A 60,948-nucleotide genomic window follows, 5' to 3' on the forward strand; every position below is an offset into this window, starting at 1 on the left:
GGCCCACTCAGGTAATATACACATAAAACAAATGTCAAATATTGTATATGGACCTCTCTTATCTTTTTTTTTTTGTATCTCTTACTCTCTCTCTCTTCCTCTTTCTGTAAATCTCTCCCTCTCTGTGTCTGTTTGGTTGGTCTCTAGGGAGGAGGCTTTCAAGTTTGTACGTCTGGATGGCACTGTAAAAAAGAAGAGAAAGGAGATCCAGAGCGACGCACGTGTCAGCCCATTGAACAAGCAGCTATCATTCAAAACTGGACTGGTGGGCCTAAAGGCAACCTCACAGCTGCCTCTCATCTTCCTCATGGACCCAGCCTGGAACTTAGCAACAGAGGACCGCTGTAACCACTTCGGCCAGAAGAGGGACATTGTCATCCTTACGTTTATATAGTAAAGGAGTCCGTAGGGGAGAACATGGTGAGGATTCAGAGGCAGAAGTAGGATTTGGTAGAGGAAGATGTCACATATGTATGTATGTATATATGTATGTATGTATGTATGTATGTATGTATGTATGTATGTATGTATGTATGTATGTATGTATGTATGTATGTATGTATGTATATTATTTTACTGCTCTAGGGATATAATTATTGTTTGGACAACCTTCTGTACTATTATGTGTTGATTTCTACCTTACATTTTGTCACTCATTGTGCGATGCCCAATGCAGAGAATACCGGAAGAAGAATTGTTATTTAATTACCACAGTGAATTATTGTAATGTTTGTGTAACCGATCGCTGCAGCTGTACATAATCTATTGGTAAATAGCCCACCCATTTTCACCTACCTCATTCCCATACTGTTTTTATACTGTTTTATTTATTTACTTTTCTGCTCTTTTGCACACCAATATCTCTACCTGTACATGACCATCTGATCATTTATCACTCCAGTGTTAATCTGCAAAATTGTAATTATTCGCCTACCTCATGCCTTTTGCACACATTGTATATAGACTGCCCCTTTTTTTCTACTGTGTTATTGACTTGTTAATTGTTTACTCCATGTGTAACTCTGTGTTGTCTGTTCACACTGCTATGCTTTATCTTGGCCAGGTCGCAGTTGCAAATGAGAACTTGTTCTCAACTAGCCTACCTGGTTAAATAAAGGTGAAATAAAAAATATGTGTCAATTAATCCCATAAGGGATGGGTTGGCGATTTGACACGAAAATAAAATGTAAGTCATTCATTCATTCATTCATTGAAAACATTTCATTCATATAGGTGATAATTCAAGAAAAATTGTGTTTGATTACTGCTCCAATTCACACTTTCACCAAAGTTCAGAATGGTAAAGAATAGGGAATAAAACATTGTTCTTTTCAACTGCAAGCACTGCTTTGGGACTCCTGGTTATACACCACATGACCGCACCATCAGACCAGACTACATTGATGTGTGATTTTGACTCCCTTTATCATTAATAGTCTACTAGGTATAGCTTTTATAACAGTGTCATATTCCTTGCTTGAAACCTCAAAGTTGTATCTTTCCATAAATTATCTCCGCATAAATAGATTCCCACTGATACTAAGTAATTGGCTGACAAGGATAATATTTTTCAAGAACCAATTACATAACCAATAACATCTTGTTTCTATGTAATATCGACCCATTAGTCCATATAAAACATTCATGAGGTGAAAAGTTGTTTATACAGCAAAGCCCAGCACATTAAAGCCTGCTTGTGAAAAGCCACCAATTTCACAGGAAGTGTACTTACAATATAATGGACATTGTTGTAAAAATTAAACCCTCCGAGCTTCAGAAAAAACAAAATGAGGTTACAATATTCCAAAATTAAGTTGTTCAATAGCCTATAGAACATTTACATTTACATTTAAGTCATTTAGCAGACGCTCTTATCCAGAGCGACTTACAAATTGGTGCTTTCACCTTATGACATCCAGTGGAACAGCCACTTTACAATAGTGCATCTAGGTCTTTTAAGGGGGGGTGAGAAGGATTACTTTATCCTATCCTAGGTATTCCTTAAAGAGGTGGGGTTTCAGGTGTCTCCGGAAGGTGGTGATTGACTCCGCTGTCCTGGCGTCGTGAGGGAGTTTGTTCCACCATTGGGGGCCAGAGCAGCGAACAGTTTTGACTGGGCTGAGCGGGAACTGTACTTCCTCAGTGGTAGGGAGGCGAGCAGGCCAGAGGTGGATGAACGCAGTGCCCTTGTTTGGGTGTAGGGCCTGATCAGAGCCTGGAGGTACTGAGGTGCCGTTCCCCTCACAGCTCCGTAGGCAAGCACCATGGTCTTGTAGCGGATGCGAGATTCAACTGGAAGCCAGTGGAGAGAGCGGAGGAGCGGGGTGACGTGAGAGAACTTGGGAAGGTTGAACACCAGACGGGCTGCGGCGTTCTGGATGAGTTGTAGGGGTTTAATGGCACAGGCAGGGAGCCCAGCCAACAGCGAGTTGCAGTAATCCAGACGGGAGATGACAAGTGCCTGGATTAGGACCTGCGCCGCTTCCTGTGTGAGGCAGGGTCGTACTCTGCGGATGTTGTAGAGCATGAACCTACAGGAACGGGCCACCGCCTTGATGTTATTTGAGAACGACAGGGTGTTGTCCAGGATCACGCCAAGGTTCTTAGCGCTCTGGGACGAGGACACAATGGAGTTGTCAACCGTGATGGCGAGATCATGGAACGGGCAGTCCTTTCCCGGGAGGAAGAGCAGCTCCGTCTTGCCGAGGTTCAGCTTGAGGTGATGATCCGTCATCCACACTGATATGTCTGCCAGACATGCAGAGATGCGATTCGCCACCTGGTCGTCAGAAGGGGAAAGGAGAAGATTAATTGTGTGTCGTCTGCATAGCAATGATAGGAGAGACCATGTGAGGTTATGACAGAGCCAAGTGACTTGGTGTATAGCGAGAATAGGAGAGGGCCTAGAACAGAGCCCTGGGGGACACCAGTGGTGAGAGCACGTGGTGAGGAGACGGATTCTCGCCACGCCACCTGGTAGGAGCGACCTGTCAGGTAGGACGCAATCCAAGCGTGGGCCGCGCCGGAGATGCCCAACTCGGAGAGGGTGGAGAGGAGGATCTGATGGTTCACAGTATCGAAGGCAGCCGATAGGTCTAGAAGGATGAGAGCAGAGGAGAGAGAGTTAGCTTTAGCAGTGCGGAGCGCCTCCGTGATACAGAGAAGAGCAGTCTCAGTTGAATGACTAGTCTTGAAACCTGACTGATTTGGATCAAGAAGGTCATTCTGAGAGAGATAGCGGGAGAGCTGGCCAAGGACGGCACGTTCAAGAGTTTTGGAGAGAAAAGAAAGAAGGGATACTGGTCTGTAGTTGTTGACATCGGAGGGATCGAGTGTAGGTTTTTTCAGAAGGGGTGCAACTCTCGCTCTCTTGAAGACGGGAGGGACGTAGCCAGCGGTCAGGGATGAGTTGATGAGCGAGGTGAGGTAAGGGAGAAGGTCACCGGAGATGGTCTGGAGAAGAGAGGAGGGGATAGGGTCAAGCGGGCAGGTTGTTGGGCGGCCGGCCGTCACAAGACGCGAGATGTCATCTGGAGAGAGAGGGGAGAAAGAGGTCAGAGCACAGGGTAGGGCAGTGTGAGCAGAACCAGCGGTGTCGTTTGACTTAGCAAACGAGGATCGGATGTCGTCGACCTTCTTTTCAAAATGGTTGACGAAGTCATCTGCAGAGAGGGAGGAGGGGGGGGGGGGAGGAGGATTCAAGAGGGAGGAGAAGGTGGCAAAGAGCTTCCTAGGGTTAGAGGCAGATGCTTGGAATTTAGAGTGGTAGAAAGTGGCTTTAGCAGCAGAGACAGAGGAGGAAAATGTAGAGAGGAGGGAGTGAAAGGATGCCAGGTCCGCAGGGAGGCGAGTTTTCCTCCATTTCCGCTCGGCTGCCCGAAGCCCTGTTCTGTGAGCTCGCAATGAGTCGTCGAGCCACGGAGCGGGAGGGGAGGACCGAGCCGGCCTGGAGGATAGGGGACATAGAGAGTCAAAGGATGCAGAAAGGGAGGAGAGGAGGGTTGAGGAGGCAGAATCAGGAGATAGGTTGGAGAAGGTTTGAGCAGAGGGAAGAGATGATAGGATGGAAGAGGAGAGAGTAGCGGGGGAGAGAGAGCGAAGGTTGGGACGGCGCGATACCATCCGAGTAGGGGCAGTGTGGGAAGTGTTGGATGAGAGCGAGAGGGAAAAGGATACAAGGTAGTGGTCGGAGACTTGGAGGGGAGTTGCAATGAGGTTAGTGGAGGAACAGCATCTAGTAAAGATGAGGTCGAGCGTATTGCCTGCCTTGTGAGTAGGGGGGAAGGTGAGAGGGTGAGGTCAAAAGAGGAGAGGAGTGGAAAGAAGGAGGCAGAGAGGAATGAGTCAAAGGTAGACGTGGGGAGGTTAAAGTCGCCCAGAACTGTGAGAGGTGAGCCGTCCTCAGGAAAGGAGCTTATCAAGGCATCAAGCTCATTGATGAACTCTCCGAGGGAACCTGGAGGGCGATAAATGATAAGGATGTTAAGCTTGAAAGGGCTGGTAACTGTGACAGCATGGAATTCAAAGGAGGCGATAGACAGATGGGTAAGGGGAGAAAGAGAGAATGACCACTTAGGAGAGATGAGGATCCCGGTGCCACCACCCCGCTGACCAGAAGCTCTCGGGGTGTGCGAGAGCACGTGGGCGGACGAAGAGAGAGCAGTAGGAGTAGCGGTGTTGTCTGTGGTGATCCATGTTTCCGTCAGAGCCAAGAAGTCGAGGGACTGGAGGGAGGCATAGGCTGAGATGAACTCTGCCTTGTTGGCCGCAGATCGGCAGTTCCAGAGGCTACCGGAGACCTGGAACTCCACGTGGGTCGTGCGCGCTGGGACCACCAGATTAGGGTGGCCGCGGCCATGCGGTGTGGAGCGTTTGTATGGTCTGTGCAGAGAGGAGAGAACAGGGATAGACAGACACACAGTTGACTATAGAAGAAACATCAAGTGGTCTGATGAAACCAAGATTAAACTCTTTGGCCTGAATGCCAAGCATGACGTCGGGAGGAAACCTGTACCATCTCTATGGTGAAGCATGGCGGTGGCAGCATCATACTGTGGGGATGTTTTTCAGCTGCAGGGACTGTGGAGACTAGTCAGGATCGGGGAAAAGATGAACGGAGCGAAGTACAGAGAGATCCTTGATGAAAACTTGCTGCAGAGCGATCAGGACCTCAGACTGGGGAGAATGTTCACCTTCCAATAGGACAACGACCCTAAGCACACAGCCAAGACAATGCAGGAGTGGCTTTGGGACAAATCTCTGAATGTCCTTGAGTGGCCCAGCCAGAGCACGGAGTTGAACCCGATCAAAGATCTCTGGAGAGATCTGAAAATAGCTGTGCAGCAACGCTCCCCATCCAACCTGACAGAGCTTGAGAAGATCTGCAGAGAAGAATGGGAGAAACTCCCCAAATACTGGTGTGCCACACTAGTAGTGTCCCACCCAAGAAGGATCGGGCTGTAATCGCTGCCAAAAGTGCTTCAACAAAATATTGAGTAAAGGGTCTGAATAATTGTGTAAATGGAATATTTCTTTTTTTAAATATTTCTTTAAATAAATTAGCAAACATTTCTAAAAAACAATTTTTGCTTTGTCATTATGGGGTATTGTGTGTAGATTGAGGGGAAAAAACTATTTCATACATTTTATAATAAGGCTTGTAGTGGTTATTTCTGTATTACCAATTAAGGAGAGACAAACTTATCACACAAGTCAGAGTTATACTTAAACAAAATCTTTATTCACTTATTAATAAGGGAGCAGGTCAATACAACACACACATACAAGGTGCCCTTGGAAGATAATAAAAGAACAGGATGGGCTGAAGAACTGTGGTCTCTTCTCAGAGGCTCTTTGTCTTATGCCGAGTGACCAGGTTACTCAGAAGCAAAGAGACATTGAAACAATACAGGTCTACCTGTTCCTTGAGCTGATCTCTATCTCATGTCCTTGACTACATGCCCAGAACAGCTGTGGGGAGTGAACGTGGAAGAGAAGAACCATCCTTTCTCAGAAGCACAGCATTGACACTGAAGAAATGTCTTTACTATTTGTTAAGCATATTAAATTGTTAAGTATTAATATTAAACAAATCACTTAAAATAGTGATTATTCTCTCACAGACTGTAACCTAACAAAATGTGGAAAAAGTCAAGGGGTCTGAATACTTTCCGAAGGCACTGTAGGTTACAGTATCTAGCTCCCGAGTGGCACAGCGGTCTAAGGCACTGCATCTCAATGCTTGAGGTGTCACAGATGGTTTGAATCCAGGCTGTATCACAACCGGTCGTGATTGGGAGTCCCATAGGGCGGCGCCCAGCGTCATCCAGGTTTGGCTGGTGTAGGCCTTCATTGTAAATGAGAATTTCTTCTTAATTAACTGACTTGCCTAGTTAAATAAAGGTTACATTTTTTATTTCAGAAATGTTACAACCTGCTGGATTGACAGCTCCTTTAAGAACCAACATCTCACATTTGGAAAGATTTAATACCAAACCTGAGATTTTGGAGAACTGCTTAACAATATCCAATGCCAATCTAGTCACTGACACATTTTTCAAAAAAAGTGACGTGTCATCTGTCAGTTGGAATATCTTGAGCACTCTGGCATGGAAAGTAATTTGATTTATTTCACCTTTATTTAACCAGGTAGGCAAGTTGAGAACAAGTTCTCATTTATAAATGCCTTCAGATTGACTGTGATAAACTAATGAGCATAAGGTTTGAGATACTAACAAAAAAAAGGTGAGATTGGACAACTTTGTCGTATTCCTTGGTAAATGTTAAACCTTGAGGATGTTCCATGACAGAGTTTGATACAGCTATTGGCACCATTATGCAGCGTTCTAATATCGTTACTAAACTTCCAATGCTTAAGACAATCAAAGATAAAACTGTGAGTTACGGTATCAAATGCTTTCTGAATATTCAAAAATTAGATAACATGGAAGTCATCCAATAGGTCACAATACTCAACCACCTTAACCATTGTACATGTCAACTTCAATGCGGTAGGGTCGTCCCAAGTATCCCGAATAGCATGGAACATTTCGCGAACGGCGTCGTAAACTTTCTTTCCCAGCATGCACTTTGACCCAACCCCCGGAAATAGTTTAACGTTTGCTAGTCATGTAACTAGCTAACAAAAGCTACCTAATCGATTTCACGAAGCGAACAACAGCAGGACAGCATTCAGGTAATGTCGTCTTGTTTATAGCAATCTACTTTTCGTATAACCAACTGTCATTTACAGCTGACTTGTTATACAAAGTTCAAGTTTGGTTATATCGACTAACTTACTAGCTAACGTTAGCGCTGAACGGAAGCAACATTGGCGAGTTATAGCTACTACAATTGCTAACTGGATATTTAGTTCAGCCTCAGGACATGTTATGACTCAGGAAAATTGATAATCGAAACCTATAATTGGTGAGTGAAAATAAAAACTGAGGTGTATGAGGTTGCTTGTGTTTCTGGTATAACTAACGTTAGGTAGCGAGTCTAGTTAACTAACTAGCTAAATTACATTGTCTTAGTTAGTTAGCAAATAACTTGATGTCATGCATGGCTAAATCAAATTAGTGTTTGCAGCTGTGTCAACTTGGCCACAATCTTTGACCACACGTCAGTCCGTGCAGGGCTCTCAACCATGTTGCTGGAGAGCTAACGTTAACCTCCTGTAGATTTCGATCCAACCCTCGTTTAAACTGAATCAGGTTAGTTAATCAACCAGCTAATTATTAGAGTCAGGTGCGCTAGATTAGGATGGAAGCGAGAACATACGGTAGCTCTCCAGGAACAGGGTTGGGTAGCCTTGCATCAGTGTGGATGGAGCCAAATAACGTGGAGGTCACGTAAACTAGCTAGACAAAGCAGCCTTTCAGTTTAACAGATTGGTCAAAGTGGCAACTAACTAGTCAATCTACGTATCTGTATGTTTTTTGCTGGTATAATTGTATACGTGAAGAGTTTATTTCTGGGAACGCTGTTATATCCACCAATTTTCACATTGAAATGTTTGCTTATGGATACCTTCATGTCTAAAATATTAATGTTTTCACATTTTTAATTCATAGTTTTTAAGCTGTGTAGTAAAGTTTTTTTTTTTGCAGAACGCTATCAATTGTTTAGGTGGGATGGAATGTTCGTATACTGTATTTGATAATGATATGTGGTTGTCTCCACTAGCTATCTTAAGATCAAAGTGGCTCTTGATAAGATCATCTACTAATTGACCACGTTTACATACAATTATCCAGTTTTTATTCGACATACTCAAGTATTCTGTGTTTGAGTTGACGCATTTAATAAACATCATATCCGTTTACAATATCCCAAAAAAGCTTGCAGCCCGGTTATGAGAAACTCCGATAAGATGCCTGGGATATGTTGCTCTTAGACGGTATACTATGGCATGTAAACGTCTTGTTTTTTGTGGTCTGCACAGGCTGTTTCGCCTATCATGTGATGTTTGTCAAAGAAGTCACTCTGAAAAGTAGGCTGGCTACCTGCTCAGTTCGATCCACCGTAAATATTTATTTAGCTGATACTCCGTACTGGACCATGTAGTCTACTGGCTTAGGCTACTTTCACCCCAAATTTAATTAGTTTTTGCTTATTTCTTACATTTGGTAGGCCATTTGTTTAACTATAGTTAGAAGAGAAGCTGTACCTAGGCCTGTCCTAACTTGTTGCCCTGAAAGACTAATAAAGCAGTGCTCACCAGAATAATGTATTACATTGATAGAATGAATGCATTATCAATCTAGTTAACACCGGTAAAGTTGTCTGTTTTTACTTCTTCTAGGCAGTACTCTCACAGGACAAGGACATATCTTAGGCAAATGGATCCTCCTCATCAATCCAAGGGAGGCAACAGGCCTCGGGATGGCAAACGTGGACCGAGCCAGTCCACTGTCCCTCATCAGAAAGATGCCTATGCCAGACTCCTCAGCCAGCATCACAGTAGCAAGTTCAGATCCTACCTGGACCAGTATGTCCAACAACAGGGGGAAGAGAGGGGGCCGAGCGAACAGAGGCAGGGATTAGCTTACAGCGAAAAACAAGACATACCGCAGAGAAAAAGGGACCAGGCGTTTATCGAGTGCTCTGACTCGAGTGACTTCTCGCCTTCGCCTATGAAAGGTAAAGGAGGTGAAGAGAGCTCTCTGTCCTTGTACATGGACAAGCTGAATAGTCGAGGAGCCCTGCAGGAGCCGGAGAGGAGGCAGGGGGTTTCCGACAAGCAGCGACGCGGGGAGAGGAGGGACACCAACACCAGTCAGGATGGAGATGTGGAGTCCGGTGAGGAGTTTGCCTCCCTCAAACAGAGGGACTCCCAGCAGCAGCAACAACAGATAAGAAACAAAGACTACAAAGACCATGCTTACAAAGTGCCCACAAGTAACCAAGTGAACAAGGACATGAGTTATGGGGCATCCCCCCCGAAAGCCTTCTCATCTTTCCCAGCTCAAGCGCAAGAGAAGAAGAAGTCCAAGAATAAGAATGTGCCAAAGACCAACGCAGATAACAAGAGAGGTGGACCCATGTATCCTGACTTCGATGCAGACATGTCAACATCCCCCCTTAACAAATCCAAAAACATGCAACCACAAGGTAAAAAATGGTCTTGACTAAATTGAATATACTTTTTGAAATACCCTGACTGCAAAGTTGTCATGTGTGATCAAGCGTTTGCAAACAGCTGCATTTGCTGTTGAAGATGTAGGTGTTGGATTGTAATCGGACTTCTATTTTCATCCTCAGGTGCCTCTACGCCTTCTGACAAGGGTAAGAAGACTAGAGGAAGCCAAGGAGGATCAAAGAAGCAAGTGTTTGAAGCGTACATGACCACAGAGGACGTTTCCCACGGCCTAAAGAGAGGAGAGCTCATTCAGGTAAAACCAGCGTTCTAAGACTAGACCTTCATACAAAAAATTATATATATATATAAGTTATTGTATCAAACCAATTAACCTCACTATTGTAAACGGTTACTTGTTTACCGAAGGTCAGAAAATTCTGACCTAAGGCTTTATCGGTCAAAGATTATCTGACATGATGGCGTGACAAGTTTAGCCTACTAATAGAAACATTTCCATATTATTTTCAGGGATCCATAAGAATCAACCCCAAAAAGTACCACGAGGCTTTCATTGCAGCACCGGTGAGTGTGTCAATAGAAATATACAGTAGCTTATAGGTGTTGGCAGTAATATTTGTCTAATGGGACTGTGCATCTCTGCAGGATGGCAAGCGGGATATCTTCCTGGATGGAACCGCAGCCCGCAACAGGGCCCTGAACGGGGATGTGGTAGTGGTGCAAGTTCTCCCTCAGGAGCAGTGGAAGGTGAGCTCCATGGAGGAAGATTCCGCCTCAGCATAAATACACTGTACACAACGTTAAGAACACCTTCCTAATACTGAGTCGCACCCCCCCCTTGCCGTCAGAACAGCCTCAATTCGTTGGGGCATGGACTACAAGGTGTCTAAAGCGTTCCACAGGGATGCTGGCCTGTGTCGACTCCAGTAATTCCCACAGTTTTGTAAATTTGTCTGGATGTCCTTTGGGTTGTGGACCATTCTTGATACATACATTTGTACACTGTGTAGAGCAGCTATATCTTATACACTGCTATGTAATAGGAGTATCAGTGTTTCCCCTACATTCAAGAATATTCAAGTAGATTTAGGTGGGTTACGACCAACTGTCAATGGTTATGACCAACGATGTCTATGGTTATGGCACTTAAGTTTGTGAACCACTCATTTATATCCACTGAGGCAATAACTTGTCATGGTCTTCATAATATACACCATTTACCCTCTGTTAGCTTCAAGCTAGATTTATTCACTTCGCTGGATTTTGCACCAGCAAAAGACCCCGACACGTCACACAAGCACATATATTTATATTTTCTGACTAAGCCCCCCCTTCCAGACCCCCTTTGTACTCCTTCTGCTAAAATACAATGCACATAGATCATTCCGTCTAACCCGACGATCACTACTGCCAGGTTAATTATACTGTTACAAACAGACCAAAACTGGCTCAAGTCAGATCGTCTCCAACACTGCTGATGCACAGTGGCTATCCTAAAAACAGAACGAAGTTGTTGTACGTGTACAGGTTGTGAAGTCAGACAGTGAAGGCGTGAGCGAACCAGAGACCCAGTCTGGGAGGAGCCAGACACCAGGAAAGAAGACCAAACGCCCCCCCAGTCCTGATGTCATTGTGGAAGCCGAGACTGAAGCTGAGGAACAACTGGCCAAGAGGGTGGAGAACATCAGCCTCAACACCACAGGTACAGGGATTTCCCCTCAGCAGGTTTAATGAAACCACACACATTTATGGCAATAGTTCTCAAAACTGTAGAGCAAATCCATTTGACAAAAATAGGAAATCGACACCGATTGGTAACTTCGAGCACTTTCCCCAATTAATTTTGCTGTTCTGCCTCTGCAGAAGATGGAATTAAAAAAGAGATACTCCAAAGGACTGCTAAGGTAAGCAGTTTTATTTTGAAATTGGATCCTTATGGCTGTTGTGCTATTGCATGAAGAAAGACCTACTTCTAGTCACAAACATTTTAAAAGAAAATGTACTGATTTCCAACAAACATCTCGCTCTACAGAAACATTTGCATTGAGACCTATCCTTCTGTCAAAGGGTTCGCTTCTCTTTGCTTTAGTTTTTTTTCATTAGTCAAAATCGATGTTCTTGTGTCCTCATCTGCACCTTCTCCTAGGTGGTGTACATAGTGGAGCAGAAGCACTCGCGGGCCGCCACAGGCTTCCTCAAGTTCCTCCCGGACAAGCCCTTTGCCATGTTCTCTCCTGTTGACCACCGTGTTCCACGGGTAAATGTTCCCCTGCCAGATTGCCCCCACGACTTTTGCTCCCGCCCGGGAGACTACGCCAGTATCCTGTTCATCGTCCGCATTACCAGCTGGCCAGACGACAGCAACTTTGCAGAGGGGTATGTAATGAGTCACTGTCTCACTGTAGGGAATTGTCTTCATCCCTACCCTGTAGCATTGTCTCGTTCGTTTATACTCTCCTTCACGCATAAGTGTTTGACTTGATGGCTCGTAAAATAATTCTAGAGTTTTAGGTACACCTATCTGGTACCCCCCCTTGCCTCTAAACCAGCCTGAATTCTTCAGGGCATGGAAATGTTGGTATATCGAGGGACCAAACAAGTACCAAGGAAAACATTACACCACTGCCACCAGCCTGTACTGTTGACACTAGGCAGGATGGAGCCATGGACTCATGCTGCTTAGCCATATCCTGGTTCTGCCAGTCAGCATGACTCAACAGGAACGGGGATTCGTTGGACCAAGTAATGTTTTTCCACTCCTCAATTGTAAAGTGTTGGTGATCGCGTGCCCCCTGGAGCCACTTTTTGTTTTTAGCTGATAGGAGTGGAACCCGGTTGTGGTCGTCTGCTGCACTAGCCCATCCGTGTTCCCGAGATGCGGTTCTGCACACCACTGTTGTACTGCGCCGTTTGTGGCCCGTCTGTTAGCTTGTACGATTTTTGTCAGTCTCCTTTGACCTCTCATCATACTGTTTTCGCCCATAGGACTGCCAATGATTGGATTCTTTTGGGGGGGGGGGGGGGTTGCTGCACCATTCGCGGTAAACCCTAGACACGTTGTGCGTGGAAAAGTAGGGCGAACTCCATTTAGTCGACTGATCGATTGTTTGGTCGATAGCTGCTCAAGACGCCTGTCTGCTTCACGCCTGTCTGAGTGGACTAATCCATTGCGGAGGCCTTGGGGATGGCACTGTACATTCTACGCTACTCAAATTGCATATGGTTACATTATGTAAGGACGATGGTGCCACAATAAAATATTATATTTTATAACAAATTGCCTTTCTCCTGCGTTGGATAGCGGTCATTGTCTGCGGTTCTGAAACATCAGTGTGCTGTTGAATTGGCGCCTTTTCCTAGACCATGTTGCTTTGTGCATAATAGCAAAGTTAACCAGCATATTGGTTTTGAGAACAATGGCGACTGAGGCATTGAGAAAACCGACTGAGGAGATCAGAACAGCTCTTTCCTTATTGTCTGAGAAAAGTGAGGAGCGGGGAAACCCCAACTTGATAAGGTCTATAATCAATAGCCCAACTGTTAAATGTGCCTGACTATAAATTATACATATCTACAGAAATAAGACAGGTCATGCTTCTGTTGCTGGTTTTGAATGTTTGTTTAATCGCCTACTGATTCTCCGAGCTCCAAGCCTTACGTAACCACATGTTGGAGAAAGCAATTGCACAATTTTGGCTGTTTTTATTCTTTGCCATGCTGTGATTAAGGCTTTTCACTTTTTTTGTTGTTAGAATGGCCTCTTTGGTATTACTTTTCTCACCACCTGTTTGGCCAATATGCATGCAGCGCTTGCTTCTTAACTTATTTTTCTTGATCTTCAGTAGTTTCCACAACTTGTCAAATTTTCTTCCACACATCTGACTTCCCCTTTCCCTCCTTTCCCGCGTGTTCAGTTTTATAACCAGTTTATTGATGGGCTATATGTCAGGCAACAGTGGTCACGATGCGTACATGTCACGTAAAGCGAGCAAGGGTTGAGGGAATTGGGAATGTTTTTCCTTAAATGAAGGATTTCGGTAAAATAACTTTACAGTCAGATGGCTTATGTTGCAGCAACACGAACAGTGCGATAATCCATGTTCAGGGATAATAATCCCTGGACAGCCCTAGTGAAAGTCCCATGAGGCCGGATGTTTTAGTGGTACCGGAACCGGTGTGCCTGGCACAGACGATCCTACCACGCTCAGTCTCTTAGGTCACTCGTTTCGCCCATTCTAACTTTCAATGGAAATGTAACTGAATGCCTGCTTTATATTGCAAACCCACATTACTCACTCTGTGGGAGCTAACCTTTTGGCGTACAGGGTGGTGTACCTGCCCACAGTGTAAGTGCTTGTCTGTGAATTCTAGTAGGGGATAATGCACTTGTGCTTCTAGAGGATCAGCTCTACGACACTCATTATCTATGTATTAAACTTTTATAAAGTTACATCGAAGCACACATCTTGCCCATATCTATTGGATGCTGACAGTCCTCCTTATGCCCCCCCCCCCCCCAGTCGACTTGCTAAGACTCTGGGCCAGGCCGGGGAGATTGAGCCGGAGACCGAGGGCATCTTGTTAGAGTACGACGTGGACTTCTCCGAGTTCTCTGTCGAGGTGCTGGGCTGCCTGCCCCAGAAGCTGCCCTGGACCATCCCCCCTGAGGAGTTAGGCAACAGGAGAGACCTGAGGTGAGTAGAGGACACTCACAAATACGCCATCCATATCAGGAAGTCGTCAGTTCTCAGACGCAACTCCCACAGTTGTCATTGACGCCGTACACAAAGGCTCTCGCATGCCCAATTCCAATGGAGCCACTCGATGTACATATGTATTGCGCCATTGTCTTTGCCTTTTTTATAAATACTAATTTGACACAACTGAACAGGTGGAGACAACACTCATATATGCAGAGTTATTGTTTTCTATTCAGGAAAGAATGCATATTCACAATTGACCCAGCTACCGCCAGAGACCTGGACGATGCGTTGTCTTGCAAACCACTGCCCGACGGTGAGCCATTTTGTGTTTGGAAATGAAGCATAGGAAATGCAATTTTGATGGTTTATTAATAAAGACTGGTTTTGAATTTACTCATGTTTTTATTGACTTGTGGAATTCATCAATGACAAAAGTTCTCCTGGTATGTTCTCTTTGTTAGGCAACTTTGAGCTGGGCGTCCACATTGCTGACGTGAGTTATTTCGTGGAAGAAGGCAATGCGCTGGACTTCATCGCCAGTCGGCGAGCCACCAGTGTCTACATGGTTCAAAAGGTCTTTGTTTGTTATTACTAAATGATTCATGTATTAGTCAATTGCTCCAATAATACATTCATTCATTATCAAGTAAATTCTGACTATTAGATAATTACCAGCTGGGCATACAGTAAGTTAACTGTTGACGTTGGCCTGTGCCACTCCCAGGTGATCCCCATGTTGCCTCGTCTGCTGTGTGAGGAGCTGTGCAGTCTAAACCCCCTGACTGACAGACTCACCTTCTCAGTCATCTGGAAGATCACCCCTGAGGGCAAGGTACAACACCTTCAAACTAAGTATGCTAGTGTTTCCATAGAAACCAGAAGCTGCGGCACTGTAATTGTATTGCATGGATTTTTTTATTTTTTTATAATACTATACAGTGTATTCAGACCCTTTCCCTTTTTCCATATTTTGTTACATTAGTCTAATTCTAAAATGGATTTAAAAAATCTAAAATCCTCAGTCTACACAAAATACCCCATAATGACAAAGCGAAAAACAGATTTTTAGAAATGTTTGCTAATTTATACAAAATAAAAAACACCTTATTTACTTAGGTATTCAGACCCGTTGCGAAGAGACTCAATTGAGCTCGGGTACATCCTGTTTCCATTGATCATCCTTGAAATGTTTCTACAACTTGATTGGAGTCCATCCGTGGTAAATTCAATTGATTGGTCATGATTTGGAAAGACGTGTGTGTTTATAAATAAGGTCCCACAGTTGACAGTGCATGTCAGAGCAAAAACCAAGCCATGAGGTTGAAGGAATTGTCCGTAGAGCTCCGAGACAGGATTGTGTCGAGGCACAGATCTGGGGAAGGGTACCAAAAAAAATGTCTGTAGCATTGAAGGTCCCAAAGACCACAGTGGCCTCCATTCTTAAATGGAAGAAGTTTGGAACCACCAAGATTCTTCCTAGAGTTGGCCACCCGGCCCAACTGAGCAATCGGGGGAGAAGGGCCTTGGTCAGGGAGGTGACCAAGAACCCTATGGTTCTGCTGTGGAGATGGGAGAAAATTCTGGAGGAAACCTGGCACCATCCCTACGGTGACGCATGATGGTGGCAGCAGCATCATGCTGTGGGGATGTTTTTCAGCTTCAGGAACAGAGACTGGTCAGGATCGAGGGAAAGATGAATGGAGCAAAGTACAGAGATCCTTGATGAAAACCTGTTCCAGAGCATTCAGGCCCTCCGACTGGGGAGAAGGTTCAACTTCCAACAGGACAACGACCCTAAGCACACAGCCAAGACAACGCAGGAGTGGCTTCGAGACAAGTCTCTGAATGTCCTTGAGTGGCCCGGACTTAAACCAATCGAACATCTCTGGAGAGACCTGAAAATAGCTGCGCAGCAACGCTACCCATCTGACCTGACAGTGCTTGAGAAGAATGGGAGAAACTCTCCAAATACAGGTGTGGTAAACTTGTAGCTTCATACCCAGAAAGACTCTAAGCTGTAATCACTGCCAAAAGGTGCTTCAACAAAGGGTCTGAATACTTGTATAAACTGAAATATCACATTTACATATTTTGAAACAATTCTAGAAACCTGTTTTGTCGTAATGGGGTATTGTGATGTAGGGAACTTTTTAGAATAAGGCTGTAACATAACTAAATGTGGAAAAAGTCAAGGGGTCTGAATACTTTCCAAATGCACTGTATGCAGATGTGTGGCACATTCACCACACTCTGTCTCTACCCCTCTAGATCCTGAGTGAGTGGTTCGGTCGCTCGGTGATCCGCTCCTGCGTCAAGCTGAGCTACGACCACGCCCAGAGCATGATCGAGGCCCCCGACAAGCTGTTCCAGGCAGACGAGCTGCCCCCCTGTGCCGCCGAGCACCCCATGGACGAGATCCACCAGGCCGTGCTCAACCTGCACGCCATCGCCAAGAGGCTCCGTGCCCAGCGCTTTCAGGGTGGCGCCCTGCGCCTTGACCAGGTTAGAGGGAAGCTGCATAGTATAGGACAGCTGTGTCATGCCATTTTTGTGCTGTTGTCAGAAGGTCTCGAAATAGGAGTGCTGATATTGGATCAGTTTAGCCTTGTAGATCACAATGAATGAACAGGGGACCCGATCCTCGATCTGCACTGCTACCCCGAGACTTTTTGAATCTAAAGATTTACAAAAACGTTTGTCTATTTTTACCATGTGAAAGGACAGAGCTAAATCTCAGAATGATGACTATGATCTCCTTTGTTTTTTCGCAGTTGAAGCTGTCTTTCACGCTAGACAGAGAGACCAGCATGCCCCAGGGATGCTATGTCTACCAGTACAGGGACAGCAACAAGTAAGTCAACCCCACACAATACACATACTCCGAATGTACAAAACATTAGGAACACCTGCTCCTTCCATGAGGTAGAATGACCAGGCGACTCCATGTAAAAGCCATAATCCCTTTTTGTCACTTGTTAAATCCACGTCAATCAGTGTAGATGAAGGGGAGGAGACAGCGCACCAGTTTGAGTCAAGAAATGCAACGCTTAATAGTTTCCAGTGTGTATCAAGAATGTTCCGCCACGCAAAGGACATCCAGCCAACTTGACACAACTGTGGGAAGCATTGGAGTCAACATGGCCCAGCATCCCTGTGGAAAGCTTTCAACACCTTAGAGTCCATGACCTGATGAATTGAGGCTGTTCTGAGGGCAAAAGGATGTGCAACTCAATATTAAGGTGTTCCTAATGTTTTGTACACTCTGTATGTGCATACATACCCAAAGAGTCGGCTCCCTAAGCAAGCTAACGGAATTAAAGTGAGCTGAACGGCGACGGTGCTCTCAGATGGAGATACTATCCGATTCTATACAATGTCTTGCATGTCAAGTTTTTGTTTGACTGCTTTTCTCGCTGTCTTCTCTCCCAGGTTGGTAGAGGAGTTCATGTTGCTGGCCAACATGGCCACGGCCCACCAGATCTACCGCTCCTTCCCCAACAAGGCCCTGCTGCGACGCCACCCCCCGCCCCAGACCAAGATGGTGGACGACCTGCAGGAGTTCTGCGACCAGATGGGCCTCCACATCGACTTCTCCACGGCCGGGACGCTCCATGTGGGTATCTCCAACTCCCAGCATGCACTCTAAAACACAACGAGTCTGTCAATGGGAGGCCTACTCAAAAATAACAGAAATGCAGAATACAACTTTTTAAAACAAATGTTCACGTATGTATGTTTATTTTTAACTTGTCCCTTGTCCTTACCATCTCCCCCTTACCATCTTACATCGCTGCTCATATATTAATACCAAATGGACACACACATTCTCTGAAGCACATAAATTCAGCCGGAATGCATTCTGCCCCTCCCCTCAATAGAAAAGTTTGAATGAGACTCTTGGCGATGACGAGTACACCAGCGCCAGGAAAGAGGTCCTGACCCACATGTGCTCCAGACCCATGCAGGTTAGTGTGTGCCACTACCCGTCGTCTCTCTATACTGCTGCCTTAGCAGTCCTATCGCTGGTGTCTCTTTCCTGTGTCCCTCCTTTGGCTTCCTGTGTTCGGTTGTTTCAGTCCACCGCTAGTCTACTGGGGCTGTAGCTCTATGTTTATCTGGATTGTCCCTATGTGTTTTCCTCTTGGGCTACCCCCAGCTAGCCAAACATAATGTCCAAAACATTTAGCACATCTATTTGTATTATACTGGTTAATGTCAATGGGGTCGTGTTGAAGGCTACCTTCTACACTCTCTCTCGCTATTTTGCTTTTGAGCCAACTTCAAAAATGTCACTGTGTGCCTCCCGGGTGCCGCAGTGGTCTAGGGCACTGCATCGCAGCACTAGCTGTGCCACCAGAGACTCTGGGTTTGCGTCCAGGCTCTGTCACAGCCGGCCGCAACCGGGAGGTCTCTGGGGCGACGCACAATTGGCCTAACGTCGTCCGGGTTAGGGAGGGTTTGGCCGGTAGGGATATCCTTGTCTCATCGCGCACCAGCGACTCCTGTGGCGGACCGGGCGCGCTAACCAAGGTCGCCAGGTGCAGTGTTTTCTCCCACACATTGGTGCGGCTGGCTTCCGGGTTGGATGCGTGCTGTATTAAGAAGCAGTGCGGCTTGGTTTGGTTGTATTTCGGAGGACGCGTGGCTTTTGACCTTCGTCTCTCCCGAGCCCATATGGTAGTTGTAGCGATGAGACGAGATAGTAATTACTAACAATTGGATATCACGAAAAGAGGGTAAAATTAAAAAATAATAAAAATAAAAATTCACTGTGACCAATGATATGTGAATGCTTCCCTCCCCAGATGGCTATGTACTTCTGTACGGGGGTGTTGAAGGAGGAACTCCTGTTCCGTCACTACGCCCTCAACGTACCCTTCTACACCCACTTCACCTCGCCCATACGGCGCTACGCTGATGTCATCGTCCACAGGCTGCTGGCCGCCTCTCTTGGTGGGTGGTGAGACACTGTGCTGTGTGTGCGTTTTACCCCATTAGAGAACAATGGCTTCGCTGTGTTAAGAGGGGTGGACCGAGGGCAGGGCGGTGTCTCAGCTGTGTGGTAGTGCCCAAAGAAAATGTGGCTCTGCTGGTGGAATAGCAATGTGGTAAAACACAAAAGCGGCCCTTAGATTCCAAAACACCCTGAATCTGAGCTGATGTTTCTTTTTTGTCCCTGTGTCTGTCTGAGATTCACTAATTTTTGATGGTGTAGTGCTGCCATCTCTGTAAGAGAGTAGTAGTTCAAGTTGACTCCAGTGTGTGTGTGTCGTTTTGCCTGTCTTGTCTTTACAATACATTCTTTGCTTATTTCTGGTTTGTGTAGGCTGTGGTACTCACCTGGAGTTGAAAGGGGAGGAGGTGCAGAAGCAGGCGTCCCACTGCAACGATAAGAAGACTGCCTCTAAGAGAGTCCAGGAGCTCAGCTCAGAGCTGTTCTTCAGTGTGTTCGTCAAGGTACACCCAAGACTTTGCACCCACCTGGTGTCCCAGGTTTAAATCGGTCCCCGATTAGAGGGGAACAATGAGAAAATCCAGTTGAACCGGCTTTGACGTTCGGAGTTGCATTTGAGGGCCCTATACCAGATATGGTTTGAAATACTATGAGCAATTAATTGAGTGCTAAGTCTTAGATGGGTGGTGTACTTTTGGGACTGGTCTATTGGTTCCATTGCACCAGGCAACCTTAAACGAACTATGAACTATTTGAAATTAAACAAATACTATTTGAACCCAGAGCTGTTACACACTCATATCTCCAGTTAGGATTTAGCCCCTGGTGTTGCATTCAGGGCAACCCAAGTGTGGCACTGTGCAGAATGTTATTTGCCCCCCCCCTCTTGCAGGAGAGTGGTCCTCTGGACTCTGAGGCCATGGTGATGGGAATTCTGGACCAGGCCTTCGACGTCCTCGTGCTTCGCTACGGGGTGCAGAAACGCATCTACTGCAAAGTGAGTGCCACTCGAACCATGGCAGTATTCATTTTGTGTGACGTTACCAGATGATCTGATTTTGAGATTTTTTGTCTTATCTACTGCTTGGGTCCGTACAGTGCCAAACACGACGGCTGCTGATTTGGGGCACACCATATCAACTTTTCGAGGGTTTCTTTAAAAATAAATATTGGACAAGTTCAGAAAGAACCTCTCTAATTCTGACAGTTGTCTTCAATTTTGTGCCGTGTGACCCAGGTTACCATTCATAAGTGACTAATCTTTCCATCAGATACCACATCAAGTTTATGGTCCTCTCTCTAGTCTTTATCGTGTACTATGATATACATGATAAGGTCCGGCAATGGTCTAGAGAAGAATTCACGTAAACATTGTTAGGTCGTCATTTCATAACTTTACACCCCAAGACCTTGGCTGACACACAGCATGATTGCATCCATTTGTCAGCTCTTGCACTACACAACTACAACAACAAAAAAATAAGCTTTAGTCAAATTTGAATGACATTTATGGATACTACGTTGAATGAAATTTGGTTCATATTCAATAGACATCAAACGGTCGAAAATGGACTGAAACGGGGAGGGACTACCTGGACTAATTTGTTTTCTGTTGCAAAACATTTATTTTTGTTACGTGCCCTGATGAACACAACCCAGATGTATGAGAGTAAATTATTCTCCTGTTTTGAATGAATGCAGAGGTGTGTAGTTGATGTGTTAAGTTGTGTTGTCATGTTCTTCAGGGTCTACATGGCCTGGAGACGTTCCACTTCCACAAGGTGGGGAAAAAGGGGGAGTTGACTCTGGTGTGGGCCGCAGAGGAAGCCGGGAAGCCTAGCGTACGGCAGGTAAGACCTAGGGATCGTGCCAAATGACTTTAAATAAAAATGTAACCGCCATCTAATAGTTTTCCTATAAAATGATTGGAACATTTCATGAACATCCAAGTGAAATGCTGTTGCGTGGCATGTCTGCTAAGGGGCAATAAAGTTTGACCGCAGTCGTACAGTGGGCTTAGGCATCTTCAATCTGCTTTGACTGGGCAGGTGACATTTTGTCCCGAAGACAACCGCTAAGTGTTCCTTCCATTTGTTATGTCCATTAGTGACTCACCACAAAAAAAGAAACCTAGCCAAGTGATCACAGGCCTTCTTCCCTCCATTCTCTTTTCCCTCTGGTACGTCTCACTAAATATCTATCCGACCGCTCCCTCAACGTAAGATCGACTCACCCAAGCTCCCATTTAGGCTTTCGGAAATGACTTACAGAAAGGGATGTAGCCTCCCGAGTGGCGCAGCGGTTTAAGGGACTGCATTGCACTGCTAGAGGTGTTACTACAGACCCGGGTTAATTCCCGGGCTGTGCCACAACCGGCTATGGTGGGAGTCCCATAGGGCGGTGCACAATTTGGTCTGGGTTAGGGGAGGGTTTGTCTGGGGGGCTTTACTTGGCTCCTTGTGGCGGGCCATGTTAAGCTGGCAGGTGTTGAGGAGCGCGGTTAGGCGGGTCATGTTTCGGAGGACGCGTGACTCCACCTTCGCCTCTCCCAAGCCCGTTGGGGAGTTACAGCAATGAGACAAAATTGAGAAAAGTGGGGGGGTTTAAAATAAAAGTATTGGATACACAAGCGAAACTCTAGATGAACCATGTTCCAACTGCTGTTTCCAGAGGCCCCAACCATGGTACATTGAATGATTAAGCATATTTGCTACGATAACAGTTCTCTATACAAATCCAAGAGCTCAGCTGAACAGTGTTTTGGTTGGATTGTTTTGAAGGCGCTAGACCGCTAGGACATTTTTAAGCAGGTTTTCTTAAACCGTAGAGCATTGAAGCCCAACCCCATGTTAAACTAGCCGCTGAATGCAAACAGAATGTTATTATTTTGAGTGTCTGTCACTAACAGAGGGTTGTCCTGTTCCGGCCTCTCCTTCTAGGAGATCTCCATCTTTAGTCTGGTGGATGTGCAACTGAGGGCAGATGGAGCGCCTATGAAATACAGCGCTGTCATCAAGAGGCCTAATGAGACGGCGTGATGAATACTCTCATGTGTCCTGAATAACACACTCGCACACACGCACCATTTCACACATTCTCTGACACACACACACAGCGCTGCCGAATAAGTTTTGCCAGTATTTTGACATTGACTACACAAACCACACGTTCTTGCACGTTTTTTTATATGTATTAGAAAAGCAACTTTTTTGTAGTTAAACTTTACAGTTCAGTTACCATTGAGGAGCCGAGGCTGGACCGTAGCACTGAAGCAGTGGTATTGTTGCAGGGGCCTGGCTGCTTAACTGTAAAAGCGCCAAGACTGTGCAATGAACTTTTTATTTTGCAGTTTTTACCTTTTTTTAGGAGGTCATTTTTAGATATTATAATTATATACACAGTCAATGTGTGAAGATGATGGCTTAAACTATTTTAGGTTTCAAACCAGTTTTATTGAAGCTGTTCCATTAATGTCAAGTGTACTGGAACTGGTCGTTTCAGTCGCAATGCAATTGTCATTGTTTATTTGTAGCTGTAACCTTTAGTAAGAGCTTGTGTGCTTTTCCACTTCAATTCATAGTATGACACTCGTCCCCACATTAATCTACTTTAAAGGCTCGGCAAAGCGTTCATAAACCTCTTTCGTAAGGACTTTGTAGAGGCTTCAGTTATTTTAAGTGAATTCGCACAATGAGCAACATCTGACTTTTTGCCAAATGCTTTGCCACCCTTTCTATATAGCAAGACATTTGCTTATAAATTGTCTGTGAAGCATCTACAGTGTCTTGTGAAGTCGTTTAAAGTGAGACCTGAAATCCTTTTTGACAGAACTTTTTGTTTTTCACTAAGGAACAGATGAACCTACCCTATCCGCTAATATACGTCTGTTTATGGCAGTGCATGCTGGTATTTACAGTGCAGATTCTAAGCATGCTAATCCATTGTGTCTCAAAGTTGTCAAGTGTGTGAAATGGACTTTTATCGTGACAGTTTTGACAGTGACTCTAAAATGATGGCGTACGATGCTGCTGTTGAGAACTACCTTGTGAATGTGAGGCCTTGACCATTTTGTCTCCCATAAAAATCCTCCTAATGGCCTGCATGTCCAAAACAATACTGACTTTTTTTTTTTTTTTTTGTCTTTCATCTCAGTATTGTACATGACAGTAATAATATGATTTATAAATCTCGTGTTGTTTTGGAGGGCAGCCATCTTAGTGGTCTTGCTCCATAAGCAGGTGTGCCTTTTTCCGTAACATTGTTTTACTCTAGAAGCAATCTTTATCTGTTTTGGTTTACATTGTAAATTAAGTTATGCAAATATGATGTGAGACCATAAATGTTCTGCAAATTGTAAGGTGCCAGTAGCAAGGAACTCCTTTAAACTCTTGATGCCATGTTCAAACTCACAAATCAGATGCGTTGCTAAAGTAGTATATTTCTAACGAGTAGCTGTAGCTCACTCCTAAATTTCTGTTTTGTCTTTGTGACCAGATGGAGTTACAATCTGGGTTTAAAAAAAACGACATGTTTTTTTCTTCAATAACTAATTTGCCTTTTTACTAAGTAATTACAATTTTGGAGTCCATTAAATATTAGCAAAAACAACCAATTTCCAGAGCTTTCTATTTAAAGGGGGCTGTTTTGTTGGTGCGATTTTAAAAAGCTTGTGATTGTCTTTTGTAATCGGGTCGCCGAGAGCATTTGAGTAGTGGGCCTTTAACAGGAAAGGGAGAGCTAGGCCGCCAGTCCACACAATACCTTTCCGTTGCGCTTGTTTTACGTAATATATTCCATTCATTTTGCCCACGTAATCTATGCCTTACATGAAAATAAGTTGAGCTTTCAGTTGTAAGATTTAGGATTCAAGCATCTTCATTGATTACATTATTATTATTTTTTTTTACTGTTCCATTTGTGACGTTAGTACTGTAGGTGTACTTGCATTGCCTTGCTCATGGTGATGCCAATGTATAGACTGCAGTGGTCGTCAATGTCTCAAACCTGTAACAGGGTCCACTATAACAAGGGTCATGTTCAATAGGAAGAAAATGTAATAAAACAGTGAAACATGGATATACCACAACTTGTCCAATAAGAACTTTTTTTTTTTTGCCTTTGCAAAACGTTTTGCTTAATTGTGCTCTACTGAACATGACCCAGGTGTCGTCCTGTTGCTTGGGGAGTGGGAGAACTGTGCTGTGTTAACATGTTATACTATCCAACTGGACACACAATATTAATGTATTAGCAGTGATCACATAGGAATTGGTGTAAAAGTGTACTTGATGTGGCTGGCCCCTGTGAACCAAATAAACATTGGCTTCACTAAATTGTTCTAGTACTGTCCATTTTGTACCGTTCTGAATATTAAAACAAATATTCATTTAATAAAGGGTGTACCTATGTGAATTTTTACCAAATCAGTTATTAGATGGCTCTTGTGCAATAAAGATGGAGAAATGCGTGTCGAAGTTGAAATGGTAAAGCATTGGTATTTGACTTCACAGCAATCCCCACACCCTCTTAATCATCATGTCAAGGAAGGAACGTTACTAATTACTACAACTGACTGACTGCTCAAAGGGTAGTGACTATTGAGGTTAATGGCAACAACGACTGATTATGGTTCTCTTACCTAGGCTTCGTTCATGTGGAATAGGTTGTGTAGATCCGTAGGAAAAAATACAATTGAATCCCTTTTTAGATGTAATATTTAGGCAGCAAAATGTGAAGACTGTGCAAGGGGTCTGTAGACTTTCACTAAGTATTAACCCTTGTGTGTCTTAAGGGACAAAAATGACCCGCCACTATGTTTAACCTTGAAATCTGACTTTTCCTAGAGTGACCCCAACATTAGAAAAAGTGAAACATCACCTTTGTTCATATTTCCATGAAAGCTGTACACCACCAGGGTACAAAGATTGCCTTAGGGTCATTTCTGACCTGGCAGTTCTAAAATTTACACACCACAAAAACCACAGAGAGAGACACACACACACACACACGACAAATTGAGATTGTGTGCTACTGATTGAACTCAGACAAAACTACATCTTCCTTGTACGTGTGCAACATCTCCCCTCCATGACCCCACACATGACTCTAGTTCACAGACAAAATAGAAACACTTTGACAAAATAAACATTTCTTGAAAGCATTGTTTAGTAATGGGGAATGCAGTCAGAGGCTATAAAGGTACTGCAGATGACAGTACCGCCAGTTCTCTCTTTGCTGAAACCATGACTGCACGTTTCAGTGCCCAACAGGTCGTAAATGTGATTTTTTTCAGATATCCAGGAGGAACAAGAGAACAATGATTTAGAAGAGGTGGTATCTGAAGAAGGTGGGGAAGAATTACAACCCAGAGCACGATGCATCTTCAGATGAAGAAGAAATCCGTCAAGCTCAGAGGCATTTTTGTCAAAGAACAGCGAAATAGCATGGTCCTTGTCACCATATGACAACCAGGGCAGGATGGCAGCACAAAATGTCATAAGGACGACCCCATGGCCCACAAGACATGCAGTTGCCCAGGACATCGCCTCAACATTCTACATGTTCATCACACCAGCCATCGAAAAAAATCATCCTGGAGATGCCAAATTTGGAGGGTATCCGTAAATATGGAGACAACTGGAAAAGAATGGATGAGATTGACCTGCGTGCCTACATAGGGCTGCTAATCTTAGCGGGTGTGTATAGGTCCCGAGGCGAGGCTACATGTAGTCTCTGGGATGCAGAGAGTGGAAGTCATTTTCCGTGCCAGGATACCACTGAAAGTCTTTCACACTTTCTCAAGAATGCTGCGATTTGATCACCGTGAGTTAAGACCTGCAAGACGTGTGAGAGACAAACTGGCGGCCATAAGAGAGGTTTGGGAGAAGTGGGTGGAGCGTCTGCCATACCTCTACAACCCTGGGCCTGAAGTAACAGTGGATGAGCAACTGGTTCCCCCCTGCCCTCTTCGCAAGAGGGAGAGGGGCCTTCTCATCAAAGTTTGCCTTCACCACCACTCTAGTTTCTTACCTCCAAAGATGAACAAGAATGTGGTCCTCCTGAGCACACTGCACAAAACGGCTGAGATCAGTGATCGTGAGGACAGGAGGCCAGCCATAATCCTGGACGACAACCACAACAAAGGAGGCGTGGACAACCTGGACAAGGTGATTGGAACTTACAGCTGCAGGAGGATGACTGCCCGTGTCCTCATACAATACCTTTGTGATATGAAACAAGATCAACCCTACCTGGATGCCTGATAAGCGGAACAAGAGGAGGGTGTTCCTGGAGCAGCTGGGAAAGGCACTTGTGACCCCACACATTCAAAGAAGGGAGCGCCTCCCCCGCACAGCAGCCTCTGCAGCGCTTGTGAAAGCTGTTCAGGGGGCTGAATCTTGTCCTGATCCACCTGAGGCTGCAGCTGGGGCAGGCAAGAGGAGGAGATGCCAATTCTGCTCCCCAAAGAAGGACTGTAAAGCAAATTCTATGTGCTGTGTGAGAAATGCATCTGCAAAGTCCATGCACACACACATGCATACTGTCCTACATGTGCTAATTAGAGTTGATTGATTTATGTTTTTCAAAAAAAAAAATTGTATCTCATTTAGTTATTTATTGGTGTTGTTTATACACCGTGTGGGTGGGGGCAATGGTTAAAAAAAAATGGGAAAGACTAGTAATTTTGTAGTTGAATTGTACAGTATATAAGAATATATCACTATGATGCCAAAAAGGTTCAATACTATTATTGTTTCCCTTCAATAAAATGCATTCAAAACTATTTTCTGCGCATTTCTGCTACTTTCTTAGGCTATACAAGTGTTATATCTTGCTAAAAAAGTGTATGTTTACACCTATGCAGTACCTTTAGCAATAATAATAATAATTAACCCCTACTTTAGTAAAGAAAACAATTATGCCAGGTGTGTTGTAATAAAAAGATGTGGTGTCCACTGATTAAATGTCTTTCTGAATTGTGGAGAGGGAAAACCCAGATATTCACAAAGTTTGTGATGAATGACAGGTTGTTTCTTCATGCAAAATAGATTTGGGGTTTAAAATTCAATTAAGCTGCTTTATTTTAGGAGTTGAGTGAAGGCGGGTCATTTTAGACCCTTAGGACAAGGGGAGTATACAGAATGTTAAGACTACACAAGGGTTAATATGACATAACCGTAGAAATCTCTAGAAAGGATGTATTACCCTATGGATACACAGCTCAGTAAAACGATACTGAATTGTGTAAACAATTTATCAAGATGGCAGATTGCCGAATCTGTTTTATCAGGCGTTTTGTAGACAACAGGGCTTTTTAGGAGATAGAAATATGTTGTACAGAACTTACATGACTCTGAGAGCTTTATATTTGACTCTGACATGATGTGAGGGATATTTTTTTAAATCTGGAACATTGTCAAGGTTTCACCCTCATAAATCATGAACCGACAGGGTTCCATGACATCATGGAGGAGGAGACTATCAATTTTAAGTTAATAAATGAAAGATTGTATGTAGCAACTCCCATGTATACACCCAGGCCTATCTGTATCTTTCCTCCGCCCCATTGCTCACACGCACTCATTTACTGACCATATCCACTGTGTACCGCTCCTAGAAACTCCATGCAAAGATGACTATATAAACTGGAGAATCCTCCCTGGAGATAAGCACAATATGAGCCTGATAAGATGATTTGGATTGTAGCCACTGACTGTATATCAAGGTGAAGGTCAATGGCAACAGTGCACTGGATGAACCCATGGCCATAATGAAAGTGGACTCGATCTTAACGTTGCGGCTTAATATATTGGCGTCTTGCAGTTTTCACAATTTCTTCTCAAATAAGTTGAAATATGAGAATTTAGGGGGTGGTCTTCATACCTTGTTATTGGATTTGGAACATTTCCGAGCATATTTTTTGTTGTTGTGGGGGGGTTGACTTAAAGGGGCAATCAGCAGTCATCCATTTTTGGACCGATACATGAATAATATGTACCCATTGATTCTTGAAGAATATAACTTCCAAATGCTCAGTTCGACCATCGTACACTGTATCTCCAAACATGGTTAAAACTATAATTTTGATATCATTGGTTATCAGTTCTTGCATCCATAACTCTGTTCATGAATTTGAGAGTGGTTACATTTCTCCAGCCACAACACTCAGCTTTTTTAATTTAGAAAGTGAAAACAAATGGCATTGACAAAATGATTGGCACCGAGGAGCTAGTGCTTGGTTGCACAGCCTTTGGCTAAGATAACTGCCTACAAACATTTACTGTAGCCAAAGAGCTTTCTCCATCTTTCTTTACCGACAATCTGGCCCACTCTTTAGTGGCAAACTGCTCCATATCTTTTCAGACCTCTCCATCGTTTTTGATGGGATTCAAATCTGGACTCATCGCTGACAAATTTCTTCAATTTCAAAGTATTTATTTTATTATTATTATATATTTTTTATTTTATCCCCCATTTTCTCCCAAATTTCGTAGTATCCAATTATTATTAGTTACTATCTTGTCTCATCGCTACAACTCCCGTACGGGCTCGGGAGAGACGAAGGTCGAAAGTCATGCGTCCTCCGAAACACAACCCAACCAAGCCGCACTGCTTCTTAACACAGCGCACGCATCCAAGCCTGAAGCCAGCCGCACCAATGTGTCAGAGAAAACACCGTGCACCTGGCGACCTTGGTTAGCATGCGTCCGGCCCACCACAGGAGTCGCTGGTGCGCGATGAGACAAGGATATCCCTACCGACCAAACCCTCCCTAACCCGGACTACGCTAGGCCAATTGTGCGTCGCCTCACGGACCTCCCAGTCCGGCCCGCCACAGAAGTCGCTGGTGCGCGATGAGACAAGGATATCCCTACCGACCAAACCCTCCCTAACCCGGACTACGCTAGGCCAATTGTGCGTCGCCTCATGGACCTCCCAGTCGCGACCGGCTGCGACAGAGCCTGGGCGCGAACCCAGAGTCTCTGGTGGCACAGCTAGCGCTGCGATGCACAGCTAGCGCTGCGATGCAGTACCCTAGACCACTGCGCCACCTGGGAGGCCAATTTCAACTTATTTGACAAAAAAATGGGAATTATTTAAGAAATGTGCGATTGTGCCATATTAGACCGCAACTGTATACTTACATAGGTGAAAACACTGCATCAATTTGTGTATCAGGATTTCAGCGGTAAAAAGAAAAACAGCTGATATCATAGTTTACTTACAGTAAACACATTAGCTTACCCTGACCCTTCTTCAGAGGTGGAAGAAGGAGAGGACCAAATCGCAGCGTGGTTAGTGTTCATCTTTTTAATACAAAACTGAACACTTCACAAATACAAAACAACAAAGTGACAACCGAAACAGTTCTGTCTGGTGCAGACACACAAAGGCTGAAAATAACCACCCACAGAACACGAAGGAAAACAGGCTACCTAAATATGGTTCTCAATCAGGGACAAGGATTGACAGCTGCCTCTGATTGAGAACCATATCAGGCCAAACACAGACATAGCATATATATAAAAACTAACATAGACTGCCCACCCCAACTCATGCCCTGACCATACTAAATAAAGACAAAACAAAGGAATAAAGGTCAGAACGTGACATACAAAGCTGATTAAGGTCAGGGCAGTGACTAGAGGCACAGGGAGTTGTTCATTTCGTTTCCTAATTTAATTTCCTTCCAATAAGCAATCCAGGAAATTGACATACCTTTATGATGTCCTTATCAGAACTGGTTACATAAACTTGACTCATTTCTATGTAATATGACTCGTGTGGCGCCTCATCAGGTGTATATCACCTGTTTTGTTTTCTAATTCCACAAGGAAATCTGCCCTCAATCTGGACCCCACTTGTTTCATATCATTTGTGTTCAGTGAAGAAACAATGACTATTTTACAATCATGGACAAAGGGTACCACAGATTGAGGGCACCACAGAGTTTAGATGTCAGTCTGGAGTAGTTTGCCGTTGCTCAGTGAGATGTGCTCTTTGAACGGGACACAGCGCTTATTGTAGGAAATAAATGTCTTATTGTTGTACAGCCAATGACTGTCCGTGTGTGTGTGGTGACGCACAAGTCTTATTAGAGGGAATTCCTCAACTAATCGTTATCAGAGTGACACAGGCAGGTGTGGGGACCGGTCTCCCTCCTAGTACTGTATTAGATGGCTAACTATCTCAGTGATTTACTGCGTCATTCGTGTTGTAATACTGAGACCAGTGTCATCTGACTTCAACCCATCGGTCCAAAGGGCACTCCCATAAGTGGCCCTAACTCACAAACTCTATCTAACATGTTCTGTAGTTGAAGTTGTAGCTTTTTAAATATATTATTATGGTGTTTCCACTGTTAATGGTTGGAAGCAGGCCCAGAATTGAAGGGCGAATTGAGCCAAACGCATTAGGAGAATGAGTGGGTAGGAGGTGACTTTGCTCCGGTCTTCTTGAGCTGTGAGTCTGCAGCATGACAGATCAAAGTCAAAGTGCCATAAAGGATATGTGTCAAGGGTGCCACCCACTTCCTTGTTCCTTGTGGTATCCAGGTGGGTTGGAGTGAACGTCAGCTAACAATCATTTGAGCTCCACAACAACTGCACAGAACTTACTAAAGGACTGGGATTTCAATGAGGACCATCACTTGAGTTGCTATAAGTAAGTGTTTTTTTTGTGTGTGGTGGTAACGATGTGCAGTCATTTCAGTCACCCTTATAGAATCGTTAGGCTGAATGTTGTAGAGTAACGATGTGCAGTCATTTCAGTCATGCTTATTTATAGAGAAAGGTAGCAGAATTATTGACTTAAGTTCTGTATTGTTTGCCATGTATAGTATGTTGTTTGTATGGATGATTGTAGTCATTGTGCACCATTGTCACCATATAATCACCATTGGATCTTAAAAATGGAGTGACAGCGAAATCTTTCATACAACATTGAGAAGACACACTGAGATCACACTATGTCCAGACTTATGTCGTCGACAGATATGTTGTAGAAAATGCATGACTTTTGTCTTTCTTGTTTCTTGAATTTAGGGAAAAGGAGGGTTGTAATTATGGTGATGTTGAGAAAGGTAAGATCCTCCACATAATCTTTGTTGACTATTTGATCAATGTAACCCGAATGCCATCCTTTGATTCTAAAAGGTTTTTGAAATGTAATGTAATCAACACTTCCATTGCCTAGTCATTCTATGGAGAATCTCCAATTGTGTCTGGATGTGATCATCTAGGGTTTGGAGTCAATGCCATTGTGTCTGGATGTGATCATCTAGGGTTTGGAGTCAATGCCATTGTGTCTGGATGTGATCATCTAGGGTTTGGAGTCAATGCCATTGTGTCTGGATGTGATCATCTAGGGTTTGGAGTCAATGCCATTGTGTCTGGATGTGATCATCTAGGGTTTGGAGTCAATGCCATTGTGTCTGGATGTGATCATCTAGGGTTTGGAGTCAATGCCATTGTGTCTGGATGTGATCATCTAGGGTTTGGAGTCAATGCCATTGTGTCTGGATGTGATCATCTAGGGTTTGGAGTCAATGCCATTGTGTCTGGATGTGATCATCTAGGGTTTGGAGTCAATGCCATTGTGTCTGGATGTGATCATCTAGGGTTTGGAGTCAATGCCATTGTGTCTGGATGTGATCATCTAGGGTTTGGAGTCAATGCCATTGTGTCTGGATGTGATCATCTAGGGTTTGGAGTCAATGCCATTGTGTCTGGATGTGATCATCTAGGGTTTGGAGTCAATACCATTGTGTCTGGATGTGATCATCTAGGGTTTGGAGTCAATGCCATTGTGTCTGGATGTGATCATCTAGGGTTTGGAGTCAATGCCATTGTGTCTGGATGTGATCATCTAGGGTTTGGAGTCAATGCCATTGCCATTCATTTCTGGAAATGGCTTTAAATGGGAAATCCTTAGTCTTTTCCCATATTTGTTTGCGCTGTACATATAACCAACTCCTATGGCCAATAGGAGTTGGCGAGACAGCACAAACAGTGATCTTTAGCACACTTGAAATCTTGATGCTCCACAAATGATTTATTGGCTCTCATACTCGTTTTACATTTGAGTAATTTAGCAGACACTCTTACCCAGTGCGACTTACAGTTAGTTCATTCATCTTAAGATACAATGGCTAGATGGGACAACCACCTATCTCAGTCATAGTAAGTACATTTCCCCTCAGTAAAGTAGCTATCAGCAGTCAGAGCTAGTAAGAGGTGAACGAAGTCAAGTTCTCGCATTAGTTCACGAAAGGCTCTTTTATTTATCTTTACTTTCACCAGTTTTGGTGGAATTACAAGCGCACTACTTTCGTCAATTGAATTAAATGAAGAGTAAAAGCGGCATTCTTTCGATGTATGACCTTGACCGTGACCCACTGTGCTCCTTGCTTTCAGGGTGAGTGGGTATGGGTGGACCCTGGTATCGGGGTGCCCATCGGAGCCCGGGTCAAATTGACCGATACTGGACACCAGCTACTGGTGGATGATGAAGGAAAGGTGACCATGGCATTTCTTTATTACATGTGTTGTATTGAATTGTGTGTCTTCTGTATTTGAATATACTGTTGGTCCCAAATGTAAATGCATGTAACCTTTATTTAACTAGGCAAGTCAGTTAAGAACACAATTCTTATTTACAATGACGGCCTACCCTAGACGACGCTGGGCAAATGCAACAATATAATGCCAAACCCCCAGACTTAAATGGGTGGTATAGAACCAAATCCTTAAGTTTTCAGACCTTCAGACCTCAAAAAAGTTACGTTTATATGTAACCAAAGATTTCGAAACAAATCCTACATTGATGTCAATGGAAGATTTGTGCAAAGGTTCACATCACACCGCCACATAACTTCCTGAAATGTCCTATGTCATTCCAGGAACACAAGCTCACCCAGAAGGAGGAGGGCTCCATCAGAGTGATGCACCCCACCTCAGTGGAGGGGGTGGACGACATGATCCGCCTGGGGGACCTCAACGAGGCCGGGCTCCTCAGGAACCTGCTGGTCCGACACAGGCAGGGCATCATCTATGTGAGTCCCCTAATGGATTATGATGTACTACACCCACACGAAAAAAATACTATAGTGCATTACGGTATGAATATTATTGTATTCACTGACAGCAAAAACACTACTTGAATATTGTAGTATACTGTAGTATTAACAGTTACCTATAGTATAATACTGTAGTAAAATAAAACTGTAGTATATACTATAGTAATTCATGTAGTATTTTTGCGGATTGTAGCATACTGTGAAAACATGATCACATGTGAAGTGTTCCAAAAACACTATTTTTCACATGGTTTCACGTGAAATGTTGTATGAAATCATGTGGTTTTTATGTAAGGGTGTACATTTCAATGTGTGCTTGTGAGTGTCTCTATGTATGAGCATTCATGTATGATGTGCATGAGTTTGTTTGTGTTGTAATTGCCTGTAGGTGGTGGCATGTGCATCAAATTGAGGGAAATACTACATAAAAACTATTACATGACTGGTTGAAGTTATTACACTACTCATCAAAAAAGTAGTTACTCACCAGTTAATGTAATAACCACCGGTTAATGTAATAACGTTACATTTAGCTCGTAAAGTTATTACGTTAACCAATCAACATTTTATTACGTTACCCAGCAAGTTATTACATTAACAGGTTTTACTACATAATAAAAAAAAAAGTATTACAAATAGAAAAGTTATTACATTAACTAGTGTTATAACATTAGCCGCTGTTACAGGGTGCTCCAAAACAAATGTGGTTGGCACAAGCCTAAATCGCTGTTATTGTGCTGTGTCCAGACCTACACAGGCTCTGTGCTGGTGGCAGTCAACCCCTACCAAGAGCTTCCTCTCTACACAGCCGACCAAGTGAGGCTGTACCACGGGCGTAGGCTGGGTGAGCTGCCCCCGCACGTCTTTGCCATCGCAGATACCTGCTACTTCAACATGCGCCGCCACAACCGAGACCAGTGCTGCATCATTAGGTGAGGCCAAAAGTACATCCATCCCAGATGGGCAACGTTCCGCTTTTGACACCCAAGTCATTCGGTTGGACAAAAGGAAACCAAGGCAGAAGCGTCACATTCCAATGTTGTGGAAGATGCTCTTTGGAGTGGTTCAGTTATACTTTTTATATTGACATTTACACTGGAATTAAACTGAAATCCCAGAATATGACACACTATCTCTTTCTTCCTGTTAGTGGAGAGTCAGGTGCAGGGAAGACAGAGAGCACCAAGCTGGTCCTTCAGTTCCTTGCTGCAGTAAGTGGACAGCACTCCTGGATAGAGCAGCAGATACTGGAGGCTAACCCTATACTGGAAGGTAGGATTTCTTTTCTATTAAAATATCTCTCTCCCACATTATCACAACAGTTGCTACCCATGAACCATTTCCCATTTCTGTGTTCCCCCAGCATTTGGGAATGCCAAAACAATTCGCAACGATAACTCCAGCCGCTTTGGGAAATACGTGGAAATCTTCTTCAACAAAGATGGCGCCATCGAAGGGGCTCGCATGGAACAGTACTTACTGGAGAAGTCTCGTGTCTGCCATCAGGTGTGGAAGCGCTGGCTGTAATATCAGAACAATTGGTGAACCAGGATATTTTGCTGTTGTCCTTATATTTGAATGAAATGTAGAAATCTCATAGCCTCAAAGTGAATTGCCTTCAAAACTATCTCTCATAAACAACAGGTTTATCTAATTTAAGTCTCATTGACATGCTTTGTTCGTACTTGGAAGAGGGCCAAATCCATTGCTAGATTGTTCAGTCACCAGGCAAGAGATGTTGTCTCTCATACTCGTTTACATTTGAGTCATTTAAGCAGACACTCTTATCCAGAGCGACTTACAGTTAGTTGTAACACTACTGTTCCTTTGAACTAATTAACCCTAGGCCATGGAGGAGCGGAACTACCACATATTCTACTGCATGTTAGCGGGGATGACGGCAGAACAGAAGAAAACACTGTGTCTGGGAAATGCCGCCGAATTCAGCTACCTCAAGAGGGTAATAGCAACGCACTACTAAAACATCATCCCTAACAGGTTTTACCACTTATGTCTTCCTCATTAACGACATTTTTACTGAGTACAACTAAGTTTTACTGACGTCCTCTTTACTGACGTCCTCTTTACAATGCTCCTAGGAAACTGCCCCAGAGCTGGAAAAACAAACTCCTGTATGATTTATGATTTGCTTTAGGATCACCATTTGAAGAGAGAGACGGGTCGATAGTAGGGCTGTTGTGGTGACCGTATTACCGCCACACTTGCAGTCACACTTGCAGTCATGAAGGCAGTCAAATTCCACATGACCATTTAGTCACAGTAATTAGGCTTCTCCAAGCTCTGATGCTGCTGCTGGTCATTAGTAGCCTACCAAACTTGCCAACTGCCTCGTACTCGGCACTCTATTGTCCCTCGAATCACTCTGGCATCAATTCAAATGTAATCGAAAATCTAATCAAACACTTCATGAGAGCCCATGAGCTCCTGTTGCGCAACATTTCTATAGGCTATGCAACTGCGTGAGAAAACAGAGTGATGGCCTCTATTAAAAAGAGGAGGATCCCATCAGTTTTCTATAGGCTAGGCCTACTATATTTATTTCTCAACATTCCTAATATTAAGCACATTGCTTCTCTTTACAACAGGAGTATGGTCTACCGTGAAAATGAACCACATGAAAAGCGTCCTCCATTCGCTATTTAAGTGCAGAGATGACATGTATTTTTTCCCCTGCCCCTGTTTCGAGACAGGTGCATGATAATGGTCTATTCTAAATCAAAACAAATTTCACACATATATTATTTAGTACATGTAAAGACAAGATTAGATCAAGATTAGTCTGATTGGGGACAATATTAGCCTATCACTTGTGAATGATATATTATCACTTGTGAATGATGCCCAGCTTAAGGCAAGAAACAATTACTTTAAAAAAAACCATTTTCGAATCATGTAGCCTAGCCGGTAGACCTATACGTTTTGATAAGGTTTGTATCACAACTAAAGTGGTCAAATAACTTAACAAAATTAAGCACATTCATCTGCTTTTACAAGGCGTGTAGAGCCTAACTGTCATTCATAAGCAGCGTGTGAGTTTCAAGTTTGGGGAAGATCATTTTTACCATAAAAATGCAACTTTATAATATAAGCATTACATGCATAATTGCATTTGTGGTCACATTTGATAATGGTGTTTTCCAGCTGATGGAACATTCGCACCTATAACCTACGGCCGTGTGTACATTGCTGCACTTATCATGTGAAGAAGTGCTTCTCAAGTTTTGAATGTGAGACTGACAACGTGTGTACAGCCTGCGCCCCAAAATAACAAAGCAGAGCTCATGCCTTTTCAAGCAACTTTTTTCTAATCATCATTAGAGTCGCATCATGCAGCCTTACAATGTATTATTAATCAAAACATATAGCCCAATGTTTGTAGAACAACTAAAGTTACATTAATAACTCTAAAGTAAGCATATAGGAGTACCCATTTCTTTGTTAACCGCTCAACACAGAGTGCATGTGTGCACTTCCTCAAATGGTTTGGAGAAAGTATCCTTTCTATTTTATTCAGCTTTGTTCCATTGTATTCTTCATACTATCAAATAATATAAAATAATGCCACGGAATTCTAAGCAAATCTTGACTGCTAAATGATCTAGTGTAGCCCACAGCCATATGGCATAGCCAGATCAAGGCCTAACATAAGGACAACTCAGAGGATGCTATTCTGTTCTTCTGAAATAGACTACATTTTCTTCATATCATGTTTCTTTAGACCTGTCTAAAATGAATAATTGATTTATTGTGAAGGTGTAGGCTACATGGATTTATTAGACTCTTTAAAATGTAGATGTTCCAAAGGTCCACATCAGTGGCTCGTGTGGAAGCCAGGAGACGCTAAATGTGTTTATGTTAATTGACGGTAATTACCGCCACAGCCCTTGTCGATAGTAGCTGTAATTAAGTGGAGAGATGGGGCAATAGCTACAACCGACAGTATAACCTCTGACCCTGTGTTCTATAGGGTGACTGCATTGTCTGCGATGGACGTGACGATGCTAAGGACTACACCCGTATCCGCACGGCCCTGAAGATCCTCGCTTTCACTGAGACCCACTGCTGGGAGATCCTCAAGCTGCTTGCTGCACTCCTCCACCTGGGCAATGTCAGCTTCGAAGGTGGGGTCCTCTCTGGGTGTATGACTCGGTTACTGTCTGAGTATATGATCTATGACCGGAGTTCTTAGGGAACATGACCTGCGCCTTGTCACCCCCCAACCCCAATGGCCAAATGTATTGAGACCCTGAAATACTTGAATGTTGAAAGGAAAGGGGGATGGATACCTAGTCAGTTGAACAACTGAAATGTTTATGTTGTAGATTTCTTTTCTACATGAAAGCTGTGATTGACCAAGTTTTCTTTTGTTATTTGCCTTGCAGCCACCATCTTGAATAACATGGAGAGCTCTGATGTCAGTTTGTCGGATCACTTCACCTTTGCTGCCAAATTGCTGGAGGTATGTATGTTTATTGGCATTTTCATTCTTTGCTGGTATGTTCTGTAATAACTTAAACTGGGAAGTTCGAGCCCTGAATGCTGATTGGCTGAAAGCCGTGGTATATCAGACCATATACCATGGGTTTGACAAAACGTGTATTTTTACTGCTCTAATTACATTGGTAACCAGTTTATAATAGCAATAAGGCACCTCGGGGGTTTGTGACATATGGCCAATATACCACGGCTAAGGGCTGTGTCCTAACACTCCACGTTGCGTCATGCATAAGAACAGCCCTTAGCCATGGTATATTGACCATGTACCATACCCCCTCGTGCCTTATTGCTTAAATATACAGTAGTTTATTTACAGTAGCTTTATTTAACTAGGGAAGTCAGTTAAGAACAAATTCTTATTTACAATGACGGCCTACTATATACATAGTCTTTGTCTGGTTCCTACAGGTGCAGCCTGCGGCTCTGGCTGTGAGCCTGACCTACCGCTCCTTCATGACCAACAGAGAGCGAGTGTCCAAACCCCTCAACTCTGAACAGGCAGCCGACTCCAGGGACGCCTTCGTCAAGGTAATGAGGCCGCTCCTGTTTGAAGTTACCAAGGCAAGATAGACAATAGGCTGTAACAAGAGAGGAGGCATAAACATAAATATTCACAAAGGCACATAGGCCCGAATCCTAACTTGAGATCTGTGGGCGAATGGACTTAACTCAAGTCTTCCATTGACATCAATACATGATTTATTTGATTGTTGAGTTAAACATGCACATTTCAAGTTAGGATTTGGCCCATATTCTACTCAAGTGTACAGAATGTGTGTCGTTTGTGTCATGATTTCGTCAGGCGATATATGGCAAACTCTTCATCTGGATCGTTGGGAGAATCAACAGTGCCATCCATAAGACTCCCACCAACGGTCCCAAATATGTCCGTAACTCCATCGGATTGCTGGACATCTTTGGTTTTGAGAACTTCGACTCAAACAGGTATGCCAGCCAATGTCAAATACTAATTCCCCTTGTCGTTTGTGTGGGGCAATATGCTCCTTGTATGTCCTTCATCCTCTCTCCCTGATGGCATATAACCAACCAGTCAATAACACAAACCTTTCCCCCATGCTTTTTCGCAGCTTTGAACAGCTATGCATCAACTTTGCCAATGAGCAGCTGCAGCAGTTTTTTGTGCGCCATGTGTTCAAGCTGGAGCAGGAGGAGTACACTAAGGAGGACATTGTTTGGAAGAACATCACCTTTAGCGACAACACGGACACCCTTGATCTCCTCGCTGTGAAGCCCCTCAACGTGTTGGCCCTGATCGACGAGGAGAGCCACTTTCCCAAGGTGAACAATCTCACGTTCCTCTAGTCAACCATGTTCCGGTGGCAGTTCGAATTGGCGAGGTTTGTGACAACCTTGAATGTTTCTTCCAGGGCACAGATGTCACCATGCTGAACAAGATGAACAGGGCTCATGCGAAGTGCAACAAGTACATTCCGTCCAAGAACACCCACGACATGGAGTTTGGGATCCGCCATTTTGCTGGGGTTGTTCACTACGACTCAAACGGTAAACAGAAAAAAAGGGATCACGCCTATACAACATTTAGTTGATTCGCTCAAACATAGGAGTGTGATCAATTGGATATTGTCACGTTTTTTTGGGAGGGGGGTGGCACCATTTGATCCTGTCTGCTTTTCCTCCAGGATTCCTGGAGAAGAACAGAGATGCTCTTAACTCAGGCATCCTCAAGTTGATTGAAGCATCCACCAACACGCTGCTGCAACAGCTCTTTGAGAAGGAGCTCTCTGCAAATGTGGTGAAGAACCTTGCAAGCAACAACAGGATCGTTATGACACCGAAGAGCTCTCTACGGGTTTGTAGCTGTTGTTACTATTACGATTCTGACTCTCACGCCAACTCCCATTTAGCTATATCCACCAGTTTCTTCACATAGCTTTCCTGCAGAGATAGTCACTGACAACGGTCCAAAAATCCATGCAGTTGATATTGTGATTTTTCTCCCCGCAGGTGGCCCAGACGGACGGCAGGAGGCAGGTGTCCACGCTGAGCGGTCAGTTCCGCCAGTCCCTGGACTCCCTCATGAATGCCCTGTCCAAATGCCAACCCCATTTCATCCGCTGCTTCAAACCCAACGACGATAAGAAGTCCATGGTAAATAAGGCAGCCATTTTGTAGCACTGGGCCAGATACATGAAGACATGATTCATTGTTTTGTAACACTGGGACAGATACAGGAAGACATGATTCATTGTTTTGTAGCACTGGGCCAGATACAAGAAGACATGATTCATTGTTTTGTAGCACTGGGCCAGATACAGGAAGAGATGATTAATTGTTTTGTAGCACTGGGCCAGATACAGGAAGACATGATTCATTGTTTTAACGGTGCAATGTCACAATCGGTAGAGGTCAAACTCACACAAAACAGAAACAATATAGGCCGTTATACAGAATGAAAATGGGACAATTCCACGAAAGTCCAATTTGTCCATACTACAGTGCACTCCACTCTACTAGTCAAGCTTAGGAATGTCTCTGTCTTCAGGTTTTTGACAGAAACCTGTGCATACGTCAGCTGCGGTATTCTGGAATGATTGATACCATCAAAATCCGGAAACTGGGATTTCCGATCCGTCACACGTTCAAGCAGTTTCTGCAGCGGTACAGAGTTCTTCTGAATACAACCGTTTGTGACCCCAAAACTGTGAGACATACACCTTCATTATTTTGAATATGATGATGATGATGATGAAGATGACAACAATGATGATGATATTTGTTAGCACAAAAAGCTCCACGGTTACAATTGCTTTCAGTGGGGTGGTTACGGTTCCCAATATCCTCCTCCTTGTCCTAACTCAGGAGTCAGCCGTAGCCTGCTGCAATGCCGTCTGCAAGGCCGTGATCACAGGGCAGGATGGCTGGAAGATCGGCACGACTAAGATTTTTCTAAAGGTACAGTTATATCTACCACACTAGACAACCACAAACATTGGCATGTTGTAACAGTAGTGATGGCATCCACAAATGTCAGTCACGAGAAGCAATTCAAAGATGCTGGAATGATGTCGGTAAACCCTCACCCAAAAAGGTCATATTCACCCTCTATAACCGGTTTCTCACTTTCATCCCACTCAGGATGCCCATGACTCCCTACTAGAGCGGGAGCGAGAGCGAGAGCTCAATAGGAAAGCCCTCATCATCCAGAGGGTCATGCTTGGCCAAAGAGACAGGTAAGGGATGAACACTGAGACACACCGCTTGGGCAGAACCCAGGATAGAGAATGACGGGCGACGTGTCATAAACCTGACACAGGTTTGGGATGTCGTGGGACGGCGTTATCTGTTCTGCTCTAACACCCCAATCTAAAGCTTTACCCCAGAGTTACTTCAGTTGTTCCTATTGTAATACAGTAGGTGTTAACAGTCAGTAAATATTCCAGTTTGGTTTAAATGTATTCCTCTTGTAGGAAGAGCTTTGTGAAGAAAAGGAGAGCTGCCGTGGTTATACAGAAGCGGTGGAGAGGTTATAGAGAGAAAAAGGAATACAGAAAAGTAAGTCACTGGCAGTCAAGGTCTACTAATATCACATCAGCATGAGCACGGTAAGGAGTCAACTCAGATACACTTCTGAAGACAAACGGAGATGATATTGATTCATTGCCGTAGCTTAGGAGTGCACAGTATTGTGCTGATGGAGATTTGCTCATATTTACTTTTTTTTATAGACTAGATCACATGTACCTGCTGCTTCTGGAATCATTTCTACTCCTCTCTGTCTCGTTCAATCAGCTCCAGCTTGGCTTTGAGCGTCTACAGTCTACGATCCGTGGCCGTCTGGCCCGAGGGCGTTACCTGAAGGAGCTGGCGGCGGCCGTCACAATGCAGTCCCAGGTGCGCGGGTACCTAGCCAGGAAGTGTTATAAGAGCAAGAGAGAAGCTGTGACAGTCCTGCAGGCCCACACCAGAGGCATGCTGGCTAGGAAGACCACCAACAAGATGAAGACAGATGTAAGTGCTGTCATTTGAGAAAAGTGGGTTTGTGCACCTGTGTGTGCAATTGTGTGAGTTCAATATTTATGTGTGTTTGTGTGTGTTAGGTCTTCCTATCTGCCCAGGAGCGGATGTCGAGGGAGCGGTCAGCCGCGGAGCTCCAGCAGAGGCTAGAGGACATCCTCAGCCAATCACAAGAGGCTGCTGCCAAGCCGGAGCCAGTCAGTGAGCAGGAAATGGTGGAAACTATGTTTGGCTTCTTGCCCAACACAGTGGCAGTAGGAGGACGGGAGGGACCAGCTCCCGAGGGCTTTGAGGTTAGGCTCACAACCAATGGTGGATCTCCACAGTATATCAACAAAGGCTTCTTGCTCAATGATTAACACTGCTAATAGAATGACCGAATCGTTTCTTCTCATTGAAGAAGCATTATACTATTTTACTATTCCCTACCACTTAAAGAAAAGCAAAAAAATGAACTGAGTATCCAACTGCACTCTCCCTACCCGTCCTCAGGACTTGGAGAGAACGCTGACCGTCCCAGAGGTGATTGAGGAGAGCCGAGAGGAGAGTCCAGCTCGAGAGGAAAGACCAGCTCCAGTAGTAATACAAGTACCAGTACCAGCACTAGCTCGGACTGTACCAGCTCCAGAACCCGTACCAATCGCAGTACCAGAGGAGCAACCAGTGGTGGACTACGATGATGAGAATGAGGAGTTCTCCTTCACCAAGTTCAGTGCTCTGTACTTCCAGGGCTCTGCTACCCACAGTCACATCAAGCAGAGGCTGCGACAGCCCCTGCTCCACCACGAGGACGAGGGAGACGCACTGGTGAGTACTCAATATCAGGCTTCAGTGTGCTAATGTCAGAGGAATCCAAAGCAAGTATGACATTTTTCTTCCTCAATGACATATTTTCCTCTCCTCTTTTCTCTTTGTGTACCCTACTTACTCCTCTCCTTATTCCCTTTCCTCTGCTTTCCTTCCTATTTTTTGTATTTTATTTTTGTTCCTCACCCCTTTTTTTCTCCCTTTCTTTTTTTCTTCCTTTCTTTTTTTCTCCCTTTCTTTTTTTCTCCCTTTCTTTTTTTCTCCCTTTCTTTTTTCTTCCTTTCTTTTTTTCTCCCTTTCTTTTTTTCTCCCTTTCTTTTTTTCTTCCCTTCCCCACTTTCTCCTCTGCTCCTCTCCTCTCCAGGCCTGTCTGACAGTGTGGTGGATCATCCTGAGGTTCATGGGGGACATAGCTGAGCCAAAACTGATCAACCAGGAGCCCGCCGCCCTCACTCCCAACCAGAATAACCTGGGCCAGAGGCAGAACAGGAGGCTCAGCAACCTGGTGGGCCTGGATCAGGTACTGTACATTAGGACTCAACCTCAAATTCAGTTCAATTTCGTTCAGTACGACTTTATTCATCCCTGATTGTCATTTTACATGCTTCCAATAGGTTACTGTTGTTGCTGAGTTTGACACACTATAACAGTTTGTCAGATGTCTAAATATAATAGATGTCATATCCATTATTCCATCAGAAAATACTAAGGAAAAATAGAAAGAAACAAGGAACGGGGAATAGAAAAGCTTCGACCATTATAGAGGAGGTATGTTACATAAATATGATTTTGTCCTAAGAACTCAAATTCAGCGGAATATCCATGATGCAACAACATAGGATAATTGGCTCTTCTCACCACCTCCAGTCAGAGACTATGACGGAGGAGAAAGACATTCTGATTGGAGAGGGGCGCACCTTGGATCGGCCAATATCCGACCTTGAAAAACTGCATATTATTGTTGGATACGCCCTATCCAGAAGAGATATAAGGTACCAAACCAAATAACACGTGAACAATGTCACCCAGAAATGTCCCAGTTATCAATGTCTAGAAAGGTGACTTGCTTTAATACCAAGATTGTTCAATTCCGAACTGATAGTAGATTACAGTTGCAATGCAAATGAATTGGATCCCTCTAAACTGGATCCCTCTAAACTGGATCCCTCTAAACTGGATCCCTCTAAACTGGATCCATCTAAACTACTTGAGGCCTTGTCTGTCCTTGTTTGTCCGTGTAGGGATGAGATCTATTGTCAGATCATTAAACAGCTGGTGAACAATAAGAACCAGAAGAGTTCTCTCAGAGGCTGGGTCCTCCTCTCTGTCTGTTTGGGTATCTTCCCCCCAACAGAACTCCTTATGCAGGTCAGTCTAAAGTTTTTAACTTACGGCTATTCTCTATGTCTTAAGGCGCTGTGTTTTTATGCATGACCATAATCATTTTATGCATAATCATCATTTTATGCACAGTCAATCAATTAGATACACTGTAATTATATTGTGTTCTATTCTATTCTGTTTGATTCTATTCCACAGTACCTGGAGAGCTTCCTGGGCAGAGGACCAAGTAGCTACGGTCCGTACTGTGCTGAGCGTCTGCGTCGCATCGTGGCCAATGGGGAGCGAGGTGAACCACCCTGTTGGATAGAGCTCCAGGTAAGACACAACATCCGAGACATGGATACTCATCTGGGTGCCATCTCCCCTTCTGACACAACGCAACAGAATGGGGGTTAGGCCTGTCAGGACTCAAATCCCGGGTCCTTTCGATTGTCAGTCCAACACTGTAGCCAAAGAAGCTTACCTCTCTTGACAATGTTGCTGTGTGTGGACTACTGCTGCTGTCAAGCAGTGTCAGCATTACAAGTCATGGACGGTATTATTCTTGACTCGGGTTTGGTCCGACGACAAAGAAACAGAAACACACCGGCACCCACCCACACTCTACCACGAGAGGTAGCATCAGAGTTATCTGGGAGAAAGTTGCTGAACTACAGCTACATTAACCAGTGTTAATGTCTGACCTGTAAAATAGATCCATTCTCTGTTTTTTGCTCTGCCGACATACCTTTATTTAGGGGGGTTCAGACTTGTGTGCAATTGGCGATCTTAGTCTTAGTCTTAATCTTATGACAGTGACTGTATTGGTAAGGAGACATATACAGTATATATACAGAGCATTTATGGGTGCTGTTGTAGTACATCATGCTACAAGGACGACTTCTTACCACGACTCCATCTTCTCATGTGTAGGCCGTCAAGACCAAGAAGACCACGCAAGTGTCTGTGGCCTTGATGGACGGCCTTAGTGTCAGCCTGCCGGTAGACTCAGCCTGTACCTCCGCCGAGGTGTGCCAGGCTCTGGCCAAGAAAGTCAACCTCAAGGACATCTACGGATTCTCTCTCTACATCGGCTTCTGTGAGAAGGTGCGAATCAAATCAAATTGTATTTGTCACATGCCCCGTATACAACCTTACAGTGGAATGCTTACTTAACAAAGCCCTTGACCAACAATGCTTTAAGAAGTTAATAATAATAATAATTCAACAGCAGCAGTAATATAACAAGCGAGGCTATATACAGGGGGTACCGGTACAGAGTCAATGTGCGGGGGCACCGGTTAGTCAAGGTAATATGTACATGTAGGTAGAGTTAAAGTGACTATGCATAGATTATAAACTATTTTTAGGGGAGGAAACCCCCACGGGTTTTGGGCACACCTAGCCATGCAACTAAAAGAAGTACACATTAACGAAGAAGAGGCATAATGAATACAGCAGTGTCAATAGGTTCTCTTCTTCGTCACATGGCTAGGGAATACATTACTGTGGTATCCTGGTTCTGGGCATCGTGCCTTCTGAATTGAGACATTTATTGTGTCAGTTGAATATTAAGAAGGAACATTTAAAAAGGATTTGGAAATTAGTCTTGACACCATTTGACTACCATTTATTAGCATATTCGCTAGCTTTCAGAACTTGCATTGACTAGCCCTGTGACATGTTTTGACTAGCCCTGTGACATGTTTTGACTAGCCCTGTGGCATAGAGCTCCAGGTAAGACACAACATCCGGGGCGGCAGGGTAGCCTAGTGGTTAGAGCGTTGGACTAGTAACCGAAAGGTTGCAAGTTCGAATCCCCGAGCTGACAAGGTACAAATCTGTTGTTCTGCCCCTGAACAGGAACCCACTGTTCCTAGGCCGTCATTGAAAATAAGAATTTGTTCTTAACTGACTTGCCTAGTAAAATAAAGGTAAAAAAAAAAAAAAAGTCTTGTCACTGTGCTTTTTCCAGGTGTGGTCCCTGGGCAGTGGCGGGAGGCACGTGATGGACGCCATCTCGCAGTGCGAGCAGGAAGTGAGGCGGAAGGGCGAGGAGGAGCAGCACGCCCCCTGGAGACTCTACTTCCGCAAGGAGCTGTTCACGCCCTGGCACGATTCCTCGCTCGATGCCGTCAGCACAGATCTCATTTACAGACAGGTCATCAGAGGCCTCAAGTCTGGGGAGTACCATTCTGAGAAGGTGAGACGTTTTTTGACAGTGCACACGTCTAAGAGCCCACCCACCCAGATGATGTGGATATCATATCACAGATACGGCAATGGTGTAATTGTGAATGTGGCCTCCACGTCTCTCTCTCTCTCGAGGTAGATTGACTATGAACCAAACGTGGATCTTAGGAGTCACATTGTCACACTGGACTCTATGTGAAAAGTCATGAAAGAAAAACAATGAGCTCTATTGTTGAAAAAAAAATATATAAAGACTGTTTGAAGTGGGTTATTTATTGTTTTACCCCCTTTTCGTGATATCCAATTGGTAGTTACAGTCTTGTCCCATCGCTGCGACTCGGGAGAGTTGAAGGGCAAGTGCCATGCGTCCTCGAAACACAACCCTGCCAAGCCGCACTGCTTCTTGACACACTGCTCGCTTATCCCGGGAAGCCAGCCGCAGCAATGTGTTGGAGGAAACACCGTCAAGCTGGCGACCGTTGTCAGCGTGCAGGCGCCCGGCTCGCCACAAGTAGTCGCTAGAGCGCAATGGGTCAAAGAAATCCCTGGCCGGCCAAACCATCCCATATTCCAGACGACGCTGGGCCAATTGTGCACCGCCTCATGGGTCTCCTGGTCACGACCGGCTGTGACACAGCCTGGAATCGAACCCGGAGCTGTAGTGATGCCTCAAGCACTGCGATGCGGTGCCTTAGACCGCTGCCCCACTAGGGAGGCCTGAAGTGGAAATTCTATTAACTAAACAAGACTGTCTTTCTTTGTAATTGGACCTAAACAGATGTTTTGTTTTATTTTTCGTCATCCAGGAGGATGACTTTGTGCATCTCGCAGCAATGTACTACTATGTGACGTTTGGGTCTGCCATTAGTGGAGAGAATGCCAAGAAGGTGGTGGAGGAATGCATCACCACTGAACTTATTGAGACCAAGTCACAAGGAAAATTGATTCAGCTGGTCAACGCAGCACACACACAGGTAAACTGCTACTCACTGGTAAAATAAGTAATGGCCAGACAATTTGTATTTTATAAAAAATGTCCTGCAATGACATTTTAATTAGTGTATGTTATCCCAATCAACCATAAGTTATGTAGAGTAGAATAACGTTGATGCCAGACAAAAATGTACCAACAAATAAACAATCATTCTTCCAGGGTCCTTACATAAACAGCAGAAGGAGCACAGACAGCGTGAAGGGGGACGTGGTTGACTACGCGCGTCAGAAATGGCCCATTTACTTCTCCAAGTTCTACGAGGTTACGCAAATGTCCGGTAAGTCTAACAGGAATACGTCTGCAACAATGGACCAGGTGAGGCTGGTTTCATTTCACACGATGAACCTTTTACAGTAGCTGGTTCACATCAGGCAAAATAGAAATGGTCTTTGTCAAAGATGATTTTATTACTAAGCTATTTACACATCCACAGGACCTCCTCTACCCAAAAGCAAATTTATTGTGGCCATCAACTGGAATGAGATCTCCTTCCAGGATGAGAAAGAGAAGAAGCTCATTGAGCTGTCCTACCCGGAGGTGACTGGGGTGAACAAGTCAAGGTATGGACAAGGCCCTGTTCAAATATTTCAGCAGTGCGTCCTTGTTTCTTTCCTTCGTTCCTTCTGTTAGGTTCTAATTTTTCCGGGTAAACACTCTACGGACACTATGAAACCAAGTTTATTCTTCCCAGAGGATCAATACAGCTGCATTAGACAATGACATATTCACACAAGCACTGATATTTAACCGTTCCTCATAGGCTGAGTCTCCTCCTACACATCTGAACAGCCAATGCATCTCTGTTGCAAGACAGAACCTTAGTGATATATGTTCTTTCTCACTTCATCTGACCTGACCTCTGCCCCAAACTGCTCACTCTTCCCCAACTCACGCCTGTTATGGTGACTGGTACCAGACTGTGTCTCTTCTCCTCCCAGAGGATCCCTCCCATAGGATCCCTGATGGCTAACAATAGCATATCCTGACATAATCTAAACGTTATACATGAATAAGTAAGTTTCATATTCTCCGAACCCAACACTTCCTTCTTTCAAGTGATCACTGATCTGAGTTGGTTGGATTTGTGGAAGCAATAGAGGGATAAATGTACTTTCACCTATACAATCACTTATAGATCTGTACTTACCTCAAGGAAACAAGAAAGGATGCATTTGTTAAGTTTTCAAACAGGGCCCAGAATACACAATCCAAACTAGTTTTCTACAGTGGCAGTTTATTGTTCAGTTGTCAAGTAGTGGTGGTCGTCACCGTTCACATACTCCCTCATACAGACACCCGATCCACCATGAAGTTATCACATATATTTCACACATGTTTCACATACACTTCACATGTTTCACGTACATTTCATATGTACCTCAGTGATGATGGCAGGATTGACAGCGGTCAGTCGGTGAGCCTGGCCACACTGAGAGGGCAGTTCCTACTGCAGTCTGTGGATGCAGGAGAGATGGCTGACCTGATCCAGTGGTACCTGGAGGGCCTGAAGGAGCGCTCCGTCTACGCAGTGGCCCTGCAGGACATCAACAAACAGGGTAGGAGTATGACGATGAATCACTTGATCACCCACTTCACAGCTTAGATCGACTGATTTTGGATAGGTTTGTCTTGGGTTAAACTGTGTATCTGTGGGCTCCAAATGGTTAGCTAGGTGGATGCATTTGGCAGAATCATAGTATATCAATAGACAGTGTATGAGTATGACAACTCGTGGTTCATCTATTTGGATGAGATAGGCAAAGGCCATGCTGTATAGCACTGCTTAAGAGGGTTGTGTATCTGGATGTATTCCATAGAATCCTAGTGCTGTAAATTGTACTGTAAAACAATTTGTTTCATCCCTATCAGACAACACAGTTAGTAGGTAGTCAGTGTTTAATAAAAAACAAGTATATCCAAAAAAGGACCAGTCATAGACAGTAGGTGTTTTTTGGGCTGGGGATCGTGCATGACCATTATGGTTCGTCTTATGTACGTGGGTGAGTTACTGATGTCTACTTCTCTCTCTCTCTCACGTGCGCTTTCTCTCTCGCTTTCTCACACGGCAGACGACCCCACGTTGCTGAGCTACAAGAGAGGGGACGTGCTGGTCATCGTGAAGGATGGAGAGTACTCCCCCGCCCGGGGATGGATCAAAGGCACTAACGAGCGCACCGGGAACACCGGCGCCATCTCCACGGACACTGTCCTGGTTCTGCCAACCCTTGAAAAGCCCAGCGATACCACACTGGTAAGAAGGTTCTAGACTCAGTTCAAACACAAATTCGTATGGTTAGAAGAATAGGCCGTGGAACAGTCAACTGGTCCCAGATCTATATGTGCGGTCTTTACAACACACATAGAAGTTGGCAAGACGACACAAACAGATCTGGGACCAGGATAAAATAAACAGTGCAAAGACAGTTGTACAAACACAGAGGAGGGGGATAAAAAATAAAAAAAATAAATGGGATGGGACTATATTGAGATACGAACATAGTGCCAACGGGGATGTGCAAGGGTGAATGATAAGATTCTCATATGTAAGGTAATAATGGCACATGGCTGCATTCCATTCCAGATAGTTGTCCTTTGAACTGCTGTCTGTCTGTAGAGATGAGATAGGAGAAGACAATATAATGGAATACACCTACATGTATGTTTTTGTATATTTATTATATTGATTGTTGATCCCATGTTCCGTATCAGCATCCCCTGCACTGATGAAAGGCTACTCCAAACTCTGTGCTGTGTACAAGCCTGCGAATAGAACGTGTCTGACCATATGGTGGAAAGACTACTTTATTTCTACTTTTGCGTTTTACTAAGAAAAGGATGGATGTTTTATTTAAGTAGTCTGTGTTCAGCAAGTGGAAATGTGTCTAATAAGCTATAAGAAGTTTGTGAATGGATATTTTTTTATTTTGTGTTTTTTTAAGTTGTCATTTCAGTTTTACTTGGTGTTTTCACTGTTACAAACAATAAGCTTATGGTGGGGCAAGTCCACATCATGTCCCACATTCTCAGGAGGATTGCGGCAGGGGAAGGCTACCCTCTACTGGTCGTACTAAAGTTGTGTTTTTGTTTGTTTGAACCATCAGAGTCTGCTGAATCTGAGCCCAGACCAGAAGAAGACAGTGGCTCAGAACGCCCACGAAAGGGAAGAAGCAATCTCCCCCGTCTCACTGAAAGAGTTTTCCCTTGAGTACTTTAGGTAGAGAAAACCCTTCAATAAATCCACTCTCACTTTTATTTCAATTACAGATGCAACCACTGACTCACCATTTCAAATGTAATAATTACCATGATGTTTTTTTATTTTTATGATTCCAATGTCACAGTAACCTGACCAATTATCTCACTACCACATTTTTGCGTGGTTTACAGTCTATTTTACAGTTACACTTTATTCTCAAGGCAGCAACTTAACTTTGTTTTTCTTTGTTCCCCCAGGCAGCCTGGTAAAGAGGGCGGCCGTGGGGCGCAGGCCAGAGGGGCAGGCAGGGAGAAACTGTGGGCTGCCTCCAAAGAACCCATCAAACAGCCCCTACTGAAGAGTCTGGTGGGCAACACCGACCTTAGCCATCTGGCCTGCATCTCCTTCACTGATATCCTTTACTGAAATACATTATTTGTTAAAGGGGAAGTTCAGGATTTTGCAACATGATTGTTAGATGGTTCCTCACCCTGAAAGTAGTCTGTAGGCTATGATAACTGAACCAGGGATTACAGTTTTTCTTTAAACAGCCACTACAAACCTAGGCTAACTTTAGCCACCACTAGTTACAAATCAATTGAAATGATAGATTATTGTGTTCATGTATTTGTTTAAATGGCCAAATCACCTCTAAAGGCCCAGTGCAGTCAAAAATGTGGTTGTCCTGTATTTTATATATATTTTCAATAATGAATTTGGAATAATACTGTGAAATTGTGAAAATTATGCAAGAGCTGTTTAAAAGGACCACCTGAAATGTCATCCTGTTTTGGTGGGATGGAGTTTTGTGCTGCATGGTGACATCACCAGACGGTATAAATTAACAGACCAATAACAAAGAGAGTTTCAAACCTCTCTGCCAATAACAGCTAGTTTTCAGGGTTCATATCCCTCCTATTAGGCTCGTCCAATTAGACCCCTCACTCAAACCACTCCCAGACAACCCTAGCAAAATTCTTGCTTGAGAAATGGCTTTTTGCCAAAAAACTGTTTTTGTTTCTTTTTGCCCGTTTCGATTGAAAACAATCACAGTAAGGTACTTAATTGTTACCCAGAAAGGATTTGATATTGAGAAAAAACCATCTGCATTGGACCTTTAAATCTGCCATCCTTAATGGTAAAACTACCATGTCCCTTTGCGATATTACAACAACAAAGAAGTTGCTGCAAACCACACACACTGTTTCCCACTCGGAAATCATTGCACGTGCGATAGAGCAGTAGCATATGTACTGCATTTTATTGATTTATTTTTCACCTTGATGCATGATTCTCCCCAGCTCTGCTTTTAGCTAGCTGTGGCTAAACTCCTCTGACATTTGTAGTGGCGGTTTAGAGAATTCCCGAACCACCGATTACAGTTTTCCTGGCCCATAGATTACTTTCAGGGTGAAAAACCCATCTAATATCAAGTTGTAAAATCCTGAACTTCCCCTTTAATTTAGAGCCATTTGTTGATGTTCATGTTGCTATTGAGGCTAACACTGGAGATATTTGAAGAAGACACTCGGGACTGATTATACCTGTGTTTATTAGAACTGAAGACCTCTAAAAGTGAATGAAAAGAATAATAATTCAATGGAGTAGCATTTACCGAATTACCCCACAAAAATGTCTCTCCAAGTGGAGTTTTCCTGTTGTCCTTAACCTTTCCCTCACCTATCCTAAAGTACATGGGAGATTACCCTATCAAACAGGTGCGCCAGCCCATAGAGCTGACTGACCAGATCTTTGGTCCGGCCACTCAGCATGTACCTTTACAGGACGAGGTCTACTGCCAGATCATGAGGCAGATGACCAGTAACAGCAGCAGGTATGTGTGGTAATGACCAACGATAAACTGTCATGTCAGCTATTGCACATGTATTACTAGGAAATAATCATGTATATGTATGTATGTATGTATGTATGTATGTATGTATGTATGTATGTATGTATGTATGTATGTATGTATGTATGTATGTATGTATGTATGTATGTATGTATGTATGTATGTATGTATGTATGTATGTATGTATGTATGTTGCTGGATTTCTTATTCTATGATAAAAATGCTCTCTATCTCTTGCTATCTTTCCCTTCTCTCTCTACTCTCTTCCCTCTCTCTCACCCCACCATTATCTCCATCTCCCCCCCCTCTCTCTCTCTCTTTCTCTCTCTTTCTCTCTCTTTCTCTCTCTTTCTCTCTCTTTCTCCCTCTCCCTCTCGCAGGATGAGTGTAGACTATGGTTGGCAGCTCATGTGGCTGTGCACCGGCCTTTTCTCCCCCAGCCAGTCCCTGCTGAGGTACACCCAGCGTTTCCTAGAGTCACGGCCCAGAGAGCCCCTGGCTGCAGACTGCCTCCAACGGCTACAAATGCTGCTCAGGTACGGCTCCAAAACACACTGCAGTGAATTTTGGGGGCGACTGGGACTCGAACCAATGCCCCTGTGAATACAACACCTAAGCCAAGTTACCAAGAGGTCTCAATCTGAATCACTTGGACAAGGTTTCTGGTGTTGTGCTAACGATGCTACAATATCTGGTATTGAGGTATTAAGTACTAAAATGAGTGGGGGGAAATTAACGCTACCGTCCTCTGATTGTAGTATGGAGCCCAGGAAGCTGCCTCCCCATCAGGTGGAGGTGGACGCCATTCAACAGAACAGCAACCAAATCTTCCATAAAATCCACTTCCCCAATGACTCAACTGAGGTGAGCCACATAATTCCATTGTACTTGTTTAGTACAGTTATCTTATGTCTATCACAATATAATGTATCTTGTCTTATGTGTTACTCTTTAATTTAGCTCTTCGAGGTGACTTCAACAACTAGGATTCGTGACCTTGTTCGTAATATTGCCTACAAGCTCATTCTGGCCTCAGCTGACGGTTACGGTCTCTTCATGAAAACGCCAAACAAGGTTGATTTCAAGTCCTTATCACAACTTTTTGGAGAGAAAAAAAAACATTTTCAAGCCACAGCTTAAGTTTGTGTTGGTAGTGTGAATGAGTGCACTTAAACATTTTCTTGCTTTGTTGCTTTCAGGTGATGAGCTTGGAGGATCAAAACTACTTCTTTGACAGTTTGAGGCAGACCACAGACCAACCTAAGAAAACAAAAAAAGTCAGAGAGGCAAGAAAAGGTGGTAAAACGGAGGGTAAGGCACATTATTGAATTGAACAGATACAATGAACATGTGGCCACCAAATTGTCAGTGCTTTAAGATGGTTGCGCAAAAAAACAAACAGGCAAAAGCATAATATAATGTATGCAAAATATCAAAGTAGACCCTTACACCCACCAAGTTGTCAGTGGATTGAAACTGCTATGCTATGCTATGCTATGCTATGCTAGAAGGTCTGAGGGTCACTGTTTTTCAGGAGTTCCGGCTACCATGCCCTACCTGGTCATCTTCATGAGGAAGCTGTGGTTCAACGTGACCCCAGGAAGAGACCTGACCTCTGACCTTACTTTCCACTTCCCACAGGTCGAGCAGAAAACACACATACACATACGCGCACACACACACGCGCGCACATACGCACACGCGCACACACACACACGCACGCACGCACGCACACACGCACGCCCGCACGCCCACCCACCCATCCATCCACCCAGTTCTTCACCATCACTCATACACAAACCTCTCCCCCTCAGGAGTTGCCAAAGTACCTGCGTGGCTACCACAAGTGTACCAAGGAGGAGATGATCAGCCTGGCTGGCCTGCTTTTCAGGGTCAAAGTGGACACGGACAGAACCCAGTTTGTCATGATTCCCAGGATGCTGAAAGAGCTGGTGCCGGCTGATGAGATGAAAACCATGTCCCCAGAGGACTGGAAGAAGGTAGGAGGAGGAGGTTGGAGGAGGAGGAGGAGGAGGAGGAGGAGGAGGGAGAAGAGGAGGAGGAAGACGACACAAATATGACTTTTACAGTTGAAGTTTAACATACACTTAGGTTGGAGTCATTAAAACTCATTTTGCAACCACTCCACAAATTGCTTGTTAACAAACTATAGTTTTGGGAATTCAGTTAGGACTTCTACTTTGTGCATGACACAAGTACATTTTCCAACAATTGTTTACAGACAGATTATTTCACTTATATGTCACTGTATCACAATTACAGTGGGTCAGACGTTTTCATACACTAAGTTGACTGTGCCTTTAAACAGCTTGGAAAATTCCAGAAAATGATGTCATGGCTTTAGAAGCTTCTGATAGGCTATTTGACATTGTTTGAATCAATTGGAGGTGGACCTGTTAATGTATTTCAAGGCCTACCTTCAAACTCAGTGCCTCTTTTCAAACAACAACACAGAGTTATACATGGAATAAACAAGCATACAGTCAATAACACAATAGAAAAAATAGAAAATCTATATACAGTGTACAGTATATATACATATATACAGTAAGGCAATAAATAGGCCATAATAGCGAAGTAATTACAATTTAGAAAATTAACACTGGGGTGATAGATGAGCCGATGGTGATGTGCAAGTAGAAATACTGGTGTGCAAAAGAGCAGAAAAGTAAATAAAAACAATATGGGAATGAGGTAGGTCGATAGGGTGGGCTATTTACAGATAGGCAATGTACAGCTGCAGCGATCGGTTAGCTGCTCAGATAGCTGATGTTTAAATCAATCCCAGAACAACAGCAAAGGACCTTGTGAAAATGCTGGAGGAAACAGTTACAAAATTATCTATATCCAATGTAAAACGAGACCTATATCGACATAACCTGAAAGGCCGCTCAGCAAGGAAGAAGCTGCTGCTCCAAAACCGCCATAAAAAAGCCAGACTACGATTTGCAACTGCACATGGGGATAACGATTTTTGGAGAAGTGTTCTCTGGTCTGATGAAACAAAAATAGAACTGTTTGGCCATAATGACCATTGTTATGTTTGGAGGAAAAAGGGGGAGGCTTGCAAGCCGTGAAGCATGGTGGTGGTTTCATCATGTTGTGGGGGTGCTTTGCTGCAGGAGGGACTGGTGCACTTCAGTCAGGAAGTTAAAGCTTGGTCGCAAATGGGTCTTCCAAATAGACAATGACCCCAAGCATACTTCCAAAGTTGTGGCAAAATGGCTTAAGGACACCAAAGTCAAGGTATTGGAGTGGCCATCGCAAAGCCCTGACCTTAATCCTATAGAAAATTTGTGGGCAGAACTGAAAAAGCATGCGCGAGTAAGGAGGCCTACAAACCTAACTCAGTTACACCAGCTCTGTCAGGAGGAATGGGACAAAATTCACCCAATTTATTGTGAGAATGTTGTGGAAGGCTACCCAAAACGTTTGACCCAAGTTAAACAAGTTAAACAATAAAGGCAATGCTACCAAATACTAACTGAGTGTATGTAGACTTCTGACCCACTGGGAATGTGATGAAAGAAATAAAAGCTTAAATAAATCATTCTCTCTTCTATTATTCTGGCATTTCACCTTCTTAAAATAAAGTGGTGATCCTAACTGACCTAAGACAGGGAATTTTTACTAGGATTAAATGTCGGAAATTGTGAAAAACTGAGTTTAAATGTATTTGACTAAGGTGTATGTAAACTTCCGACTTCAACTGTATTTCTATCTATTGTACACTGCTACACTGTCAGTCCTTCATGTTATTTAGCTTTATATGAGATTTGGAATGCCTCTCTTACTCTCTCCATTACTAAGTGGTGGAAAAAGTATCCAATTGTGATACTTGAGTAAAAGTATAGCTACCTTTTATGAAAAGTTACTCAAAGTAAAAGTGAACGTCACCCAGTAAAATACTACTTGAGTAAAAGTCTAAAAGTATTTGGTTCTAGATATACTTAAATATCAAAAGTAAATGTAATTGCTTAAATTAAATAAAAGTAAAATGATAAAATATTTCAAATTCTTTATAGTAAGCAAAGCAGACACCACCACCATGTATTATTATTTTTTAAACATGAACAGATCCAACACTCAATCGTGGTTTAATGAGTCCGCCAGATCAGAGGCAGCAGAGACGATTACAGATGTTCTCTTGTGCTTGAATTGGACCATTTTCCTGTCCAGCTAAGCATTCAAAATGTAACGAGTACTTTTGGGTGTCAGGGGAAAAGTTTGGAGTAAAAAGTACATTCTTTTCTGTAGGAATGTAGAAAGTAAAAGTTGTCACAAAAAAAAATAAACAGTAAAGTACAGATACCCCCAAAAAACTACTTAAGTAGTTCTTTGAAGTATTTTTTATTAAAGTACTTTACACCACTGCTATTACTAAGCAGATGGCTCATTTCAATCATTTCAATAAAGGATTCTTTCTGCAATTAGAACTACCATCATGACCTCAAGTCTAGTTATTCAGCCAATACCCCAACAGTGCATTAATAGCATCACTATGACACATTTTGCCCAGATTTATATCATGCATATGGTAATTAATGAAAGCATATAGTAGTAAAGAAATACTGAAACTCTCATTTCTGAATCTGTTGTTTTCTTCTTCCCTTAAAGCACATCATCTCCTCCTACAACAAGCAGGCTGGGATCACCTTGGACGAGGCTAAAGTGGCCTTCCTAAAAGGCATCTGCCACTGGCCGACGTTCGGCTGTGCTTTCTTTGAAGTAAAGGTACGTTGGGAGATAGCTCAAGTCAAAGGTAGCTTAGTGGTTAAGATTGTTGGGCGTTGCTGGTTCAAATCCCTGAGCTGACTAGGTGAAAAATCGGTCAATGTGCACTTGAGCAAGCCACTTCACCCTGGTCAAATAAAAAAAAAGTCAAATCAAATCAATCTTTATTTATCACATGCGTCGAACACTACAAGTGTAGACTTTACCGTGAAATGCTTACTTACAAGCCCTTAGCCAAGAGCTCAGTTCAAGAAGAAGAAAATATTTACCAAGTAGACTAAAATAAAAAGTAATAATTAAAAGTAACACAATAAGAATAACGAGGCTCTGGATAAGAGTGTTTGATGTAAATATGAAAATGATGCCACACCGAACTTTGCATGCCAGTGTTGACTTTCTGTATGCTCTTGCTTCACAGCAAACCTCTGAACCGAGTTACCCGAGTATTGTCCAGATTGCAATCAGCAAGCAAGGAGTCAGCTTTATCGATCCCAAAACAAAGGTAAAAGCACAACAGTTGTATATGATTATTTCCATTTTATCACCATTATCAGATCATTTGACTTACATCTAGAGGGCATTTACTGCCAGATGGTCATACGCAGTAACGATACTGACCTTTTCTTAAAACCACAAATCTGAGATGCTTACACGTGAACTCCATACGCTGCACCACAACACCAAGCTAGGATCCCACTTCTGCCACCATCAGCACAATAAAGTATTGACCTTCCCTGTTTAACCAAACATGACCTTTTGATCTTACCCTAAACCTCAGGAGTTGCTGGTCATGCACCCGTTCAACCGCATCACCAATTGGTCCAGCGGGAGCACCTACTTCCACATGACCATTGGCAACCTGGTCAAAGGGAACTCTTTCCTTTGTGAGACCTCATTGGTAAGTGGCCATTACGTCTTCGCTCTCAAACGAGAGGCAGAATGAGAGATGTTACCTCCTATAAACCGGCACATGTACATTTTGTGTGAATCCAAAGTGCTGATAGTGTTTGTTGAGGGCGTACTAAGTGACCTTCACAAACACTTGTATTGTAGTGACCTCACTAGAGAATGTGACTTAACTTTGCCTCAACGTGCACACCCCAACAACTGTGTTTGTCTCCTCTTCAGGGTTACAAAATGGATGACCTCCTATCATCTTATGTGAACATGTACGAGATGCAGAGGCAGTCTGTGCGACCCAGAAATAACTCCATGTTCCCTACCTAATGCCTGCTGGGAAATAGGGAGGACAAGGCAGATTAATTTATAAAACAGTAAACCAAGCATGAAGGGAAACCCAATGGATACAACTTGTAATTTGACGGAGGGATTACTTTTCATCTGGTCTAAACCCCTTTGCATAGCTTTGTAATGGTTGCCATATTGAATTGGCACTGTGCCTTGTCTTGTGTTGTGTGTAAAAGGGTTCTCATCACCATTTTGAATACCGGTATCCACAGTGTGGAACTAGAAGAAATGACAGATCATATGTATATACAAACAAGGCTTGCCTCACAGAACAAAATTAATAAACACATTTTTGAATTATGAGATGGCAGCTCACGTTGTGTGTGTGCATAAATTGGACGTTTTTTATTCTTCCTTAAAACGTTTTGACATTTTTATTGGCCCACCCACCGACTCTTCAGAGGACCAAAGCTACTTTGTGTTTTTGTTTTTACAGCTTTTGTGTTACATACACACATTTGACACACATGGTACTTTCACACACAGTAGTTACGTAACAAAGATATAGCGTTTTTTATATATATAGACATTACATTTAGGATAGATAGTACTCAGACATCTCCGGCATACACGGTTATCTATAGTGTTTTCAGTAATAACTATTACCAATCAGAAGCTTTTTAATCCCACCCCTCAGCTCCTCAAATTTTTTGCCAACGAAACTATTAGACATATTCATGTTGACATGGAGGTCCAGATGAGGCAGAGGCCAAGTGGTTCATTTTAGGAAGATGTTGTTGTTAAGAAGTGGCAGGAGATGTGGAATCCGGTGTGGAAATGCTAGATGGGCGTGTCCATTTTTAGCCTAGAGGGCCAGTCTAAATGGGGGGTTTTGAGCATTATTATCATTATTTGCCTAATAATGGGGGCCTTGAGGCAACAAAAAAAATGGGCAGGTGTGGGGGGCCTTGAGGGGAAGGAATGGGCCAGTGTGGGGGGCCTTGAGGGGAAGGAATGGGCCAGTGTGGGGGGCCTTGAGGGGAAGGAATGGGCCAGTGTGGGGGGCCTTGAGGGGAAGGAATGGGCCAGTGTGGGGGGCCTTGAGGGGAAGGACTGGGCCAGTGTGGGGGGCCTTGAGGGGAAGGAATGGGCCAGTGTGTTAGAATTGCCCTGGCTGATTTCTGGTCCCAGTCCACCCCTGTGTGGAATAAAGAGGGAAAGGGCTGACATCTTTATAAGATCCTGGGAAAGGTGGGGCAGGGAGGTCATCAGGTAGACAGAAGGGAGACCATCATTTCTAGGCCAAGAGTGGGTCAAATTAGGTTGAAAGCATTACTACGTTGAATAGCATAGGCAGCACCCATCTAGGAGGGGAGATTATGGCCAGGTGGAGACAAGGGAACATGTCAGCAATATGGGAGGGAAAGGGAGAGTTTCCTGGTGAGTTTAACAGCATTCAGGAGGCAGATATGAAAGAGATGCTTAGGAAACCACCGGATATGTGATTTCTATATTTAAATGTTGTTTTCTTAGGGAGTTGGTGGGGGCAGAGTTCTAACACCATATTGTCAAGGTTTCTTCCCTGCCACTGGTCCACTGTTCAGTTCAGTAGTGGGTGGTAAATAATTCACCATTGAAATTGACAATAAAATCCACAGAAGAAGAAGAACACAGAAGTAGATTGGAGGTGAGTTTCTTAGGATTTTTATAATTACTTGTTTGTTTTTTTTGGGCAAAATTCCGTCCTCAGTCCTTTCTCCTCCGTGACCTGGAAACTGATAAGTGGTCAAGGAGTGTGTTAATTTGTTAGTAGGCAAACGAATCACGGTCCTCCCCTCCTCGATAGCCTCTTTTTGGCGAGGAAGCACAAGTGTATCCTATCTGAGTCCTTCACAGAGTTCTGAAATCTGCCACACACCCTTTGAATCAGCTATTGTTTCTTGAAGGAGAAAAGCGTTGCAAGCATTTTCAAACAATATGCTACTTATCCTTTTATCTAAAAAATGTCTTGCACAACTAGCTACATTTGTTTGGATCACATTATACATTTATTTGCAAATGTATTTGCCTGATGATGTGCGATTGGAAGCGCATTTTCTTTTTCAAAAGGAGGCCAGAGGACAGAGGAGAGAGGATGCAAGTTGATCAAATCTAATTGAGAAAAGGCCCATGTGGACTACGCTAGCCTGAAATATAGAAGCTAATTTGCTAACATTACACTCCTTGTACTTCATGTCATTGCTAAACATGACAAGGAGTGGCAAGGAATGGAGTCATAGCTAAACAGACTGGTACCCAGATTAAATATCAACTGAATACCTCTCTTGGTCCACTATCTGAAAATTACAGTCGTTGCGTGTGTTTTTCGATTAGCTTTTATCAGCAGCTGCCATTGAGATGTTTGGGGCACTAGAGAAAGCAGTAGAGGAGTACCAGGAGGAAAATGATCAGCTAACTATATCATCTACTAATCCCGCTAGCTACAGTTCTACTCAATCAAAGTGTTTAAGAAATATTTTTAAGACATTTTTTTTTTATTTGCGATAAATGTCTGCATCACGAACAGCATTTTGAAATGTCATGACACTAGGCACTAGGCCAGGGTACGTCTAAAACAGTGACATACTCGATAGGCCTCTGTTCCTCTCTACTTCCTTCCAGACACCCTGCAGCTCTCTCTTCCTGTCCCTGTAGAGGAGGTTTCCCCTGGACAGCCGCAGTGTGGGGCAAGAGGACCCAGAGCCCACACAGATTACAGGGGAGCCTCAGGCCCAGCCAGGAGGAAGAGCAG

At 43.8% G+C, this 60,948-nt stretch overlaps 2 protein-coding genes across 3 annotated transcripts; both read left to right on the forward strand.

Annotated features, from left to right (window-relative positions):
- Window positions 1-7,088: 7,088 nt before the first annotated feature.
- On the forward strand, window positions 7,089-24,591 carry dis3l2 (DIS3 like 3'-5' exoribonuclease 2). 2 transcript variants are annotated; one of them, XM_029642186.2, is made up of 21 exons: window positions 7,089-7,195; window positions 8,807-9,615; window positions 9,766-9,896; window positions 10,112-10,165; window positions 10,247-10,348; window positions 11,129-11,303; window positions 11,465-11,505; window positions 11,748-11,977; window positions 14,122-14,295; window positions 14,538-14,617; window positions 14,766-14,878; window positions 15,029-15,136; window positions 16,573-16,806; window positions 17,076-17,155; window positions 17,734-17,917; window positions 18,183-18,269; window positions 19,110-19,257; window positions 19,631-19,761; window positions 20,151-20,255; window positions 21,004-21,108; window positions 22,198-24,591. In XM_029642186.2, exons 2-21 carry the CDS (start codon window positions 8,844-8,846, stop codon window positions 22,294-22,296), a joined length of 3,153 nt encoding a protein of 1,050 aa, XP_029498046.1. In that variant the 5' UTR covers window positions 7,089-7,195; window positions 8,807-8,843; the 3' UTR covers window positions 22,297-24,591. The 2 variants fall into 2 exon arrangements, with proteins under 2 accessions (XP_029498046.1, XP_029498047.1); XM_029642187.2 differs by having other exon boundaries at window positions 7,103-7,195; window positions 8,784-9,615.
- A 6,207-nt stretch (window positions 24,592-30,798) lies between these two features.
- Window positions 30,799-58,520, forward strand: LOC115114164 (unconventional myosin-VIIb-like). The gene is made up of 48 exons (XM_029642188.2): window positions 30,799-30,922; window positions 31,303-31,340; window positions 32,674-32,775; window positions 33,159-33,311; window positions 34,083-34,267; window positions 34,486-34,607; window positions 34,699-34,841; window positions 35,182-35,295; window positions 37,324-37,477; window positions 37,739-37,815; window positions 38,262-38,381; window positions 38,656-38,798; window positions 38,942-39,152; window positions 39,242-39,377; window positions 39,515-39,684; window positions 39,840-39,983; window positions 40,378-40,536; window positions 40,695-40,787; window positions 40,971-41,065; window positions 41,303-41,387; window positions 41,625-41,843; window positions 41,933-42,142; window positions 42,342-42,656; window positions 43,021-43,176; window positions 43,356-43,424; window positions 43,524-43,648; window positions 43,898-44,024; window positions 44,196-44,315; window positions 44,913-45,086; window positions 45,955-46,182; window positions 46,979-47,146; window positions 47,326-47,443; window positions 47,600-47,726; window positions 48,550-48,722; window positions 49,236-49,417; window positions 50,268-50,380; window positions 50,620-50,774; window positions 52,043-52,196; window positions 52,595-52,750; window positions 52,973-53,078; window positions 53,175-53,288; window positions 53,414-53,525; window positions 53,749-53,855; window positions 54,029-54,214; window positions 56,853-56,969; window positions 57,388-57,471; window positions 57,748-57,867; window positions 58,098-58,520. The coding sequence occupies exons 2-48, from the start codon at window positions 31,323-31,325 to the stop codon at window positions 58,194-58,196; spliced, it is 6,558 nt and encodes a 2,185-aa protein (XP_029498048.1). The 5' UTR covers window positions 30,799-30,922; window positions 31,303-31,322; the 3' UTR covers window positions 58,197-58,520.
- The last annotated feature ends 2,428 nt before the right edge of the window (window positions 58,521-60,948 follow it).

Source organism: Oncorhynchus nerka, linkage group LG9b, assembly GCF_034236695.1.
Source record: "Oncorhynchus nerka isolate Pitt River linkage group LG9b, Oner_Uvic_2.0, whole genome shotgun sequence".
NCBI lineage: Eukaryota > Metazoa > Chordata > Actinopteri > Salmoniformes > Salmonidae > Oncorhynchus > Oncorhynchus nerka.

Bases quoted from the DNA above. Each gene is read 5' to 3' on its own strand.
- dis3l2 (XM_029642186.2), top strand. From the start codon at position 8,844: ATGGATCCTCCTCATCAATCCAAGGGAGGCAACAGGCCTCGGGATGGC. The intron at 14,618-14,765 runs GTGAGCCATTTT...TCTCTTTGTTAG, and splicing joins TTGCAAACCACTGCCCGACG to GCAACTTTGAGCTGGGCGTC. The intron at 20,256-21,003 runs GTGAGTGCCACT...CATGTTCTTCAG, and splicing joins AGAAACGCATCTACTGCAAA to GGTCTACATGGCCTGGAGAC.
- LOC115114164 (XM_029642188.2), top strand. The intron at 39,685-39,839 runs GTTTGTAGCTGT...TTCTCCCCGCAG, and splicing joins CACCGAAGAGCTCTCTACGG to GTGGCCCAGACGGACGGCAG. The intron at 47,727-48,549 runs GTATGGACAAGG...TATGTACCTCAG, and splicing joins ACTGGGGTGAACAAGTCAAG to TGATGATGGCAGGATTGACA.